The sequence below is a fragment of the Gossypium hirsutum genome, chromosome D12 (genome assembly GCF_007990345.1).
Source record: "Gossypium hirsutum isolate 1008001.06 chromosome D12, Gossypium_hirsutum_v2.1, whole genome shotgun sequence".
Classification (NCBI taxonomy): domain Eukaryota; kingdom Viridiplantae; phylum Streptophyta; class Magnoliopsida; order Malvales; family Malvaceae; genus Gossypium; species Gossypium hirsutum.
In genome coordinates, this window is record NC_053448.1 from 42,741,334 (window position 1) to 42,813,422 (window position 72,089).

Here is a 72,089-nt window from a genome sequence, read left to right on the forward strand (position 1 = left end):
AAGTGATGAAAGGCATGAAATTGAAATTGTGATATCTTGTAGTTGTAGGTTTAGATAGTAGTATGATGATATAATTCAATTTGAGCATTCATGTATCATATCATGTCTTAAAATGTTTGGATTATAAAAATATCACTGAGGTTTACTCAGCATTCGATTTTATTTTCCGCGCGCAGGTTAGGTACTCTCTTTTAATCGCTGACTCAGCATCCAACAACAACAATCTTGATCTCAGGTGTGGTGATGTTTAATTTTGTAATGGCATGTACCTAGGAATGTGTTTGGTTGTTAGTTGTTTTGTGAATGTGATGTAAATTGATTTATAAGTATATGTTTATGTTTGAAGCTAAATGTTAGTATGCGTTTTGACCAAAGGCTTGATATGTGTATGAAACTTAAAGCTTGGTGTCTTAAGTAGCTTTATGTTAGGCTAAATTGAGTGATTTTGGCACATTTTAGATCACAGGGCCAGGCACACAGGCGCGTGGCTAGGCCTTGTGAGACACGCAACTAGCACACGGGCGTGCGAAGCCATTTCGAAGGGTACACAGCCTGGCACACGGGCATGTGGCATGGCCGTGTGACCTAAGTCAATGAGTCACATGGGCACAGACACGGGCTAGGACATGACTGTGTGTCCTTACTTCGAATACCCACACGGCCTCAGACACGGGCGATGTGTCTTAGTCGTGTGATTTACACGACCTAACCACACGGCCGTGTGAACCTTGTAGTAAAAAAATTTGCAAATTCTTCTTTAACTTTTCAAATGATTTCTACTAGTCCCAAAGTGTTTTTAAGGGAACTTTAAAGCTCGATTTAGGGATAATTTGCAAAATTATGATTGAATTAAAATATTCTTATGATTACTTATGAATTGGTTGTTAAATACTTTGATTGGTTGGTAATATTTCGTAACCCTACTCCAGCGTCGGATACGGGTTTAAGGTGTTACACTTACTACACTTCATCTATTTGACATTGTTTTAAATACGAGCAATCTACTTATTCCGAGACAATTAGTTGTGAAGAATCAGAAAAGTGGATGTTTGGCATGCAAAAAGAGATGGAATCGCTCCATAAGAATAGAACATGGTGACAGTTAGTTGTAAATGGGTGTTCAAGAAGAAATGACTCCAGGAGTTGAAGAACTCAGATATAAAGCAAGGCTGGTTGTAAGAGGTTACGATCAGATTCCAGGTGTAGACTTCACATATGTGTTTTCTCTAGTTGTGAAGCATAGTTCAATTCGAGCCTTGCTTGGTATTGTGGCCATGTACTTTAGAGCTTGAGCAGTTAGATGTAAAAACAACATTCTTGCATGGAGAACTTGAGGAAGATATTTACGTACAACAACCAAAGGGTTTTATAGTCTCAGAAAAAGAGGACTATGTTTGCTTGCTAAAAAAGTCCCTTTATGGCCTAAAACATTCACCAAGGCAGTGGTACAAGAGGTTTAATTCATTTATGACTACTCATGATTTCAAAAGAAGCAGATTTGGTAGTTGTGTTTATTTTAAGAAAAACAATGATGGTTCTTTTTTATATCTACTCCTTTATGTTAATGACATGTTGATAGCAGCCGAAGATAAATGAGAGATAATAAAGGTTAACGCCTAACTTAGTAAAGAATTTGAGATGAAAGATTTGGGAGCAGCAAAGAAGATACTTGGGATGAAGATTCTCAGAGATAGAAAAGCATGTAAATTGTACCTAAGTCAGAAAGGGTATATTGAGAAAGTTCTTTGCAGGTTCAATATGTAGAGTTCCAAGCCTATTAGTACTCCATTAGCAACCCACTTCAGACTTTCATCGACTTTGTCTCCATAATCAGATGATGATATTGACTACATGTCACGTGTTCCATATTCTAGTGCAGTAGGATCTCTCATGTATGCTATGGTTTGTTCACGTCTAGATTTATCATATGCAGTTAATGTAGTTAGTAGATACATGCAAATCCCGGTAAAGAACACTAGAAAGCAATTCAATGGATTTTCAGATACTTACGAGGTACTACTGATATTTGCCTACAGTTTGGAAGAACTAGAGATAGAGTCGTTGGGTATGTTAATTCTGATTTTGCTGGAGACTTTGATAAAAGAAGATCTCTCACAGGGTATGTCTTTACTATTGGGGGTTGTGCAATCAGTTGGAAAACCACTTTGCAAACTACAGTCGCTTTGTCTACTACTGAAGCTGAGTACATGGCGATTACTGAGGTTTGTAAAGAAGCTATTTGGTTAAAGGGACTCTTTAGTGAACTCAGTAAAGACCTTCAGATCAGCACAATGTTTTGTGATAGTCAGAGTGTCATCTTCCTGATGAAAGATCAAATGTTTCATGAGAGAACAAAGCACATTGATGTTCGGTATCATTTTTGAGTGATATTATTACTCATGGAGGTATTGTTGTGAACAAAGTTAGTACTCATGAAAATCTTGTAGATATGATGACTAAGTCACTTCCTATAAACCAAGTTTGAGCATTGCATGAACTTGGTTGGTGTTATTTTTGAAGAACACCCCTTAAGGGATTTTGTGGAAGAGGCGGAAAACTTGTTCATTGAGAGTTCGTAGTGAAGAACTTGTTCGTTGAGAATTTGTATCAAGGTGGAGATTAAAATAAAATAAAAAGTAAAATCCATATAGAACTATACTTCTTTTATTTTACATTGATTAGAATAAGGTTTTCGACCTTACTATACATCATCTATTTGACATTGATTAGAATAAGGTTTTTCAACCTATAAATAGATATAATCTAAACTCCTCTAGCATCATTCGAATTCGACATTAGTGAATTTTCTTCTCCTCTACCCGTGGTTTTTTCCGAAAGGATTTCCACGTAAAATCTGTGTGTTTTTATTTTTCTTTCTTTTTGCTTTGCGATTGTTCTATATTATCATTATCGACGTTAGTTTCTACAATTTCATTTATATAATTACACCATATCCAAATTTATGTATCATATTACATATTAAACTAAATGTTGATATATAATTTTTGATATTTAACCATAAGTTATATCATTCAACATCTCTTTTTGAATATATAAAAATAGTACCACTACTTTGAATTCCAATACAACAATTAGTTTTCAATTCCTTAATAATTTAATCTCATCTCATCAATGATAAGTTAGAGTTAGTACATTGAGTGATGGCATGATTTGAAATAAAAGCAAAAGATTCTATATATAATATATTTGAATAAAAATAATATATGTATATACTACTTCTTACCACGTTTCCTTTTTCATTGAACTTGTCAAGAAATATGTAAAATATTTATTATATATGAAATTTAAAGAAAAAAAAGAAAGACTTGAGAAATTAAATTACTTGATCATTATTATATTTATATTCAAACAATTATGACGAAGTAGGATGGGGCTAGCCCCATTCTAATATTTAAAATATATATTATATAATAAACCCGAAAAATATTTAAATCAAATATTCGTAAATTATTCTTCTACGTGAATTTCACACCTAAATTATTGAATACAACAAGTAAATATAAAATAAGTTGAAACAGGATGATTCATGATTATGTATACACTCAATATCCATAAAATTTAAATTTTAACAGAGATGAGTGACGATATAAAACTTGTCAACAATGAAACAATAACAAATTCGACAATATTTATCATTATCTCGTTTTATTACCTTGTATAAGGGTCACAAAGTCAACCAATTTTGTACATATATGTGTATGTAGATATAATAATTTGGTCTTCCATTGAAATCAAGGGTGAGCAAGTAAAGTCAAAAGTTTCTGCTAAATGTGATTATGTTTCGAAAGTCATTACAATAATTCCAATTCAACTAAGTTTAATTTTCTTTTTCTTTATCTCTCACCATCAAGATTGTTACACAAAATAGTTTTGGTAGCTAGGTATGGTTGTAAGGGCGATTAGCCCTTGACTCCCGCAATTTGTTAACATAATTGCATGGAAAGTGCGGTTCCTTTTGTGGTTATTGCTTGCTTCTCAAGTTGATAGATATGCCTAAGGCAATGAGCAATCAATAACTCAACATCGCAATTCATGGTGTAGAAAAAACACTCTCATGTCTCTAATTCAATTTCTCCAATTTTAGTATTGTGGATAATAATAATGAAAGAGTTTTTTTTTCTTAATTTAATTGAATTAAATCACTCAAAAAAAATCTCCGAAAAAGAAAACCATATTTTATATTTGGGATTTCATCAACCTCATTAATTGAATGGAACTAATTAAAATTAAGTTTCCTTGAACATATTGTTTTATAATCTCTAAAATTATTCATAACCTCTCAATAATCTCGCGCTCAAACTCACGTTCTCTTGTACTACCATTATTAGCCAAGTTAAGACTTGGTCGACCCTGAATATATCTTTCTTCGTATTTATATATTCATACCTCTTGTACTATCAATAATACTGTTATTAGCCAAGTTAAGACTCAGTCGACCCTGAATATATCTTTCTTCGTATTTATATACTCATATCCGTGATGATGATATTCTCTTAAATATACGTGTAAAATTAAATTATAAAATTTTCTTATTGTCGTATTAAAAAATAAATTACTGATTGTTAGAGTTGTGTAACCCGAATTCCAACCTGAAAATTCGAGGTGTAACTCACTTGTTAAAAAAAATAAAATAGAGAGGCAAAATTGGGGACCAGTAGGGGTGAAGGACCGAGGCCGTAACTTACCACAGATCCCAATCCACCACTAAACTCGACCTCCGCCCTGCGGTATGGACCTTGCCGTACAAGTTGAATCCATATAGGACTATACTTTTTCTATTAGACATTGATTATAAAAAGGTTGTTTAACCCTTAAAACCTGTGTAGCAGAAAACATCTTGTATTGTTGTTTTTCAATATTAGTGAATTTTTTCTCCTCTACCCATGGTTTTTTTCCTGATAAGAGTTTTCCATTAAAATCTGTGTGTTCCTATTTTTCTTTCTTATTACTTTGCGATTATTTCTACTACCATTATCGATATATAGTATAACACCAATAATTGTTTATATTCACATATTGATAAATAAAATAAAATTTATTCGTGCAAGAGGAAAATATATGTGAAAACATGATTATTTATATGATAATTATTCCACAAGCTTAAGTTTTAGTTTTAATTATTTTATGGGAAAAATATTTAATAGTGGAGTTTTTAGACTCCACAAGTAGAGTTAGGGGTTGACAAATATTCTATAGGAGTATAGTAAAATATTAAAAAAAAACTAAATATTTTTAAAAAAAACATGTGGTAATTTTTAAAACTGCTTGTTGAATAAAAGAAATATACTGCGATTGTACCAAATACTAACATTTATTTTATTATTTTACTATATTGAAAAAAATGGCATCATTCTGAACTCTGTAAAATTTGTTTTTACTCCACTAGCAATATCTAGAATAATAATCCTTATTTATATAGATTTCTAAGTAGGTTAATTGCAACACACATACTCAAATTCTAAATAAGATCTTTCAACATAATAATTAATCAAATATAAATGCCAACTCCAATCTAACATGAAACACATTTAAAATCTATTGATTAAATTATAAACACATATATATGTATACTTCACAAACAATTTAAATCTAACGTGTTTACGATTTGATGACCGTGTTTTGAATAATTTTGAAAATATTTGGTCCAATGTAAATTGTTAGGAGGTATTTGGGCTCAGCCGAGCCAGATGAGCGGGGGAGCCGACGAGGGGATCTTTCCAAGAGCCGTGGACTGATTAAAAAAGAGTATGACGTGAGGACCTTGCCTGGCTCTCAGTGGGATTAGGTATTCTCACCTAGCTGGTCTATCCCTAACAACCGTCAGATTCAGATAAAGCCGTGCCGTCAACTGTGTTGACCTTAGTACAACGTCTCCCTCGTGGACTGCTCGTACCCTATCTTTTCTCACCCGTTCTTTTGAATTTTTAACTTTATTTTCTGATTTAAAAATATTTGATAAAATAATTAAAAGATTTCATTCTTTTTAAAAAAACTCCCTATATAATATTTTAATATTATTTTTATTATTTAAATATAAAATATTTATTTTTTATATCATAAATATTTAAAATAACAAAAATAAAATTCAGAATAACCTCGATTTTCTAATTTATAAAATCTTCATCAATTTTCAATATCTCGATTCTTTTTTCTTCCATTTAACGCGGTTCTGTCTCTCTCAAATTTCGTCCCCCACCGTTTTAACTCCTTTCTCCGTCCTACCTCGCCCAGAACTCGCCACGTAGCCCCTCTTTAACAACTGCCACGTCATATCTCCCGCAAGTAAAAAAAACGGCTGGTCCACGCTTACTCTTTTATACTCCTCCTTTCTCTCTTTATTGAAAAGCTTCAAAAAAAAAAACCTACATATTACCCCCTCCCCCCTCTTATTTCTCTAGTAATCTTTTAAATTTCTCGTTTACTCATGGAAAAGCACCACCCTTTGCCGTTCTTTCACTCCGACGACCTTCTCCGCCGTAGATCCGCCGCATCCGACCGAATCCATGATGATTCTAGCGATGATCATGTCAAGGTCAAGCCCCACATCATGGAAATGGATTTCTTTTCTACTGATCATCATCAAGACAGCAAGATTAATACTAATGCTTCATCTTCTTCATTTGATGTTAACGTAAGGTTTTGAATTACTATCCCATCTCTCTCTATATATGGAAATTTAACAGTAATTTACTAAAAATATATTTGTTTTCAGACTGGATTAAATCTTGTCAGTTCAAGGACGGCTAGTGATAAGAAATCCAACACTGAAGTAAGTGTTTTCATTTTCATTTTTTTTTAAGTTACTGAGTTTAAGCTTTGTTAATGGAGGATTGGGTTTTTTTTTGTAACAGATGAGTGTTCTTAAAATCGAATTAGAAAGGTTACAGGAAGAGAATCGAAGACTGAAGAGCATGTTGGATCATATTACAAGAAACTACAATGAACTACAAGGTCAACTATTCATGGCGGTACAAAAACAGGCTCTACTTGCAATTAATAAACAACAGGTGACCAAAAACCAAAACCCATGAAATTTGTTTTCAAATATTATCTTCATCATCTTCCTAGGTGTTTCTCCTTCACGTGGTATTAAAAGAAAATTTGGTTAACGTGCAATGTGCTCCTTTTGATTTCTCTTATTTATATTAGAGTTCTACTCGTAAAAGTCAATTTTTAACCATACAAACAATTAAAATTCGTTAATTCTTAACGAAGAGGATTAATATACTTTTTGAATTAATACACAGCAATTAATTTACAATCCAACTATTAATATAAATTACTCCATAATACTTTGTTGTTCTTAAATTTTTTCATTAAATTCATAAACAATTCTATCTTCAAATCTTCCATGTGCTACACAGAGTAGAAACTAGTATATAGAATATGTGGCGATAGCTCAACCACTTGCCTATATAGCTTTATTTCCAACTCCCCAAATCTAGTACAAAAAAATGAAGCTCATGATCTTAATTATTAGGGTTTCGGTTATTTTTAAGTAGAGTCAGACTCTTAAATAATGAAGCTTTCCGGTGTTATTTTTTTCAAACTCAAGATCTTACCACTTGACCTTTAGTAGGGTTTAATGGTATGCAGCAAGCGTGACTTAATGTTTTATTTTGATATATTTAGAGGTAGTGATGGATGATTGGCTCAAAAAGGAAAACAAGGCAATATTTTTCTTCTCTCATTAATAGAAAGGGATAAAGTAACTTTTGGTCCTAAATTTGGTAACTTTTTTCAATTTGGTCCTTAAACTTTCTTTTGGTCCATATTAGTCCTTAAACTTGGCAAATTTTATCAATTTTGATCTCTGTTGATGTGACACTCTGATATTGTACGACATTATTTCTAGGAATTTAGTCCTTCCACTTATCAATTTTCTAGGAACTTGAAAATATAACACCAACAAATATAACCAATAATAATAATATTAATCGTTAGACCTAAATGTTGAAATCCGAAAAGTAGAACCTAAAATTAAAAATATAAGGACTAAATCAAATTTGTGAAGAGTAGAAAGATTTATGACATATTTTAAATTTTTTATAAAAATATAATTTTTTTTAGGAAATGACGTTACACTTATCACATAGTCCAAAATTGAAAAAATTTGACAAGCTTAGGTACTAATTCCAAACATCATCATGATTAAGGTTTAATAAGAGTTTGGTACTGAAACAGGTGAACAAGGAAGGAGGAGTGAAAGGCATGTCGAGTCATCCCATAATGTCAATCCAACAATCCATGGACCCACGACGACCATCGACTACATTAGATGTGAACGAGCCATCGGCAACTGACGACAAGAGGACAGAACTGTCAGCCTCTTCCCCAGCCAACGCCACCACCTCCACCATGGATGTCGTGTCAAAGGACGGCAACGACGACCATCATCGGACGGTTCAGATTCAAGGGAAGCACGTCTTTGTCGAAGATGTAATCGATCAAACGTGTCAACAGAGCTGGGGTACTTCGCCAAAGAGTAGTCCAATGGTGGATGAGCCAAAGAAGGAAGAAGAACAAGTCCCTGAAGTAGCTTTAAAAAAGGCCAGGGTGTCGGTTAGGGCAAGATCAGAAGCTCCCATGGTAACTAATTAATATTGTACACATCAATAAGAGAATGTATGTCTGTATGTATGCATGGAAATGGCGGGTCTTAGGTTTTCTGTTTTCCTTTTTGGTGCAGATAATTGATGGGTGTCAATGGAGGAAATATGGTCAAAAGATGGCGAAGGGTAACCCTTGTCCACGCGCTTACTACCGTTGCACTATGGCTGTTGGCTGCCCAGTACGTAAGCAGGTACGTCCAAGTCTCTACTTTAAGGATAAAGCAACATTTAGTCTCTAAATTTGACAATTTTCTCAATTTAGTCCCTAACCTTTTTTCACCTCAGGCTATGTTTGATAAACTGAAAAATTAAGTGTTGAATTTAAATTATAAAATATGTTTGGCACATTACTTAAAATTAAGCGTAAAGTATACAAATGGTCACGCGACTAAGCTTGCGTTCTTATTTTGGTCACCCAACTTTAAAACTTTTCAATTTAAGCACTAATGTTTGAATCCATTCTTTGTTTTGGTCACCCGCCATTAAGTTGATAACGGAAAGCCTTTTTCTAAATGGTATAATAACACATTTAGTCTTCAATACTTGCATATATCAATTTGGTCCTCATACTTCTTAATCAAAGCTTTTCGTTATTAAAATAGAGGCATTTTACATCTATAAATTTCTAAAACCCAAAAAAGAAAAAAAAACTTGTCTCAATTAACGAGCCGTTTTCTAAGCCACTTCCTAATACCTATAAGTTTAGCTTGAAACTTTATTTCCTTTTTTTTTTCATTAGCTTTCTTTTAAATATAATATTTTATAACCCTTTGATTGATAAAATTTTGGCTAAAGAAAATAGAAAAACCTTAAAAAAAAGAACACTTTAGATTTATTCTTATTGTTAACAATATGATATTTTCTTCAAAGTACATAGAAATAGTCCTCGAAATTGGTTCTTGAAATTGAAAATTAAAACCAGAGTTAAACAATATGGCTTTGAAAAATTCAATTGTTCAATCAATAATTATATAAGAAAAAAAACCTATAAACATTTAACTCTTCATAAGAAAAAAATGTGAAAAAATTAATCGAATTTCCTTTTGTTACATTGACAATAAATTTTTTAATTTTATAAACCGATTAAGAGATTATTATTTGTTCTATTTATTTTTAATTATTTGTTTTTAATTTTAAATCCACAATAAGCAATATGTATCACTAATAATTTGATTTAGTGTGAAATCAAATTAATTAAAAACTAAAATTATGCTAGCTAGAGTGAAAATCTATTTTTTTTCAAATATTAAATTATTTATATAATTTTGTTATATATTATATTTTTAAAATTTGTATTTTCTATTATTCTTAATGGTGTTTAGTTAATTTCTAACACTAACTTCTTACAAATATAAACAAAACGGGTTGTGTACCAAACTGGGTTATGTCAACCATAAATAAAACAATTAATAGATATGGAAAGAATAAGTATTAAGGACTAAATGTGTTATATCAGTTAGAAAAATAATTTTTGCTATCGATTTAATAGTGGGGGACCAGGAATGAATTAAAACATTAGTCCCTAAATTAAAAAATTTTAAAGTTAGGTAACCAAAACATAAACGTGAGCATAATTGGGTGGTGTCCATTTGTATAGTTTACCCTAAAATTAAATACTGAGTTTGTTTGATAAAAAGATAATATAATCATAAAATAAAATAAAATAAAATAAAATAAATGTAATTTATTCTCGTATTAATTTACTTATTATTTTTTACACTTTTTGTCAAAAAAAATTCCATATAGTAATTTTTATTGGAGGTTATCAATCGTATTTAAAAGAGATTGTATTTGAACTGCACTATCAATACACCACAATTCTCCGCAATGAATAAAAGCAACACTTATTATTTACCTCTTGATTTAGAGATTTAGGGTTCTTCAAATATGAAGACAATATCATAAACATTTTCCATATTCATCGTATCTCATTTTCATCACCTAATTAAATTTACTTGCTTGCAAGGAGGCCTTTGAAGAGTTTATCAATGGCAGTCGATAAAAGCATTCTCATAAGATTTTTGACAATAATTTGGTCAATAATAAAACAAAATTTTGATTTATTATTTCTTTATTGAGATTTAAATACATTTTCTAACAGGTGCAAAGATGTGCTGAGGATAAAAGCATTCTCATAACAACATATGAAGGAAACCACAACCACCATCTACCACCGGCAGCCACAGCAATGGCCAAAACTACCTGCGCTGCCGCAGCCATGGTGTTATCTGGTTCGACCACAAGTAATGATGGCCAACCAAATTCTGGCTATTTCCACAGCTCCTTGCCTTACGCGACAATGGCCACTCTATCTGCCTCGCCGCCGTTTCCCACCATAACCCTCGACTTAACTCAGGGCCCAAACCCCGTCCCATTCATACGTCCCCCGCCTTCTCCGTCTACGTTTCCGTTACCTTTGCATGGTTACCCCAAGCTATCCGCATTGCCGGCAATGCAGATAGGGCAACAACAGCAACAACATACTGCTTCTATGGTGGAAACTGTCACGGCAGCCATCGCTTCTGACCCGAATTTCACTGCGGTGTTGGCTGCTGCTATTTCGACGTTTATGGGATCACCACCACCACCACTGCCGCCAAGCAACAACGGAAACAATAGTACAACAAGCCAAGCTCTCCCTGGATCACCTCAGCTTCCTCAGTCTTGTACCACTTTTTCAACAAACTAGCCGAGCTCATTAAAATTTTGTCATCTTCAACCTTGTTTTGCTTAAGCTTTTGCTAGGTGCTCAAAATATGGTTCAGATTTGAATATGCCTATAGGGGAAAAAAGCATTTCGAAATCTGATATTGCGGTGACGGATTAATATTCTAATGTAAAGATAACGTATATTGTTTTTGTAGAGAATATTATTATACGTTGTCACATTAAGGATAATAAGCTTATTGAAAGCTTAGGCAGTGGGGGGTGTATTTCTTTGTGTGTTGCAAATTATTTTTTGATTTTCTACTTAATTCAAAAATATTTTTATAGAGTGATAAATATACGTGTAATGAAAGGGATTTATATAACTTTGCGGCAATGATACTGTTGATACAATCCTCAACGAGGGGAGAGTAAAGAAGAGAGGAGAACAGTTATTGAGAAGGTCGATTCACCCAGTTAGGGTGGAGAGCTGGAGTTTATGGATAATAGAAATGGAGAGAGTTTGAAGGCCAAGTGATACATGCACGGATGAGTGAAATTTATTAGATTCCAATCATTAAAACTGCTAATTTTTAGGCTTGGGAAATCAGCAGAATTGCGACAACTTTTTGGATGGGATCCTGGTATTTTTGAGTTGAGATGTCTTCATGGCTTTTGAAGATCTATTTCTTCGAAACGCATTTTGAATCACTTAATTTTAAGTTCAGGAGCTCAAGTTATAATCATTTTAGTAAAGACTGCGCGAGCAGAATTTCTGAATGGGATTATGACGGGAATTACGAGTTTCGGGCTTAACAAATCATATTGGGTTTGGGTTTTAGGCTTAATTTTTATTATATATGAGTCCACTATTGTATTTATCATATATTATTTTATTATTTTATTCTGAATTTTTTTATAATTATTAAGGATTTTAAGTTATTTAGGAGTTTTATGTTAACAAGAAAGTTTAGTTTAAAACTATTTCTTGTTTATATTAAATTAGAGTTCTAGTATACTTAAGAGTTTTATTTAGATTTATTTAGCTATCCTATATATAGGCCTTTGCATTGTACACAATTCAGACAATTCATTATTATTCTATTTCTCTTTGAGTTAATAAATTCTCTCTGGGTTTTTCTTTTCAAAAATTTCTCTTGAGTTTTTTTAGAAGAGTTTTAACAATCTTTTTAGATTATGGGGATCATCTTCAAACTTTTTCTTGCCAAGATTTCTATCTTGGAGGGGAAATTAGACCCGCTTGAAGGGGGTTGTGGATTCTTCATGTTTCCAAGGCTTCTTAAGACTTCTACATGTCACGTTCTATCTTTCCATTTATCTTCTTTATCCGTCTCCTTATTATTCTAATATTTTATTTATTATTTTATTTTAGTTATTTATTTTAATTGTTTTTTTTGACTTGGATTCGATTTCATTTCAAGTTTGTGTCAAAATCTAAGTTTCTTTCCGAACGTCTAGAGCCTTAAGTCAAATCCGCGACTTTGACAAACTTTACGATCCGCTTTCGCGTTCATCCTTCTCATCCTTTATCACCGAGGGTTGGAGAAGTATAGAGAGGGTAGACTTGGTATCCTTGAAGAGTCAATCCTTTCTTCATTATTCTTGGGGGTATTTATAGAAAAGGGTCTCATGTAATATGGTATTACCGTGTTGTGCTTGCTTTTTAGCCATCATTATAGGGCTTGTGGGAGGGATGTCTTCAATGAGACGATGATATCCGTGATAGGATAGATCTTGTCATTCATTCTAACTCTGATGGGATAAAGCAGTTGAGCACACGTGATTTTTTGGTGACCAAACAATTTCATGTTTCCAATAAAGGTTGAACCAACTATTGTCCGAATCGTCCTCTCGGGAGGGTGAGCTTACAGGTGATTACCCAGCTTGTTGAGGGTAGGTTTACTGTCCAGGTGCCTTCAAATCTTGTCACGTGTCTTGTCACGGATGAGGGTATAACAATATCTCCCCTCTTTTTGAGTCGAGAGGAAGGTTATAAAGTGGCCTTCCTCGAGACGTTTCGACCTGATAACTTTTTTCCTTGTTGTTTCAAATGGTGACTTTATTTCATGATGGAACGTTATATCTAAACGTTTGATATTCTGTCATAAATGTACTTTGAGGGTTGCATTTCTAGGGAGTGGTGATAATGATGATCAACAGCTTTTTGAGACAAGTGGTGAGTTGCTATTGGATGCCGTTGGGATTAACTCGTATAGACAACAAGAAAAAAAGTAATAGAGAAAATTTGGCACACAAATTTACGTGGAAAAACTCCTCCAATCAAGAGGATAAAAAAACCATAGGCAAATGAGACTTCTGTAATGAGCAAACAAATGAAGAGTACAATATGGAGAAATTTAAAGCAAACCCTAACCTTGAATATAAAGCGCTCTAGCTAAAACACAAAATTCCCTTAAAGCTCTCCAAAACTCTCTCTTAATTTTCTCTTTAATGTTGTTTTATTTCCCCCTATTTTAGGGTTTTTATGGCCCTTTAAATAGGCTAAAACTAGAGTTCTAAAAAGACTTGAATATCTCTAGAATAATCAGAGTTTAACTGGAAAAATTAACCCTGCTGAGATTCTAATACATAACTTCTTTAAGTTTGGAATTCGTCACGATGTCCCAAGCTCCTTATTGTGACATCATCTCTGCTTTGCTTTTGTTTTGAGCGTCATCACGTCATTGTGACGTCGCGTGATTCCTCATCACAATGTCTCCTTTGTTTTGACTTTAGTTTGATAAAAAAATACGAGACAGACTCCATAGATGCTAGTTGCCCTTCGAAACAATGCGTTTTGGAATATAGGTCTATATATATTCAAGGTTGTCTTGTTCGAGGTTACTTTGCCTCTTATTTGTTTGAACTCTCTACAACTGTTGTTGGTGATCTTTTTGCTTTTGTTAATTTTCTGCATTTTAGCAGTTTGTTTGCTTCAGTTCACTTTGAGGTGATTCTTTTTGTCATCGTTAAAGCTACTTCTTGCAATTTTGTTGGAAAATGGTTAAAAGAGATGAACAATCTGGCAGAAGTCAGGGTATGAGTAGTAGTTGCACTGGCTGTGCTCTATCGAAAGTAGTGGCGAAGAGTCTGAAGCCCAGTATGGCGAAATCTAATAAAGCTTGTGCTACAAAGTTCGAGAGGAAGAGTGACGAGCCCGAAATGAACTTTAGCTATCAATATTCTACCACCTACCGAGACATAAAAAAATTGCTAATGTACTACGGGTTACTTACAAAATATCAAAAGCATGAGTTCAGCATTCTAGAAGGGTCATATCATCTTAGCAAGGTGTTTGGCTCAAAATCTACTAGCAGGAGGCCCGAGTTCTTCCTTCCGTTATTTTTGCTTGAAGCAGATTTTACCCTTCCCCTCCCAAACTTCGCCCGGGATGTTCTATATGACTTTAATGTAGCACCAGGGTAGTTGAAAAGTCTCTCTTGGTGGCTACTTATTGGGTTTTTCATTATGCATCATAAGAATGGCCTATATCCTTTTAAACAAATATTTTGCTATATGTACTTTTTGCGGGAGCTAGATGAAGAGAATTCTCTTGGGTTGTTTGAGTTTTTCCCTCGAACACTGGCCCATCATACAAATAACATATTTTATGGTGATGAGGTTACTATGTATGTTGACTATATCAAATACATTCTCGTGGAGCTAAAGTTCGAGATTATATTTTTTCCTATCGAGTGGACACACCCTTCTACTGAGAGATGGTTTTACTATGATGTTCCTGGAGGTTCTCGTAAGCATAAAATAATGAATTAGAAGGGAATATTCAGGGTTCCTCTTGAAATTATTTTGAGAAGTGTTTTCAAGTACTACCTCAAAGTGAAGGGTGTTTTCAAGTTTACTTCCAAGGATATAGCAGATGGTTTCTAGAGCAACGGGGAAGTGCCCTTGGCATCCCATACTTTCCCTTTATACAATAAATCTGGGATTGCTAAGTGTCTGTGAGGGGTAGTCGTGGACCCCATTTCTATATCATAAAATTATGTAACCTGCCTGTGTAATTGGAAATTGCCATTGGGAATTGATCAAACCATTCCTCGACTTCATGATGATTGTTAATTGGAGGCCAGAAAACCCTTTTCTGACAAAGATATTCTTGGTAATGGCCTTTCTGGTAATTATTTCTTCCTGTTATCATGTTACATAACTAAGCTCTTTATTGGTTGTATTGTGTAGGTAACACCTATAACACCCCAAACCCGACTCGATCACTCAGTCCGAGTACTGGATGTGACAACTACCCATTATTTCTTAATAAGTTCCTAGCCAATTATTTACAACCTTAGCCATATTATGTTCTCTTATCTGTTACTAAATTTTCATAAGTAAGAATAACATCTCATTTTAAACAATGAAATAATTACTATTCCATACATGTACTAGGCTCGTGTCGCCAATCCATCTTAAGAGACTCGAACAACTATTACAGCATAATAAGACTTATGAATTTACTACGATTATACTAAATAAATTCCTGTGGCGTGACCTTAAAGGGTGTCTCTCTACATGCATGAACAACTACCACCAAGCACATGGGCCTGGCTATGTCTGACTTTGTCCCCTATCACAATCCTCGAGTCAACCATTGACCCTGCAACCATACATTTCTAACATAAGTTCAAATAAACTTAGTGAGATTTCATTCAATAATGATATTCAAATTCTCTAACTCAGGAGACAAGAGATGAAATGCAAAATTTTACACTCCTTGTGTATCGTTGGGGCACCACGGATTTCCTAGCATAACCAGTGCCTAGCATTCCTAATACTATAGTTGCGGTGTATCGGATGGCGGATCCTTACCATGTCACTCTTATTATGTCCATCTTGCAAATTGGCACATGCTTGAACCTTCCCTCGGAGTAAAACTATTGGGGAATGTGCCCATATTGTAGTAAACATGTAATTATTTTCTATTTATTTGAACAATGAATAAATAAATTTCACATTTCACTGTTATATCTTTTGTATTTATGTCTTTCATATTTTGCATGCATAATGAAATTGTGACAAGCAAATATTAGCTCATTGGTTGTCTAAGTTCAAACTGATGATAAGTAGCATTATAAGAATGTTTACATTGCGAGAAAGACAACTTACTTCTATACATAATCTAAACGAGTTCGTAGTTTCGTAAAAGAATCAAAGTGAGCATTTTATTCAAATATTGAAAATGATTATTATGTTGTCTACAATTCTAATTAAAGAGATGGCTAATCTTGGCTATCAGAGAGTTAACAGTCCCTATGTTGATAGCATAGTTTTTGGCAGCAAATATTTCTTATTCATGTTAAAGAATAACCTGCAAACTACGAAGTCTTTTGTAAATATATTTTGATTTCGCCATCATGATACTTCGTGGGCCTTCTATGCCTATCATTAACCCTCCTGTTATAACGATTTTCTTTTAAGTTTAATTAGTCTCCTTTTTTAAAATTTAACATTTGTAGGATTTAATTTTTAAACTTTATATGGAAGTTATTGATCAGTTTTATAAAATATGTTTATTCAGATTCTCTTTTGTTTTTCCTTCTCCTATCAGTTTTCCTTGATTTCACGTGGGTAATATCTTGTTACCTTCCCTTGTTTATTTTCTTTAGTGTCGTCCAGACCTTGATTCCTCATAGTGACATTGGCAATTCTTTGTTTTCATCGCTGGTCGTATGTGCTTCGAAACTTCAGTGAAAATTGCGAGATACTTAATCGCTGGCAGTCTAGTTGCTATTTAACTGCTAATTTTTTGGAGAATTGGTATTATTGTTGCTGTGTCGGCATCGCATTACAATCACGTATGTGGCACGGTCTCATAAAAATAGCAAACGGCACGAAGCCAAAAAATTCACTATCAATGCCACGCGGCCGTGTGTCAGGCTGTATAGGCCATACAGGCTGGGTTATTTGAGCCATGTGGACCACATGGATGTAAGCTAGGCCGTGTGGGCCACACAGGCTAGGCCAATTGGGTCGTGTGGCCCATTTTCTGTAAATTTTAGCTAGGGCCCTGTTTTGAAGTGTGTTTCGAGGTCAGTGATTCCGTAGGTTTGTTAAATGATATGTATGATGTATGTTTAAAGAAAACTGTTGTACTAATGTGACTGTGTTATTTCTTGAGGTATGTTTCCTTACAATGTGGTTCTGATATGTGAATTTGTGAGCACCATTGATATGTTCTGATTAGTTTAGTATATACGGGTATTGATAACGTACGTTTTGTTCAAATTCCCATAGCATGTGACATTGTGGTTTTTTTTACTAAATTGATTTGTAAATATCGAAATATGATATATTTGTTCTGTAAAGTATGAAATTACATTCTTACTATTCTGATTCTGTATATACATGCCATGTCACATTGCATAGGGTTGGGTTAATATAGTAAGGAGAAAGTTATGGCAGTTTAATTATCTACACTATTTGGTGGTTTAACCACATATCTATTCTGGAAGTTTGGCTACAATTATAGTGGCCCGACCGCACATATCTGTTCTAGTAACTTGGCTGCAATATGGTGGCTTGACCACATATATCTGATCTAGTAGTTTAACTGCAACTCTGGTGGCAATGTCAAAAATTATCTGTTGGTATGCTTTTGGATGACTGAGTTCTAGAAAAATCTTTTTGGTGTGTAGCGGAGTTGGGTAGGGAGTTTACTGAAAAATCTGCATTATGTTTTTCGAAAATACTGCATTGTCATAGCCATTCACGCACATTTTTTCCATTTGAATTTGATGAACTTCTCTGCAATGTTTTGATCTGATTATTATGTTATTTGTGACTCTATTTGAGTTTAGTTACACACTGAGCTTTATAGCTCACCCCTTTTCATTTCACCATTTCAAGTAACCAACAGAATTAGGGTTAGGTGGCGTTTGGGAACTCGGATTGATTTCTCGCATAAAATGGTTAGTTTTGTTAATAAATGAATTTTCTAGACTTTTGGTTTTTGGACTAATTTCTCGGATTTAATTTTGGCTAAAGGTTTTTGTTACTTAGTTAAAGTTTTTTTGCATGATTTCTATTAATTAAAAATGAATGGTGGGCTTTCAAAATCAAATAAACTTAAATTTTTCTCCGATACAAAAATTTAAATTAGGCTTTACAAAAGCTAATAATGTAAGTTTTAGAATATGCACAACCGCAGAATTATATGTTTTCACATGTCGAAATCACGGTTTACAAATATTATCTCCGAAATTTCTGCTGCAAAGTTTTATTCAAAATTACAAGTTTTACGAAGCAACTTACTTAAGTGTTATGATTTCATAAAGTTCGGTTTTTAAAGTTAATAATTAATAAATTCATATAAACGTTTTAAGAATTGCAAATATTTCTATCAAGAAATTGTGACCAGTTTTTATAAACATTAATTTTCGATTTCATAATGAGACCCGTTTTGGAAAGTAAAATTTCAATGTATTGATGTAACCTTCCAAATTTGGTCATAGTTGAAGCCGGATTTGAGGTGTTACATCTGCAATATGTAACATTATTCACAATGGTGGAATTTATAGCCCAAGAAATGGGTAAATGATATCCTTTCATTGGCATTACATGATAGATGAAAAGTAAACGTGACCACGGGTTGTTTGTCTTTGTGATGAATGACTATTTGATAGTAATTGACTTTACATGAAGGAAGATGTAATGGTTACCATGAGATAAAATAAGATCGTATTGGGAGAACATATTTATACCAAAGAGATTAATGATATCATATGAGGGTAGCACACTTATAATAAGGTCATTGGACGCGCATTGATTGAGTAGCTTTCGTAATGATATGTAATTGGGGAGAGTTCAGTCAAAATTCTATAGCGGAATAACTTCGTGACTAAATGAGTTTATAATTAATAGGCGAAAAGTTGAAACTTGTAATTATAAATCATTTGAGCCCTAATTACATATGTTCAATAAATCCCTCCGCTAGCTCGTTGAAACAATAAATGAATTGCATGTAGAATCAAATGGAATTAAACTAATTGGTTTGATGTATTGTTGGTGCATAAGTCCTATGTACTATTGTTGAATAATAACATGACACATCATCATTAAATAAAACAAAAAATAGTGGAGGGCCTATAAATCAATACTAGTAACTTTATTTAAACATAATTTAAATATAATTAATTATAAATAAATACTAAAACCCTAAAATCTAAACTCAAGATCCTAGACGTTAAACCTAAAATCTTAAATCCAAAGTTATTAATATTTATTTATAATAGTTGCGATTAATGTTTAATTATGTTTAAATAAAATTATTAGTATTTATTTACAAATCCTCCATATTTTTGTATGTTTTATTAAGAGTTTTTTAGTTTTCATGTTTGTTTTACATCCATGTTCGAAGTTCGTGGCTACCATGTCCAATAATATCGTCTCGAAAGTTCGAACTTGAATCTCCCTTTAGTAATGTAATGTCCATTCATTGCACCCAATACTTATTGGTATACTTTTTAATTAAGACCGTAAATAGTTTTGGTAAAGACCGTGCTTTGTAATAAATTCTTTTGTTAATAAAAAACATAATGATAAATTTAGTTCCCAATATTTATTTTTTTTGTTAATTTGGTCATTTTTAGCTAAATTTAACTATTAACCTATAAAAAAAGAGTCAATTTGTTTTTTCCTACGAAAATGTTGACTAAAACACTATCTTTTTAATGATGTTGTCATGACAACTCGAATGACAGTTCACATGTACTTCATACTAATACAATACTATTTGTCTTATATATCACATCAATAAATAATTTAAAAATTATAAAAAATTCAAAAAATTTAAATTTCAAATAATAAAAAAAACTTAAAAAACTTAAAAAGATTAGCATGAAGTATACGTGAATTGCTATGCAGACTACTATATTTAAAATTTTAATATTTTAGTTAGTATTTCCGCTAAAAAAAGTAATTCAACATTTTTTGAAATGTTGATGATCAAATTTAAATTTTTAAAAAAAAAAGATTAAGGCCAAATTTAACTAAAAAAAACCAAATTAACAAAAGATGTAAATATTAAAGACTAAATTTATCATTATCCCTAAAAATAAAATTTATTCACCTTTTAAAAAACTATTTTTTAGAAGAAAAAACTCTATTTTAATAAGTAATATAATTTGGTTAATTAATAACATACATATTGTACCAAATAATAATTAAAATTTACACCAAAAAATAACTAAAATTTATTTATGCTCAATTTTTGTTGTGTATATCTTTTCTAAGCATTTTGAACTATTCCATGTTCTGGTTTCATCACTCCTATAATTTCTCAAGTTTATACTTTAATGTATGGGTTAATTGCATCAAATGTTCTTAAATTATGATTTATTTTCTAAACTAATCCTCATACTTCTAAATAGTCTAACCAAGTCCTCAAAGTATTGATATTTTATCAATGAAGCTCTTTTGTTGGCCTTGTAGTAAAAGCTTGGATATTAAATGTTAGTTTAGGGTTTAGGGTTAAACTTTAAACATATATATACCTAATGCATAGATAACTTGTATTTGACATTTTTAAAAAGGCTAATGTAAATTTTGACCCCTAGACTTGACAATTAAGTTCGCTATGGTACATGACCTTGGCTCCACTTTGATACTTGAACATGGATTTTGTAACAATATGATGATATAACACTTTAAAATTGTGTCATGTCATCACTTGAAAATCTAAAAAAGAAAACTATACTTTCATACGAAATGCAAAGTTAAAGAGCAAAATGATAAGGCTGTCAAATTTAGATAGTAAAGTAGTTAAAAAATATATATGTATCAAAATGAACCTAGTTACCAAATTCAAAAACTAAAATTTATATTAACACTTTTTTTAATAAAAAAAATCCTAAATTTTAATATCACGTCTATTTTTTTCAACACTTCATAGTTAAGATGCCAACAATTACCATACACATATGCTTAAAATTTAATCCATTTATTTTAACTATGATCCACATCAAACCCAAGCTCTAGAGACAAAGCCAACAGTGACAGGCACGGGCCTTAACCCCCTTGACCCTATGTTTTAGCATTGGGCTCTCAAAATTTTAAAAATTATCAAAAAATTTTAATTAATATAATAATAATATTTCAATTATATTTTAAAATTTGCGAAACCACTTGAGATCTGATTGATATCTAGACGCAACCGCCCCCTACTGCCAACGAATTTCTGACAAGAACCGTGTCGGCTTTAAAAAATTCTCTATTCTCTGACTTCCATCTAAAACAAAGCCTATACAAAAACCATGGTTACTCGGGGGAAGCATGTTCTTCCATGCCCACGTTTCCTTCATCAGCTTTTAACAAAACAAAGAATTGTTCCGTACTCGACAATTTAAGCCTTATGGCAGCAGCAAACAGTTGTCACCTGTGAGTGTGAAGAAGATAAGAATATTCCATCTCCATTCAACAAGTTCCAGCCATTACAAAGGAGAGTGAAGCACCACATCATTGCTTATCATGTCCAAGTTCAATGAATCTCTTTTGGGTTATTAACGAATTTGACCTGAAAACATACCCAGGTTCATTTCAAGTTCAACTTTAAAAAAAAAAAAACATTCGCTTGTTTGTACCTTTGATGTGACTCCGAGATATCATCGGATTCTAGCTGATTGGGAAAAGTGCAAAATCTAAAATCTATATATAACCCATGATTTTCAACCAGATTAACCCAACAGCCAACGCGGCTGTGGGTTTAATAGCCGGAAACTACTTTCATGTTCGGTTCCGTCCTTGAGTTCCTTCAAATTCTTCAACTATCATTAGGTTTGTTGAAGAGTTTGGAGGAACTCACGGATGCTGCCAAACTTTTCTGCTCCTTTTTCACCATAATTAATCCTCCAACTATGGTTTAGGTTTTAAGTTAGTATTAAACTTTAGGAAATTTAAGTTTTTCATCAAGGGTGATGTGAAGATGTTCAGGTTCGAATTCTATACTTGATGTCATTGATAATGATTTAAGTAACCAGTTTGTTATACATCGATAATTAGTTAACTAAATTGTAAAATGTGTTAAAAGCATCATTATTGTAGGAGGTAAAACTAGAAATTTTATGTTAGGAGTTGACATAAAATTACGTTTATTTAGGCGCAAAGATAACAAATTTATATAAAAAAGAGTTTAAAAATTATTAATTCTTAGGAGGAATCAAAATGTGTGGTTTTATTTTAATTAAGGTGATCATCAAGGTTTTTGTCATGATCTACTCGTGAGTAAATATATTCAAAGCACTAGATTAAGTTTGGAATGATGCGAGCACGAGAAAACCGGGTTCGAAGAAGAGACTGGATTCTTGTAGAATTGTGTATAATATCCAAAAGCTCTAGAACTCTCCACAGTTATATAATATTTAATAGGATAGTTGGGAAAGTTCTAAAAGATAGATCTAGGCCATCCATTAAAATGAATTATAACCTTTGGATCAAAAGGGCTTGCTAAGCAGAGGCTTTCCTTCCTCATTTATACACCTAAGCTAACTTTTCTTGAGCAATACACTTCCACATTATCTCTAACTCTCTCATTCTTCAAAGTGCTCTTTATGTGCTTGTTTAGGTTAAGTGTGCGAAAACTTTTCTAAGCAAGAATTGAATGATGACTTTGGCTTGTTGTCATAGGAACCAAGCCTGACGCCGCACATGACTAGAACTTCAGTCTTGACCCATGACACTTGCTTGCGCCTTTAGATTCACATGCATCAATCAAGTTCTTCTATTAGCCTAGTTATTAACTTGTACATTAAATTATAGGTTAGGTCTGATATGGAGCATGTTCAAAATATGTGGACATCAAATTTTAAACATATTTATATTAACTACATGAATAACTTGTATACCTAATATGTTTAAAAACACATATTATTATTAAACTTTACGTTTTTTTTTCTTTAACACTAAATCAACTTTGTATATGTAATAGGTGTGCATGTACTTAAATTTTGATCTACATGTTTTAAATAGGGCAAAGCTAGAAGGTAATAGGAGCCTTTCCCCCTTAGTTAAACGATAAATGATGAGTGGAAATTTGTAATGCAAATGCACATGTCGTTTAAGTAATAAAGTGATAAGAATATATTGTTCCCACAAGGATCAAATTCTAAGCTACTAAGTACCAACTATTCAATTTTTATCTAATCCATATCAATAAAATAAATTCTAATTACTATTAAAATTAAACTAACCTAATTAAGGATATTTTATTAAACTAAAACAATGAAAATTTCTAAATTTCTCAATCAATGTTAAAGACTTGGAACTTTAACTTTATCTAACTCAGTTAGTCAATTATCTCTTGTTCAATTGTTCAATCTATGTAATTATTAATCCAAGATTCAATGAAATTGTTGGACCCTTCCGATATCTAGCTAAGTTAATCCCCCTTCCCCACTAGCTATATTCCTATGCTAAGCAAGTTGAGTGAAGTCACTAAGAATAAATCTATTAGGTTGATTAGGGCATCATGTATATTCTTATCTTAGCCACAAATTAATTTATTCATCAGCACTACTAAAAGTTAATTCTAATCTATTTTGTCTAGACCTAAACCTTAATTTTCTCTTCCAAGACAAATCAAGATTATCAAATTAATGCAACTTGGTGATCATGTAAGTAGATTAAGTAAGCAAAAAATTGAATAAATAATTAGTAAAGATCAAACAATCAAAAAGAAAATAAATTAATTAAATAAGAAATAGGATCCATCTTTATTCCAAGAAAATAGAGTTTGATTCATACTGAGTTGAGAAAACCACACAAAAAGAGATTCAAAATAAACTTGCATAAAAAAAGTAAAAAGAAATAATCTAGAGAAAAAATAGTTGAAGAATTTATGTTGAGCGCTTCGGATCTCTTTTTGCTTTTTGTCTTTGCAAGTTTGAAGTTTCCCTTATGAAAGAGTTGTTCTTTCCTACTCTTTTCCTCCTTTTTTTCCTCTTAAATCTCATCACTCTTATTTTTAGGGTTTTAATCGTGCCGCTCCACCAAATGCAAAAATTGCCGTGGAGCAAAGCACTTGCTGCCAAATTCTAAATTAGAGAGCATGCTCCACCACACCGAATCAAATCCAGTGGAGCGAAAGACTTCTCTTCACCACTTTTTACTGTATGCTCCTAGTCTTCCATTCTTCATCTAAGACCTACAATGGGAAAAAGAAAAATAACCAATAAATCTAAACTAACTCTAAAAATGATAAAAAGAATGAAAAAATTAAATAAGATATAATTAATCCAATAAAAAATATAAAATGCAATAAAAACTAATCTAAATGCTATAATTACCTCCTAAAATACTATGGAAACTAAATTAAAAGAACTCTAATATGCAAGTTATCAAGAAACTACACTATTCACAAGCAACCCTATTCATGTTTGTTTGGTACTTTCCATGCTTGTTTTACAATCCATGTTTGGGGTTTGTGGATACAACCTTATTCACATACAACCTTACCTTGTCATTAACCAAGAGGAAGCTCATTGGAATGATTTACCTTATCAATAAATAATCCTATAACTTTGCGCATAGGAGTTAGCTTACTGATAACATTAAGAATGAGAGAGGTCTAATTCTAATCAACAAAACATACACAAGCGGGGTTTACTTAGATGAGGTTGCATGTCCACACAATATGAATGACATACATAGCTTATATCCAACTATGTTGTTTCTTACAAGCATTAGAATCAATTAAACAATTATAGATTTAATTATTCTAATTAACAACATAAATATTCTGAGCAACTGAATTTAAACCTAATTTTCAATAATTCTGAATATTTATAATTACATAAAAGACATGCAAATGCTAAAGAAAAGAACAAAAAAAAATAAATCTAATAAACTTCAAAATTTCTTTTAATTATAAAAAGGGGTTTAGCAATCCATAAAAAAAAACACAAAAACAATAAAAGTTACAATAAGCTAAAAATTCTACAAAAGTAAAAGTTGTTTCTAACCCTCTAAAAGATCCTGTTTATGGATTCTATTTTACCTAAACAAGGGTTACAATAGTAGCTAGGACTTTAAGACTTGAAAAAGGTTGAAAATAGCCTCAAATTTGGAGTCAAAACGGCAAGGAAAGCCTTCACGCGAAAGCTTTGGCGCTACGGCCTAGAGGAATCGAATTAGGGTGCCAAGTCCATTCGCGTCAAAGGACTAAATTTTAACCGAAAAGAAACTATGATGATGGCGGTGAAGAATTTACAGCCGTTAGATGATGGGCTAGATTTTACATCTACAATCGCCATTCAAATTTCAAATCGCCTTATCAAAATATCGAATGTTTGAGGGGATTCAAGAGCCAATATATATTCACAAGCAAAATAAAAAGAAACTTCATAGTTTCAACTTTAAAACCATATACCATGGATTTTGGGATTGTTTCATAAGTAGCTTGAATTTTTTTTAAGTCACTTTAATACCCCCAAAAAATTTGTTGTTGTTTCAGTTTTGTACTCAAAAAATTGAAAAAAAATAAGGTTTTAAGAGCATGATGAAGATCATGAGACGCCATGGTTGGCAGCGACCTCTCCATCCTTTACAGGTAAATAAAAGTTAAATACCCATCTTTTGTTTTGGAACTTTTATGCGGTTTTTGGGTTGAAATCGAAATTGTTGGGTTTTTTTTTTCAGATGGTGGGAATGGCAGTCTTTAGTTTCCTAGTTGTGGCATTTTATACATTTTTAGGGCTTTTGCTTGGGAACAGAATACCTGAAATCACTATCTCAACGATCTTTTCCTTTGTGGTAATGTTCTTCACAAACCAAAAATTTGAACCCCTTTTTTGTGTTTTTTTATAGCTAACTTTCAATGGGGTTTGATTTTTTTTTTCATTTCCAGGCACTCTCAGTTGTGTTCCTGTTTGTTAGGTGTACTGCTATTGATCCTACTAATAAAACCAGCTTTAAGAAGAAGAAAAAAGGGAAATCTAAAGGGATTTTGAAGCTAAATTATGGGTTCATATTGACCCAGATTGTTGTAACGTTTTTTAAGAGGTTAGAGAAGAAGATTCTAAGGACTTTTATAAGGAGGAAGTATTTGGATCCATGGAAAACCAATTTCCAAATGGAACCATTATTACCACTTCCCCTTGTCATGAAAGATGATGCAGTTTCACCTGATGTTAAAGAGGATGATAATATCTCTTATTTTTCTCTATGCGATTTTGAGGTTTGCACTCTTTTTCTAGCTTTCCAAACAAAAACAAAATCACTACTTGCATTTATCATTTGCACCAATGAGGCCTTGGCTCTATGGCAAGATTGAGGCACTAGAAACTTTGAGATTTGAGTCTCACCTTGTGTAAATGCATGGGTTCTTTTAGTTATAATTAGTTATTTAGTTTAGTGCTTATAATGATTGATTGTATCGGACAAAACCTTTTACATTCTTCTATGCTTTATCTTAGGTGAAAAGCATAGCAAGCTTTGTAGGACTTGCAACCGGTGTGTTGAAGGTTTTGATCATCATTGCAGGGTAAGAACCAATTTCGGTCTGTCATTTTTTGTTTCCTTTTTAAGTTCTCAGTGTAATTTGAGAAGCAATTTATGTTTATTGATATAGATTTGCTTGTTTTTATGTTATATATCGGTGATTGAACAATTGTGTAGGAAAAACAAACTATACAACATTCATTCTTCTAATGATTTTTGTCTTGTTAATGGTAAGTGGATTTTCTATGTCATTCAAATGCTCCAAAAAGGCTTCAAATTCTAAGTTAGTTCTATTGTACTAAAAATTAATTGTTACTGTTACAATAGCTGATTTTAGAAGGAGGCATTGCAATTGCTATATTTATTAGGTGCTTTGTGGACAAGAAGGGAATAGAGCAAGAGCTGGAGAAAAGGTTTTACATAAAGTTCCTTAGAGAAGCTCTTGCCACTATAACAGTAAATATTATTATCTCTTTTCCATATTGGAAAATCTCTCTTATTGGAGTTCATTTTGAATGCAAAAAATCTGGTTTGGGTTTGTCTCAACTCTTGGAAATGTTACAGGTTTTGTTGGCTTTGTTTACTATTTATGGATCAGCTGCAATGGGACAAGTTTTCTTCTTTCATGTAGTTGTGATAAGAAAGGTAAGTAAAACAAGGAAGGGATAGGGGTTATTCAGGGATCAAACTCGAGATTGCTGTTAATTAAAGACTTGATATCAAGTCCTTTTTGTTAGTTCACTTGTGTTCAATCAATGCTTCCTTCTTTGATTAGTTTCTAACATATAATGTAGTAGACCAAAATAAGATTCCCTATCATATTCTTCCTTCAACATCTCCATTGTAAGTTTTGCACATGAAATGAGGTCATTTCCACGTGGTCAGTTTGCAGTAAAAGATAGAGTTGTGGTGGGAGATAATCGTTATATGATCACTCCATTGAAACATCTTTGCATCATATGGCTATTTCAACACTTGCAATATGAAGTTGTGAAATTGAGGAAATTTTGTGTCTGTTTCATGGTGTACCACATTGGTAATTATAACAAGTATGAGCATGTCACAGTACATCACCATGCCCTATGATCTCAAATTCCCGTTCTTTTAGCTTGTCTAGGAAATTTGACCATTTTGTTCCTTGTTAATTCATGCTTTTAACTGTGGCATATTTTGCTATATCATTGCTCTTAATTGAATGTGTTGATTCTTGTTACAAGGAATGAGAACATATGATTATATATTGGCAATAAAAGAAGAGAACTAATTTATAGTGGACCCTTTTGACGACTTTGATGTCTCATCGGACGATAGCTCTGATTTTGATTCACCCGAAAAAGAAACATTCTTGTCAAGGTTTATGCAAATGATTAAGAACTCAAGTATATACAAGATATCCAAAACTTGATTTTATCCAAAGAATTTCAATAGTGTCATCTTACAGGGCATAGTACCAAAAAAGGCCTATTTTCGAAATTATTTACGAAAATGGGTTGTTCCAAAAAATAATCATTGGAATGGATCGAAAACACTAAACGTGTTGATGTGGACACGTTTTAAGGAGATCGTAGGAAAGCACGTTGATGAGGACACGTTTTTCCTCGTTTCAGCAAAAGCGCGCTGACGTGGATGCACTTTAGTAAAAAGCATATATGGGGATGCACTTTTCCTTGTGTTTGATTAGGTTTTTTTGGTTATTTGCAAATTAAGGCTTAAGTTTAGAGTTTTCGGTTTGTTTATGGTTTTTATAACACCTCAAAATTTGAGGTTAGAAGTTATGAGGTTTGTAGTTAGGGTTAATGAGTAGGTTAAGCAATTGAGTTCGTTTTCGCATTTTAATGTCAGAATGAGTTTGCTTGTTCAGTGGTAGTGTGTGTGTTAGTTTACCTTTGGGTCTCGTGTTCGAATCCTTATTAGTGTTTAAGAGGAATTAATTTTATTCTAGTTTTGTTTTTAATTTTTAAATACTTATTTATTTTGATTTTATTTTTAATTTGAAATGGGAGGTTATCCTAAAATCTCTCACGTTCTCCCTCTTCCATCTTCTTTCATTTTTCTTAGTTTTTAGTTTTTTGCTTGTTTTCTCTTTGCCTATTCTGTTTTTGCATTATTTTTTCTTTTTTTGTTACCGTCCGATGGTCAAGGGTTGATTGCCTTTATGTGTTTCGTTTAATCGGATGTGAATCAGTTAGGTTTTGTTTATTGGGGTTAATGAAATGTTTATTTCCATTTCTTTTATGTTAATTAATTGAAGTTCTTATAGTTTAGTTGTTTGTGAAATTAAGGGTTCAGAACACTTTTGTGAAGGCGAATCGGTCAATTCTCGGTGCTTGCGATCTCAATTTAACGCGTGTTTTTGAACTATTAGTGATTAGGGGTTGCGCTGCTATCACGAAATCACGACTTATAGCATGTTTCTGTGTGGTTTCGTGACTACACGGGTGGCTCCACGGGAGTGTGTTGTACATGGACGGTCCACACGGTCGTGTGATATTGTAAAATTAGGGTTTTTGACATTTTTCAGTGCCAACATCAACCGCTTTGCTAGCCCGATACTTTTAACGTACTCATGAGGTTGATGTGGGAGTTTTCCACATGGTTGTTTCCGCTTTGTTCTATAATTTTGTTACATTTTACACTTTTGCACAGTGAGTCACATGGGATACTCACTCAGCCATGTAACTCGGTCACACGGGCGTGTGCCTCTTTCACACTGGTGTGTGCTTCGTTCATATGGGTGTGTGCCTCTTTTACACGTCCATGTCAACCTTCACATGGCCTAGACCCACCTACACGGCCAAGGCACACGACCGTGTGGCCTTGTTTTGTAAATTATTGTGTTGTGTCATAAACTAACTCGTTTTATGTTTCTATGTAATCCGACCCTCGGTTAAGCCTTAGTAATTGTGTTTGGGACTGTTTTAGGTTAGACTCGTGTGTGTATTCATAATTATAGAATTAATTTAACGGCTTGTTTAGCGTTAATGTAATGTGATCTACAGAATTGAGACATTACTTAATAATGGAATACAAGCTAATTTGATAGAGTCTGGGCAACTGAATATGTGTAGTCTTGTTCTGTATGATCGTCTGCGTGTAGTGTGCATTTTGCATATGCATTAAAATTTGAGATTTGGTAATGAAGAGAAAGAAGACTGATTTGGTAGTTTTACTGCAATTCTTCTAGACAGCGATTTATTGCACTATACTATACGTATACCAGCTCAGCTGTATACTATTGCTCGAGTGGCTTAGTTCCACATTTGTGGTGTGTATGGTGGTTGGGTCTAACATGGCCTTATTGTGGTGTGCAGGGTGATTGGAGTGGTGTTTGGCTAGATGGTGGGATTTTTAATCTGTTCTATTCATTTCACATTCGGGTATAAGTTTGTTTGTATGGTTGTTGGGTTAATTGCGAAATAATTTGAATAGTCTGATAATGTCTTATGTGATTGGTGAGTTTGTTATGCAACTCCCCTACAAGTATACTTAAGGCAAAAATCTAGGGCACGTGGAAAAAATATGGAAGAAGTCAGATTTAGTCAGTTAGCCAAAATCATAGAACCACCTTGGTTACACTAATCTGAAAATGAGGAACCACTTGGTTGTTACAAATTATGTTATTTTATTTAAGATTGTTAGTTGAGGTTATTACTTGGGATTGTTAGTATAAATAACCTAGGAAACTCTTTAGTGGGATAGGAGTCTTTTTTATTGAAAAGTATTATTTGGAAGAGTGGTCCATCTCGAATCGAATTGATCCTACAAATAAATTTTCAGTTCTTTATTTTCTATTTTTATCACTCTAGTATTTCTTTTTATCTCCTTGCCCCTATCATATTTGGTTCCATTGTCGAGAAATAAAGATGGTAGTCACCACCCAAAGTACTTCTAATCCTTCTAATGAAACATAAAAAAATTGTCCAATATCATCCAATCAAACTTTTGACCCTATAGCCACCTAACTAGCTGTCATGGCATCTAAACTGAAAGTCGTGGAAACCTTTAGAACAAAGGTAACAGCCTTGAAAATTCAATCCCAAACTTATCAACCTTCTGCTTCCAATACAATAAACCCTCGAGACAAAGGAAGACAAAAAACGGACTAGAGTAGCCGTGAGAATGACGCGACAACTAGCCTTTAGATAATGATGACGATGCTCAACCCTAGTGAAAAATATATCCAGTACACCGTCTTCATACAAAAATTAAATTCCCCAATTTTGATGGTGACAACCCACGTGGGTGGATTCTCAAAGCAGAAAATATTTTCACTATTATTATCAAAGTTTAGAAGAGCTTAAAGTAGATATAATAACAATGTACCTTGAAGGTGATGCTCTTGATTTATTTTCGTGGCTCAACTCTGAACAAGGTATCCTTTATTAAGACGAGTTGGTCCAGGCATTACACGAAAATTACGGGCCAGCAGAATTTCAGAATCTTGATAAGTATCTTTGAAATATCAAGCAGACTAGTACTGTTCAAGAATATCACTAGGAGATCGTAAAAAGGTTAGCTCAAGTAAGAAATTGGTTTGATCATTGTCTGTCAGGGTTTTTCTCAATGGATTGAGAGAAGATTTAAAGGTTGATATGTGCATCCATAAACCACAGACAGACTACAAAGTAATGAGTTTGGCGCTTGAATATGAGTTCGAACTAGGCTTAACATGTGGTTCAAGAGGAACTTCTTGGTCCAATTCAAGTAAGCCTAACCCCGCTCTACAACAATCTAATCCTCCCATCTCTCAGGACACGGTAACATACCCCAGTCGAAATTGGGATATTGAAATACAAGTAAGATTAGCCAATGGGCTTTTTTTTAGATGCAACAAAAAATACGGTCCTGGCTATCGTTGCAAAAGAAGATTTTTCTCACTGTTGGAGGCTACCAAAGAACATGATGAGCAAAAGACTTGCCTGACTGAGGAAGTTTATAATCTTTAGCAAAATGACTTGGTAACACTTAGTTTTCATGCCATATTGGGGAAGACAAATACCACCACCATGAAGCTTAGAGGGGACATCGAAACCAAAGAAGTTTTAATTCTTATTGACAGTGGCTCTACACACAATTTCATAACTAATACCATTATCAAGGAATTGAACCTGAAAACACAAATTTTGCCATTTTTTAAGGTTTAGATTGGCAATGGGGACATCATATGTTGTAATTATGTTTGTCGCAATGTAAAGATCTAACTTCTTTGGTTGAAGATTATATAAGATTTCTACTATTTTAATATTAGAGGAGTCAATGTGGTTTTAGACATCCAGTGGTTGGCATCCCTCAACAAGGTACAGGAAAATTGGAATGAAATATTCCTTATCTTCTCGATTGACGAACAAAAGTATAAACTACAATAAGGGCCATCGAAAACTACAGCTACTGCCACATTTTAGCATTTTTCTATTAAAGTTAATCGTGCCAAGGTATCATTTAGCCCCATGCAATCGCTACTTTCTGAATACCAAGCTATTTTCCAAGAACTAAGTACTTTACAACCTTTTCAGTCTTACATTCACTCTATTCCTCTTATACCCAATGCCCAATCTCCAAACATTCGACCATACTGTTATCCCTATAACCAAAAAACTAAAATAGAAAAACAAGTAGCTAAACTTTTGACCACTGGATTTATTTGACCCAAAATTAACCCCTTTGCTAGTTCGATACTTTTAGTAAAAAAAAAAGACCATACCTAGAGGATATGTGTCGATTATCGTACCCTTAACAAAATCACCATACCCGGTAAATATTTAATTCCTAATATTGATAAATTATTAGATGAATTATAAAGGGCTATGATCTTTTCCAAGATCGACTTCTGTTTCAGCTACCATCAGATCAGAGTCAAACCAGATGACATAGCCAAGACAACATTCAGAAAGCACTCAGGGCATTACGAATTTGTAGTCATTCCATTTGGTCTTACTAATGCTCTATCAACATTTCAAGCTGTTATGAATGACCTGTTCAGACCTTATTTGCGGAAATTTATTCTAGTATTTTTCGATGATAACCTTATTTATAGCAAGGATATGAACCAACATTTACAACACATCCGTACAACTCTTAATCTACTCCGCAACAACATATATCCTGCCAAAGCTTCCAAGTGCCACTTCGGCCAACCACAGATAAATTTTCTTAGACATATGGTAAATTCTCAAGGAGTATAGGTTGATCAGTCCAAAATCCAAGCAGTCCAGTCCTGGCATGTTCCTACCAACTTAAAAGAGTTACGTGGATTTTTAGGCCTGACGGGATACTATTGCAAATTCGTTAAGAACTATGGATTGATAGCACGTCCTCTTACTCAACTCGCTAAGAAAGATGACTTCCAATGGTCCCCAATTGCGGAAGAAGCATTCAACAACCTCGAGCGCATATTGACAACAATCCCAGTATTACGCCTTTTGGTTTTTTCACAACCATTCACCGTAGAATGTGATGTATCATTCGAAGGAATGGGTGCCATCTTATTGCAGACTGAGCATTCAATAGCCTATTTTATCCTCATGTTTCTAGCGAGACTGCAGTGGCAAAATTGGAGCAACAACTAATCCAATGAGATGACACGTTGAAGCTTTTGAAGGGTAACTTGCTCAAAGCTCAATCTCGTATGAAATCTCAAGCTGATTCTAAGCGTCAAGACCTCACTTTCAAGGTTGGGGATTTTCTTTTCCTACATATTCAACCTTATCGACAAAAATCACTTGCCATGAAACGATATGAAAAGCTGTCTCCATGTTTTTTTGGCCTTTACAAAATCTTACGATGCATTGGTAAGGTGGTGTATGAACTTAACTTGTTGCCTTAAGTTCATCTTATATTCCACGTATCATTACTTCAACCAGCGATAGGTCAACTGCCCTGTTCACCACCTGCTCCTTTGCCCATTTCGATAGAGTGGGAAATAAGTCTTTCTCCAACCAAAGTATTATCTCACCGGTGGGTTCAGGAAGCTGGGGTTTGTACATCGGAGTTGTTGATTGAATGGAAAGGAAGGCCTTTGGAAGAAGCTTCATAGGAAAATATGATTTCCTTATCGAACAATTTCCATCCTTTCGCCTTAAGGACAACTTGTCTTACGAAGGGGGAAGCGTTGATGCAACTCTCCTACAAGTATACTCAAGGAGGAAATCTAGGGCATGTGGAAAAAATATGGAAGAAGTCAGAGTTAGTCAGTTAACTGAAATCATGGAACCATCTTTGTTGCACTTATCTGATAATTAGGAACCACTTTGGTTGTTATAGATTATGTTCCTTTATTTAAGCTTGTTAGTTTAGGTTATTACCTAGGATTGTTAATATAAATAACCTAGAAAACTCTTTAGTAGGATAAGAGTCCTTTTTATTGAAAAGTATTATTTGAGATAGTGGTCTATCTCGAATCGAATTGATCTTATAAGTAAATTTTTAGTTCTTTATTTTCTATTTTATCACTCTAGTTTTTCTCTTTTATCTCTTTGGCCCTATCAGTTTGAAATAATATCTCTATGTTATAGTTGTTAATGGACTACTTGTAAGATTGATTACTAATATAAGTTGTTCGCCCACCCCATTTTAGTTTTCTTTCCTTTCAGGTAATTCTTATGTTTGGTGTTGGATTCAGTGTTTCGGTGATCTCAGAACTTCCTTGTGGGTTTTCTCAATTCAGTTTGGACTTATTAAAGTTTTCAATAATTTTGTTAAATTATTTTCATTTGGACTATTAGTACATTTTTATGGACTGTGGTATAATTTGATTTGGATTCACAAAGTTGTTAAGTTGATTTGAAGTTTTGATTATGGTTTTCGAATTCGATTTTGGTATAACATTTTCGTAGGTGGTTTTGATTTACTGAAATCAGTGGTTTAAACTTTAATACAATGTAAGCTTTAAGCAAATAATACTAGTTTATGTTTTGCATTTGAACGGTAAATATTATATTATCCGCTGCAAATAATTTTTCATAACGCCAGTCTGTACAATTTCTAAATCCAATTTGATTACAAATTCGACATATAAATTGTTAAACGATTTAGCTTAATTTAATCAAATCGTATTGGATTAAGTTTTAAACAATTCTTTTGTAAATTGTTCTAGGATCACTTCGGTGGTCAATGTAACCTTCGAGATTGGGTTGAAACTTTTGGGATGAGTTTGAGTGTTACAATTTAAAAAAAAAATAGGGATTAGGGTCTAGGGTTTAGGGTTTAATTTTTTTAATTGCTAAGTACTATTTTGGAAGAAATAAATTTGACAAGATGGGATATGAAAAAATAAATTTGACAATGTGTTCTGAAAAAAATTATTTTGACGAGATGGATTTTACTTTTTTTTGTACGGTCAGTAATAATACAGAAAAAGCTTCCAACTAGACTTTTTTTTGTACTGTTGATTCTGAAAAAATAATTTTGAGAAGATGATTTTAAAAATATATCCTAGGATTTCGAAAAATCTAATAGTTGGAGTTGAAAAACGCTTCAAGCAGGATGCACTGTCAGCAAAAGTACTGAAAAAGCTTCTAGCTGGGTGCTCTTTTCAAGAGTGCTTGTGGCAGTGCATCCCACTATTTTGTAGGCTATAAATGACCCAAATTTCATTCTCTTGTTGTATAAGAAGTTGAGAAGGTATAAGTTAATTTATCGTGTTAATTACAAATCATTATATTTTTACATAATATTTTTTGTTTTGAATTTCTTTCGAAAAATAATTTGGTTGAAAATGAGTGGGCTTATTAGTGTTGTTATTTACTATGACGATGAGGTCTGTGACACCAAGAATGGTGTTTCTTTTTCGAAGAACACAACGCAACTGATTTTTAACCAGAACATAAAATTGACAGAATTTTGTAAAAATATTAGGCGTAAAATATTCAAAACAACGCAAATGAGAGTTTCATCTATTAAGTATGAATTTTATGCTTTAGTAGATCCCGTGACATATGACTCATTTGATATCAAAGCTGCTCGTGGCTTGGAGGCGATGTTCCAGACGCACCTCGCTAGTGGATCACCTTATCTTGAGTTATATGTGGAATTTTCAGCACCAAATGAAGCACTTGCGGCTTCAACATCTACTACTATTTGAGAGGAATACACGACCCCTACTCGACACTCCGTTAGTGGGAGGCAGAATACAGAACCATCTATTTTTGGTGGCAGGACGGAATACACGACCTCTGCACGACATCTGTGGGTCAATGTTAAATGCTGAAAATGCTTACTAGAGAATGACATCAACTTCTAGTGGTTCGCAATCCACATATGATTGGGGACGCTCTGAAATGTACACAAGAAGGGATAATGTACCCTTTACTATGTCCATCGGTGATGTGACCTCCTACATTATAGATGTTGGTGAGTCAGATGATGACTCCAATGTGGATCCACCCCGGGAGCCTATTCGAACCAAACCTAAAAACGGTGAAGAGAGTTCAGATGAAGGAGAAGAATATCCAAGATTTACAGAGTACTCGCTTTCAGCCCACATGCATAATATTGATCTGTCGACAGATGATGCGTTAGAGTTTCCAGATCTACCACACAGGAGGCGTGGCCATACAAGTTCGTCGTTGGATTCGGGTGAATTGGAAGTTGGTAAGGAGTTTTCTAGTAAGGATGGTTTTCTTGGTGCATTGAAGCAATATATCGTCATGAATGAGGTTAACTACCACGTGGTCAAATCCAATTCCAATAAGTTTGAGGCCAACTGTACAGTGCAAGACGGTACATGTTCATGAAAAATCATGGCTTCGGTTAAGAAGATGGCAGGGTTGTGGGAGATAAAGAAGTTCACCGGTTCGCATACGTGTGTTGCCTCTGGTATAGTATCAATGGGTGTTTAGAGTTTTTGAGTATTACAATTATTATTTAATGTTGCATAGTTTAACATACTCATGGGTTGACAAGTGTTTCACAAGATCATCCCAAGCTGAATTCAGAGATGATAGCGAGCTTAATACTACTGATGATGAAAGTAGATCCTAGGACTACTGTGTCGATCTTAATTGCCAATATTCATAGAAAATTTAAGTACACGCCTTTTTATCGCAAGGTTTCGATAGCTAAGTAGAAAGCGTTAGAGAAGATGCACCGTGGGTGGGACACTTCATACAATGAAGTGTGGTACTGATGTCAAGTGTTGGAGAGCTACGTCCTAGGTTGTGTAATAAGCTTTGAAACAGTTCCTGCATACTACAATGGTAGCTTGCTCCGTGGATGCCAAGCATTCAAACATCTGTTTTCGAGTTTTAAGTAATGCCGGGACACTTTTAAGTACTGTAAGTGATTAGTACAAATTGACGGTACCTTTATTTATGGTAGATATACCCATCAGCTATTGCTAGTTGTGGCATAGAATGGTGATGAGAGAATTATTCCAATTGCATTTGCAATAAACCGAGGGAGTCAAGTGACGACTGAGATTTTTTTCTTTCTAGGTTAAGGAGGCATGTCTGTCCCCAACTTGATATCTGCGTTATATCAGATCGGGGCACTGGAATACTAGCCACAATTGACTGATGGTGGAGCCTGTGGGATCACACACACCATTAGTATTGTTTAAGGCACGTTATGTCCAACTGCTACGGGCAATATCAGTCTACCGCTGAGCAACGACAAGTGACCAACATGTGTATTTAATAGCCACCAATATTATTTGGTTTGTAATATTTAATTTGTTCTGAATGGAAGAATGATATGTAATTATAGCTATCCACTTATATTTATAGGGTATGGGATCAATAATGACCGTTTTCATTAGACATTGGCGATTTTGCAGTCAAGTAACAATCAAGGCGCAAACTACCTCTGTAACATACCTTTCAATTAGTGGACACAATCATACGACGGTGACCTACGATATGATCAGATGACCTCAAACCTAATTGGATGCATCAATTCTTTTTTAAAAGGAACGTGTCATTTACCGATAACCTCGGTTGTGTGAGACTTACTTCTATTTGGCAACACTGTTTCCAAAGTGAGCAGTGAGTTATAAATGCCAAATGCAAGGAAGTCATGTATGGTGCCGGAAGGTAGTGCAAGAAATTAATGAGGCCAAGACGCGGGTCAACTCCATGCACACAATGTGTCATGATCGTAACAACATATGGTTTTGTGCGACGGAGTACGATAGATCGAACCAAGGTATTCTCGACGGACAATATCATGTACACTTAAATAATAGAACTTTCGACTGTGGGAGGTTTGACGCACTTCGTTATCCATGCACTCATGTAAATGTAGCTTGTCAAAATCTCTGTTTGGATCCTATGGGCTATGTCGATGAAGTGTACAATTTAGAATACATGTACAACGTGTGAATACACGTATTCCCACCAGTCCCAAATAAATGTAAGTGGTAGTTTGTATTGCATGCTCCGTTTAAGTTGTTACCGAATAGAGAATTACGTTGCAAACCAAAAAGTCGACCGTGCTCAACTAGAATACATGATAATATGGATATCCAGGAAATAACGAACCAACAGAAGTTATGCGGGTGGTGTAAGAACCCGGGTTTTACAATGCCAACATGTCCACATTGAAATAACACCTAATCTATTAAATGAAACAATATAAAAATAATTTGTACAAAAATATTCAAAAGAACTATTTTATTAAATGAAACAATATAAAAATAATTTGTGCAAAAATATTTAAAAATAAATCAATGCATGTGTCGGTCGGAATCAATGCCACATGGGGTGGTCGATGGTTACGTGCTGGATTCCTTTTTGGTTTAGCTTTCAATCAGGGTTGTGGTTGTTCAAGATCAACTTCTGGTTGTGAATGTTGGGAAAATGACCCACCTTGATAGAACAAAGATTGCGGATGTGTTTTTTTATCACCCACGACGAATGAATGTAACAAGCTTGAATCTCATAAAGCAATGGGGATTGGAAATGAATTGAACTCCCCGATGATCCCTCATGCGGTCCTTATTGGGACGATGGCCTATATGTCATTGGTTGACTCAGAGTCATCGAAAAATGAGATGCACTGGGCCATGCATTCTAACCTTGAATAGAAGTGGAAAAGGAAACATAAAAGGGTTAAGATACACATAAGGGTTAGGATACGCATTTGACATAATCTGTAGGGGCTGTGGTGTAGGCATCATTGCTTGCTCCGTTGGGTTCGGTGATTGCGTAGGCGCTGTTGATGGGCTCGCCTCGCCAGCCCTTGTCCTTGTATTTAAAAGGCCCTATCATTATTTTTTGACACAGATTTACTAACGCCTCTCCTCTTTCAAGAGTAAATATGGCTTGCCATGGATCCTAAACCATGACATGTAATTCAGATCGCATGCTAACTCTGAAACGATAATCGGTTCGTCAGTAGGTATATTATCATACTGATTTTCCCATATTTTCATATATTCTGCATGAAAGACCGACCAATACGTATTCAGTCGTTGTAAGTTAATTTTGTGCTCTTTATCGAGCACCTCAAGTGCCATGGAAATCGATTGTCGTAATCTGAATTGTCGCAACATTCTATATGTCTAGTGCATCTTGACGGTAGCATAGTTTGACAAATGGCACCTAAACATGCCAAATGTTTAGATTTTGTAGGAATTCATCTGGAATTACTGTCTGAATTATCGAATCCTCGTATGGTGTCCATTAAAACTATATGAACGTGATAAAAGTATTAGTTATATACATAATACTAAATACTAAATACAAAATCAACTATGTTATGTATATATAATTATTAAATGAAATAAATACTTACATGCGCTTCCTACCATTGGTCTAATAGAAGCTGTATATCTTCAATAGCGATAGGTATTCCCCCGTAACTTGGCGAATTGTAAAATATAAAATTTACCTTGTTAAGAGTGGGACTTTCTACAAGTGGTCCACTCGATGATGTAAAAATGGAAAGCAAAACTGAGCCCATGATTTTAGTAGTGAGAGGCAACCTCCAATTTTGATTTTATTTGGTTGTGTCGCTTGACACATTTTTCGATACAATATTGAAAACATGATAAACCCTCAACTGAGTTCGCCAACTTTTCTAAAATCGATGAGTTTCAGTAGCCACCTCAGATGTACGAGGTTTCGTGACTTGTCTAGCATTAGATAACCTCTAAGGATCTAAAAGATGTACACTCAAGCGTAGCGTACTCTTTGTACTTCAGTCGAATCATCCCCCAACATCGGGAATGTCTCTTACAACTAGCCCATATCAATCCAATCTCTATAAATAATATTCAAAATTGCACCCAAAAGATCGTAACATATGGCTCCCCATTCAGCAGATTGAACGGACCCGATGAGTACGGACCCCTCTACCAGTAACTCTAACTATAACTGCACGTCTTCTAAAGTGATGGTTCACTCCCCACATAGAAGATGGAATGTGTGCATTTTGGGTCTCCACCTCTCCACAAACGCGCTGAGGAGTTTTGAGTCCAACTTACACCCCTGGCCTATATTGGCCACTTGTCAAAAACCCGCTTCTATCAATTAATTTTCAATCAACAGTGAAGAAGGATAAGGTATACTATAAATAAAATATTGTAACACTCGATCTACCGACTGTTATAAATAAATTATAAAAAATATTAATTAAATTAAAAAATGAAATAAAAATATTAAATAATATTAAAAAAGTGAAATTAACCCTTACCCTTTTCATTTGGGCGAAGGAGATATGTTTATTACCGAGACGAATTAATTGTCGGGTCATTGCTAACATGATCAAATTTCTTAGAAATAATAAAAAAATACAAATTTAAACAAAAATAAAAAATTTAGAGAGCTTTAAGAGCTTTTTTGAGAAATTTAGAGAGAAATTTAGAAGAATTATAATTTAGAAGAAATTTGGTCTCAAAAAAATGGGTGGGGGTTTATAATTATTTTTTTCCTGACCGTTGAACCCAATGGTCAAATTTTTAAATGGCCATTGGAGGTGACCGTTGGGGGAAAACACGTAGAAAATTGCATCCCTGTCAGCGCTTTTTACTAAAACGCGTCTATGTCATCACGCTTTTGTTGACACGAGAAAAAACACGTCATCATCAGTGCATTTTTCTATGATTTCCCCTAAAAATGCATCCACGTTAGCGCGTTTTAGTATTTTCGGTCCATTCTAGTGGTTATTTTTTAGAGCAACCCATTTCCGTAAATAATTTTGAAAATGGACCATTTTCGGTACTATGCCCCATCTTACAAGTGTGAGTTCAATTTTAGGGTCCCCCGAGATTGTCTATAAGAATTGATGAAGATCTTAAAGCTTCCTCCTCAACTAGCAAGAAACAAGGGTTCCATGTAAGCATTGATCCATGTAAACTGATAAATCTTAGTAGGGACAAAGCTCTTCGAGTTGCAGATAAGGCTAGTCAAAGGCTTATGATACAAAAGCAGCAGTGAAGCTTGATGCATTGAAGCCACTACCACTAGCAATAAAACATAGCCCATTAATGAACCCTGAAAGAAATATGGCCAATTCAAGAACAGCTACAACACATCTAGTTTTTAAAGGCAGAATTCTAGGTTTACCAGAAAGACTTTCAAGCTTAAGACGTTGATTTTCAGGCTCTCCGACTCTGTTTTCTACTATGACATCACCGTCACCAAAACAAAAGTATAGAAGCAATTTCGGTTTGAAGTTAACCGAGGTTTCCAGTGAGCTTGAAACATACATTTCAAGGCAAGTTTTATGTTTTGTCATAAAGAAAAATGAAAGTGAAGCATCTCCTAGATGAAAAAAAAAGATTCATTTTGTTGTTTGTGTGCATTCTTGATGAAACATCTTATTTAATTTTTTTCGGTTTTAAACTCATTTCCAATAATGTGATACTCGTTTTATTTTTTTAATTTAATTTTTACATTTTAATTTTTCTTGTTTTCTTTTGGAAGGTCCTTTTGGTTTATGATTGGAAGAAACATGTCGGGACCATTGCTTTTCAACAGTGAAATTGAAAGTCCTGCTCGCAAAAATCGTAAAGAGGTTAGAGAAGTAAGGTAGAGTCAACAGAATATAGTATACAAATAAGAGGACAACACTATTACTGAGGCGATGGGTGATAATCAAAATATTCAGCTACCTCGTCCAGCTCCTATTCCTCGTACTATGTACGATTATTGCAAGCTCACTCTAACTGGGGTTGAATCGTTTATTGTGAAACCTACTATTGCTGCTGTTGACACCATTTTTTTGACAGAACAGAGTCGATTTGGGTTTTGAAAAATGAAAACGAAAACGGAAGTCGCCACCGATCCTTTTTGATGAGGTGTGATCGGATCACCTCGAAAAGTGATAAGGTGTGATCGGATCACCTCGAAAAGTGGTTGTTTTTAATAAACGATTTGATTTTATTAAAACAACGAGTTTGGTCCACGAAATTAAAAAAAAAGGGTTCGGGAGTCGGTTACGTACGAGGAAGGATTAGCACCATCGTAACGCCCAAAATTAGTACCTAGTCGATTAATTAACGTCTTAATGTCGAAAATTGAAAACTTTAAATAATTAAAAAATACGATCCTTGTATTAAAATGTTGAAATTTTTGGGAAAAGAAGCATATTTCACGTTAATCGAGAAAAAGGTATCATATCCAGTAAGTTAGGACTAGAGGTGCTCATGGGCCGGGCGGCCCAGCCCGGCCCGATGGCCCGCCCGAAATATGGGAGGGTTTGGGTAAAAATATAGGCCCAAAATATGGGATTGGGCAAAAAAACGAGGCCTATTTAGAAAACGGGTCGGGCCTCGAGCACCACTTTTTCGGCCCGGGCCCGGCCCGATATAATAAATATATTTATTTTTTTAACTTTAAAATATTTTTTACATACTTTTTTTATTTTTTTTTAATTTTAAAATATTTTTAAAATACTTTTTTTAATTTTTTTAATTTTTTTAATTTTAAAATATTTTTTTAAAATTTTTTTTAATTTTAAAATATTTTAAAATATTTTTAAAATACTTTTTTTAATTTTTTTAAAATTTTAAAATAAAAATGGGCCGGGCCCGGGCTTATGATTTTTTTCTCGGGCTGGGCCTGGGCAAAATCTTAGGCCCATATTTCGGGCTGGGCCGGGCCGAAATTTTTTATGGGCCCGGCCGGACCCGGCCCATGAGCACCTCTAGTTAGGACATGATCTTTTTTAATTCCCGAGATCGTTTAAAACTTGATTTGGAAATATTCACGTATTTAGATTCATTATGAAAATCGAAACCCAGTAAGTTAGGGCACGACTTTCTCAAATCTAAATGCAAAATACTGCCTTTATTAATTTTTAGAAAAAATTCCTCATATCGGGAAAACGTGTCATATCCAACACGTTAGGACACAACATATTGAAATCCCGATAATGAGCCTTTTATCATTCTTAAAGAAGTAATCTCGATTATTTAGATTCAACGAAGAAAATCAGAACCGAATATGTTAGGGCTCGATTCTCTCGAAGATCCCAAATACCGAGTATTATTTATATTTTTAAAATTTCTTTCTTGAAATCTAAATAAAAATGGGTGTAATGGAATAACAATGATAATGATGTAAGTAAAAATAATACAAGCAAAAACCAAAGATAATAAATAAGAAGTCACATATATATAAATAAAATCAATCACATATGTACAATAACGAGTAATAAACAAATAAAAATTCTAAAGCATAATAAATAATAATAACGAACATACAAATAAATAAATAAATGAGGAAAATAAATAAAAGATATGTATATGGATTATAAAATATAAAAGCATAAATATTTACATATATAGGTATATAGATTATAAAATATAAAAAATATATAAAATATAAGTATATACGTTATAAAAAAAGTGTGTATGTACGAGCAGATATGCATTATAAAATATATGTGTATATATACATATTTTAGAAATTATAAATATAAAAGATACATGTATGTATGTATATGTATATAGGAAAATAATAAAAGGTATATAGATATATATAGACATATATTATAAAATAAAAATGCGTTTGTATGTATGCATAAATAAATTATAAAAATATATGTACAAGCATAATGCATATATATAGATATATATATAGAATAAAAAATAAACCTAAAAAAAACTATTCAATATGTTAACGAATAAATAAAAGGGCAAATAAAACTAATAATGATAATAATTAATAATAATAATAATGATAATAATAAATGCTAATACAAAATTAATAATGATAGCATTAAAAATATTTAAACAATTAATTTAGTAGAAAAATGATTACAATAACAGATTAGGGATTAAAATAAAAATAAACAAAGTTTAGTGTCGAAATTAAAAAAGAAAAGCACTAAAAGGACCAATTCAAAACACACGTGAAAGGAAAAAGACCAGAAGGGAATATATCCCTCCCTTCAAAACGCATTACTTTGATTAGGGCTAAAATGAAACAAAAATAAAGTTATGCATCTAAATTAAAGAAACAAAAGGGACCAGATTGCATTAAGGCGCAAAAGCGGAAGGATATTGCGCGAAAATATCCCATTAATATGGAAACACGCGGATCCTGGGTTGCGGGTCGGGTCGACGCACGGGTACAGGCCTTGTACGACGTTGTTTTGAGGCTACTGCTATAGGCTTCAAACGACGTCGTTTCTTAGCAAACAAAAAGACCCTAATCAGCAGGGTTTTCCCATTTTTCAAACAAAACTAAAAGGCCAAACTAGCCTTCTCTCCGCCGCAACAGAGTAGCCCCTCTTCAACTTCGATTCCGACGAAGTGAGCGAGGTCCGGCGACATGTTTTGAGAAGGTAAGACTTCCCTCTCCTTCCTCTTTTATTTTATTTTGCAAATGTATGTAAAAAAACGAAAAAGAACCGAAGAAAAAATAAAAAAAGTAAATCGGAAACCACCTTATTTTCTATTCAATTTCTCTGCGCTTTTTGTAAAAAATCCCCTCCCTTTTATTATTTTTGATTTATAAAATGCGTATATAAAATAAAATAAAAAACAAATAACGAAAAAAAGACGAAAGATTCGGACCTAAAAACCTTTCCAGAATTTGATCTCTATTCTTTTATTTCTTTGTTTCAAACTCTGTTTTTTGATACCAAAAATCCCCCCCTTTTCCTTACATTTCACAACATACTTTGCTTTATAGCCGAAAGAAAAGATGAAAAATGAAGGAAAAATCCCCTCTTTTGCTACTGTTTTCCTAGTCTGCTTCCATTTCTCTTTTTTTGCTGCTTGTTTGCAGGTACATGGCAAGGTCAACTTGCCGTTTCGGTGAAAGGAGGGCTAGCGGTGGCAGACATCGGGCGTGGTGCGCGCTGAAGGCGCACATGCCATTCCAAAAATTTTTAAGGTTTTGGGCCACCGGGCTTTGTTTCCGTAATTGGGCTTGCTGTAATTGTTATTTTGTTTTGTTTGGTTTTGGGCTTCTGTTTTGGGTTTAATTTAGTTTGTTGGGCTGGGGCAAATTTGGGCTTTGTACAGCTGCAAATAATTTTGAACTGAAGTCGAACACTATTCAGATAGTACAATAATATGTTCAATTCAATAGTTTGCAAGACGAAGATCCAAATACTCATCTGGCCAATTTCTTGGAGATTTGCGACACTTTCAAGATTAATGGCACCATTGATTACGCCATTCGTTTATGGTTGCTCCATTTCTCGTTGAGGAAAAGGCAAAATAGTGGTTAATTTCTTTTGTAGTACTTCGCACCGATTAAGACAGCCAAGTTGAGGAATGACATCTTCTCTTTTGTGCAGATCAATTTAGAGACTTTATGTGATGCATAGGAGAGATACAAGGATCTATTGAGACGGTGCCCTCACCATGAGTTACCTTTACGGTTACAAGTTCAAACCTTCTACAATGGTTTCAATCCCTCAACAAGGTAGTTAATTGATACAACAGCTGGTGGAACACTGAACAATAAAACACCCAAAGCAGCTTATGAGTTTATAGAGGAGATAACACTAAATAATTAACAGTGTCAAGTCATGAAGACGAAACCAATAAAAGCAATCGATGTTTTTAATATTGATTCAGTTACTATATTAGCAAGCCAAGTAGAAGCAGTGAATAAAAAATTTTACGGTTTATATTTTTCTACGCAGGTAAATCCAATAATGCAATGCGATAAAAATGGAGGTGGAAATCAATAATCTAGAATGTTTACCCTTCGGTCCGAGTACAGAGAATGAGCAAGTTAATTATATGGATAATAATTATAGACCTTAAAATAACCCTTATAGTAATAAATATAATGCATGTTGGATGAACCATCCCAATTTTTCTTGGGGTGGTCAAGGAAATCAACGAACACAACCCCCTTGGGCTTCCGGCAACCTTATGAGAAAAAGAAGAAGCTAAACCTTGAGGAGATGTTGAAAAATTTATCTCAATGCCAGAAACTCGTTTCTAAAACACTAAGACAGCACTAAAAGATAATCAACCATCGATTCAGGGGCTTAAAAACCAAATCGGACAGCTTGCTAAACTAATTTTGGAACAACCACAAGTAGCTTACCTAGCAATATTGAAACTAACCTAAGGGAGCAGTTTCATTCAATTACTGTTTGAGACGAAGAAGGGTTAATTGCACTTGAACAGAAACTGAGGCAAGAAGATGTGGTGAATAATGATGAGGTTGAAAAAGGTAAGAAAGAGGAATAACCGATTGTCAAAGAATACAAACCTCGAGAGTCATATCCAAACGCGATGAAAAAAGATCACACAAACGAACAATATGATAAATTTCTTAAGCTCTTAAAAAATTACACATTAACTTACTGTTTGTTGAAGCTCTTTCACAGATGCCAAATTACACAATCCATATATTTAACTAATTATCAAGCATATCATTTTATAAGATATATACATGTGCATAACATTCTAAAACAAAGCCAATTCTAAATTCAAATACCAAATCATGGCTAACCCAATTCATTAATAGTTTATAAAAATAGTAATTTATATGTTATGCATATGGGTAATTTAAGACAAAACATAGGTAACCTACCCTGTTTTGGACAATTTTGATTTGTACAAAAAATTAAACAGCATGTGAGCATTAATTCGGACAGCATTAATATGCTCAAAAACGTATAGCAATTATCCAACATTCAGACAACATTTAATCAACAATTGGACAGCATTAAATCAATATTTGGACAACATTTAATCAACAATTGGACATCATTAAATCAACATTTGGACAACATTTAATCAACAATTGGACAGCATTCAATCAATATTTGGACAACATTTAATCAACAATTGGCACTAAACCAAAACAGGTTTTTAGTGGTATTTTTTCAGGCCTATAGCGGCGCTTTTTAGCGCCACTAAAAGTGGAAGCACCGCAAAAAATTCCGCTATTGACAACGCCGCTAAAGGTCATGTTCTTTAGCGGTGCTACGAAAAAAACACCGCTAAAAGTCAGGGTCTTTAGCTGCGTTTTCCTACAAACGCCGCTAAAGGTCATGTTCTCTAGCGGCGCTTTTTCAACAAACGCCGCTAAAGAACATGTTCTTTAGCGGCGCTTTTTCCACAAACGCCGCTAAAGAACATGTTCCTTAGCGGCGCTTTTTCCACAAACGCCGCTAAAGATCATGTTCTTTAGCGGCGTTTCTTCCACAAACGCCACTAAAGGTCATGTTCTTTTAGCGGCATTTTTACACAAACGCCGTTATTTCTTTGGTTGCTTTTAGCGGCGTTTTTTCTAAAAACACCACTAATTTTGAGAATTTTGTAAAATAAAATTTTATATTTTTTTAGCCCTTCTGTAACAACAAATCAAAAGCAACCAAATCTAAACCAGCCAAAAGTAATAAATTTATATAATATTTTAAATTAAAAGAATAATATAATATTAATATCAATAAATAAAATATAATTCATATTATTTTCACAAAAATGTTAAAAGTTAAAATGATAAAAATATTTATACAATACACTATGACGGTGGAGGTTAGGACTAGTGAAACATTTTCATCATATTCTGAAGCTGCTGTTGGAGTTCGTCGTACTTTCTACTCTACTCTGCTTTCTTCGCCGCAGCGTCTACTTCTCTCGATGCCACATCTGCTTTAAGTTGTAGCTGGAGTTCTTCATATTTCTTTTGAACCTCTGCTTCTCTTGCTGCAGCCTCTGCTTCCCTCGCTGCCGCCTATGCTTTAAGTTGTAGCTGGAGTTCTTCATATTTCCTTTGAACCTCAACTGTGGTCGCTTGCATCTGAGCCATCTGGTCTTTTAACCTCTGAACTTCAGCTTAAGCTTGACTCCCCGAAGCCATGTATTGCTGCGAGCTGGCTCCAAAATATTGGGTTGGGCTAACAAAAGATCCTTGAAATCGAACCCGACCATACCTTTCAGGACCCAAAGCTTCAGTAATAATTCGGTTATCAATGTCTTCAAGATGAACAGAACTATCACTAGAAGCAATCGCTTCGTACTCCGCCTTTTTATCCTTTAGTTTTTCCTAATACATAAATCACATAGTTAGGAACGTAATATATATTAAAAAAACAAATGCAACATAAAAATAGTCGCATTACAAGCAATGAATTAAACTATTAAAAAATCATATTAAGTAAACGTACCATAATTTCTGCAGCTTCAGGAGTCATAAGAGATCCATCTTTCTTCCTATGTGTAATCTCAAAAAGTTGAAGGCGTCCAACTTTTTGACCGGACGACAGTTCCTACAATATAGTAGTAAAAATATTATTTAATGGAAAGTAATACATATTTGACAGTATTAAAAAATTAAAAATACCTCGGCCTCAACTACACAAGCAAAACTTTTCGACCCGGCTATGTGAGTGAATTTCTGTTTCTTCCTGCTGCTTTTTCCAACTCGTTCACGATCCTACGTTATGAAATTATTAGTACGTCAATAGTAAATACAATAAACCAAAATAATTACAAGAGTTTAGAAGTACGTCATACCTCGCCTTTCTTCGAATGCGAAAATCTAACCGCATCTTCCCATTGGTACCTCAGCATACCTGGCGGGACATTTTGCAATTTCTCATCGATGGTTGTTTTTGTCTTATAATAATATTTCTTTAAAGTACTTTTATGATCTCTCCATCTTTTTCCCAATACCTTCTTTACATAGGTATCCGAGACCTCTAAAGCAAACCTCGCCTACAAAAAACACAAGTTAAGAAAGTAAATATAAATGAAACTAATTCCCATGTGTTACATATGACATTAACGTTTTGTTACCTTAATATTATCAAGGGCTTGGTTTTTGTTACTATCGGGCATTTGATGCCATGACTCGTAGTTGATAGGCAACATATTCGCATTTTGTGCTAAAATGCCCAAGTATCCTGCTAAAAGTCGAGCTTCTGTTCCAACAGGCTGACCAAAACTGTTTCTGCATACTTTTACACGCTCGACTGGATCTAACTCGTATAAATCTCTAAGTAGCGTACGTCCTCGACCTCTGCGCGTCCTACCATTTTCAGCTGAAAATGGTATATTATAATATAAGGATTTAAAAAATAAATCAATTAGAAGTCAAAACGCATGTAAATTAAATATAAAATTACTTTAAACTTTAGTAGGATCCTCAGGTGCAATCGGAACATTTGAAGATCCAATAGTTGTCTGTTGTTCACTATTTGTTTCTGTCGAGTTTGGAGCATTTTGAACAATGCTTACATTTTGCATTTTTCTTCTAGGCATTTTTTCTGCAATACATATAAAATAGTTGAAAACTTAGTAACTAATTACAAAAATAACAGCACATATAAAATAGTTGAAATATATAATAAGATTAAGATTTAAATTATGATATTACATATAAGTAAACAATCGTATATTCTTACTACATCATTATTTGTAAATATCTTCATCCATGTCCTGGCGAACCTATTGAAATTGCGTACTAGTACTAGGGATATTTTCATTTAAGTTTTGTTCCGGAAAGGGCAAAGTTTCTGATCTGTTGTCGATGTTATATCTACTTCCACTGCCCATGTCAAACAAGTCTCTAGGGATGTTACGGAGTACAACATACCAACCCTCATCGGTTGGATCTTTTGAGTAAAAAACTTGTTTGACTTGAGATGAGAATACATACGGCTCATCTATCAGTTGTTGTCCTGTGTGAATCAATCGAGCGAAGTTTACCATTGTAAAACCAAATTGATCTTGCTTAATTCCACGAGTAGTATTAACATCAGCCCAATCACCTCAAAATAAGACAACTTTCCATTTGCCGTAGTAATCTAACTCAATTATGTCAGTAAGAAGTCCGAAATATTACACATTTCCCTCGACAAAATTATTGTCCCTAGAACTAACATAACTTGTAATTGAGGAATTAACAACTATTCCACAATTTTGCGTTCTCCTCAATCTCTCGCGATATTTTGTATGAAATCTGAATCTGTTGATGAGGAATGCACTATATCTTTTAACCACTCGATTTGGACATTGGGAAAGCCATTTAACTTCGTCATTGACGTTCTTCCCACTCCAAACCTATTGAATGGAAAGTAAACTGAATAATTAAAAATGTTATGAGAAAACATTATTATTTGTCAATGAAGCTCCAATTGCATACCGCTTGACTTAACCATTCATGAAAAGTTTCTGTGAACAACTTATTGATATCTCGATGTTGTGTTCTTCGGGAGCTCGAACGAGATCTCAATATTTGTTTGTACTCACTATGTTAAAAAAATGTTCACTTTGTTAGAAGATAAACAATTTTGGATTGATGAATAATTATCAAATTTTTACAACTTACTTCCGTAATGGTTCCATTGATTCGTGGTGAAACAGAACATATCAATGTGCTTGTACCCACGATAAATCATCTAATTATGTAATACCAACTTTTTCGATTGATTCTCCAAAACTTTGGAACAGATAAGTATCAACAAAGTTATGATCCGTGAGTCCAGCATTTCCACTTGGTTTGTTCAACCTTATTTCAACATCTTCCAAATATCTTGAACAGAAGGTTATACATTCCTCTGCCAAGTAGCCTTCAGCAATCGATCCTTCTGGATAATGCTTGTTGCGGCAATTAGACTTTAATTTGGATAGGAACCTAAATACGATATACAAATTATCAAAAGTTGTAACTAAAACAACTATAGGTGAATGAAGAAAAAATTTAAAAATAAATTAACACCTTTCTATGGGATACATCCATTGAAAGAAAACGAGTCCGCCGAGAATTGCTTCATGCGGGAGATGGATTATCAAGTGAACCATAATAGTGAAGAAGGAAGGTGGGAAGATTTTCTCCAAGTTGCATAAAGTCAAAGCTGCTCGATCCTGTACCTTCTGAAGTTCTTGAACATCCAAAACTTTGCCACAAATGGCTTTCATTATATTGGATAGTTCAAATATACAAGACGTTACCTTCTTCGACATACAACATCGTAGAGCAACTGGCAGTAAATCTTGCATCAAGATGTGATAGTCATGTGATTTTAACGAATATAGTCTTCGATCTTTAACACTAACACATCGAGATATTTTTGATGTATATGCATCTGGAACCTTTATATCCTTCAACACCATGCAGAACACTTCTTTCTCCGTCTTCGACATTGAAAAAATAGAAGGCGACAACTGATATTTCCCATCGGAAGTGGATTGGGATGAAGATCAGGTCGAATTCCCATGTGGACTAAATCAAGTCGACTCTGAAGATTGTCTTTTGATTTTTCATCGACATTCAAAATTGTAACGATAATGTTCTCGCAAACATTTTTCTCAATGTGCATAACATCAAGATTGTGTCGTAAAAGGTGATGCTCCCAATAAGGCAACTCCAAAAAAATACTTCTTTTTTCCATAATTTCGCCTCATTAGAATCATCCTCTTCATTAGAGTCATCATCAGCTTCAACATTTGATCTTCTATTTATTTGCGTGTTTGGCGGTTGGTTCATCTTCCCGTAACTAAAATTTATATCTTCCACCATGAACAAGATTTCAGATCCACTGCTCTGCAAGGAGCTTCTCTGAACTCTTCAGTGTCGTCAAATACAGAACTCTAAAATCTAAATCTATGACTTTCTGGTAACCACCGACGATGCCCCTTGTAAGAGAACTTCTTCCCATTGTATAACCATTGTGAACATGTTTGTGCAGCCCAACAAGGACACACACAATGACCCTTGGTACTCCAACCGGATAAATTGGCATAAGCGGGGAAGTTATTAATGGTCCACATCAAAGCTGCACGTAAATTAAAGTTCTCCTTTCTGAGCACATCATATGTCTCAACACCAGCCTATAATTGTTTTAACTCTTCCATAAGTGGCTGTAAATAAATGTCGATATCATTCCCGGCCCCTTTTCTCTCCAAGGATAATCATAGATAAGATAAGGGAAGATTGCTTCATGCAAATCCACGGAGGCATATTGTAAGGAACAAGCACTACTGGCCAAGTACTGTACACAGTGCTCATGATCTTGTAAGGATTAAATCCATCAGATGCTAACTCAAGCCTCACACTCCTAGGATCGCTTGCAAAGCTTGGAAATTTATTGTCAAATGATTTCCAAGCTAAAGAATCTACCGGATGCCTTAGTAATCCATCATTGGTTCATCCATCATGATGCCACGTCATAGACTCCGCTGTCTTCGACGACATAAAAAACCTTTGAAGCCTTGGTATCAGCGAAAAATACCACAAAATCTTGATTGGCTTCTTTCTTGACTGTGCATCATTTTCATCGGCATTCTCATCTTCTGTGTTTTTATTTATCCAACGGGATTGGCCGCATACATGACAGCACTGTTGGTGTACCCAAGGCCTAAATCTTTTATCATTTTCTTCATATCTTTGCATGATTGAGGGATTTTTGCAAACGAAACATATCTCTCAAAAACTCTAACAGCATTGTCAAAGAGTTCCCGGTCCACCCTCCCAAACATTTTAACTGAAAAAGACAAATACAAAAAAACATTTTTGAGAATTTTGATCCCTCATACAGTTCTTCGTTCATGTCATTAAGTAGCGCGTAGAACTTCGCCGCTTCTCCATTCGGCTCTTCATGAGGAACACTTCTTCTCGGTTTGGTAAAAGCATTTCCACCGAGATTACAATCATCAGATGCCACAAAGTCGGCTGGGAACGACTGCAAATCATGATTGTGCATATTAAATGCATCCCGCAATATCCCTTCTATGTCATCCCCTCTAATAGACTGATAGTAAGCATTACCATCATAAGATACATCCATCCTTGAAGAGGAAGTACTAGGCGGGCATTCTCCATGAAAAAGCCATTGTTTATAACCCTGAACAAACCCATCAACAATTAGATGCTCGTATACAACTTCACGATAATGCAGTTTATGTTGACACACTTCTTACACGAGAAAAGAATCATGTTCTCTTGGCTTGCATATTGAAATGCAAAATTTAGAAAAGTCTGTACTCCATTTCGATAACCGTCGCTTACCCTTGACAAATTCATCCAAGACCGGTCCATTTCTTAATTCTTGAAGTCTGACATTGACAATAAATTGCACGGGTTTAGGATTTAGGAATAAGTTATGTATTAAGGTATGTAAGTTATTATGTAAGTTAAGATATAATATATATCACGGTAACTTATAAGTGTATTTAAGTTATGTGAGTTATGCCACATCATATATTTATGTAAGTTATGTAAGTTATGTATTAAGTAAATTATGTAAGTTATGTATTAAGTAAATTATGTAAGTTATGTATTATGTAAGTTATGTAAGTTATGTATTAAGTAAATTATGTAAGTTATGTATTATGTAAGTTATGTAAGTTGTGTATTATGTAAGTTATGTATTAAGTAGGTTATGTAAGTTATGTATTATGTAAGTTATGTAAATTGTGTATTATGTAAGTTATGTATTAAGTAGGTTATGTAAGTTATATATTATGTAAGTTATGTAAGTTTTTGTTTTTTGTGTATTATGTAACTTATTTAATTTATGTAGGTTATGTATTATTATGTAAGTTATTATGTAGGTTATTATGTAAGTCATTATGTTGGTTATGTAAGTTGTGATATGATTAATATTTATGTATTAGGTTATGTAAGTTATGTAATGTATCAATTTTTAAAAATATATATAAATTTTAAAATATATATATTAAAACTATATATAAATATTAATAAGTTATGTAAGTTATGTATTATAAATTTAAATTATGTAAGTTATGTAAATTAAGTAAGTTATGGAATTTGAACTTTAAAAAAATTAAATATTTAAAAAAATTCATGATTAAAATTAAATAAAATATTTAAAATATAACTTTAAATACAATTTAGTTAATTAGGTAAATTAAAATAAAAGAGAATAAAACAAAATATATTTTTCGTGCTTAAAATAGCATAAAATAAAAAATATATAATGAAAAAGGAAAACATATAAATATTTGTATAGTTTGGACCAATTTATTTATCCATGTTAATATTATTTACACATTTAAAATGGGATTTTGGAAATGAATTACTTGAGAAATGGAAGAAGATTTAAACAGGGTATCATAATTGATATTAATGAAAGTTAAATGTGAGAAGAAAGTAGATTGGAAAAGGATACTTTCAATTTTATAAAATTATGTAATTTAATTATTTATTATATTTGGGTCCTTAGAATCCTATGCAGTAACTTATGATGTAATTAACGGCAATGGTGATGGCAGGACACATGAAAACATTATATTTAGATTCCTTTAGTAAAAGTATCATCAATTAGTCCCTATACATTAATATACTGTCTTTGATTTGTGAAGGACCAAAATAATTTAATACCAAAACATGGCAAACTGGATGCCAGATTATAGCAGAAAATATAAGGCAGAAAACTAGATGGCAATTTTAAGTAAGTAAAATGATCCAATATTTGAAAGGAAAACCAGCAAAAATATCTATACAAAATCGGAGCCCCAAAAGATTAAATTTTTAAAAATCATCATGATAAAACTATTATTGATTAGAATTTTGAACTAAAAGGTACCTTAATAATTTCAACAACCTGGTCTACTCCACTCTCACTAGCAAACAGAGGCTGGAGTCAGAAAAATAGTATTTGTTAAGTAATTTAAAGGGAAAATGCATATAAATAAGCAAATAAATTTTGCAATGAAACATGTACCTGCCCAAGCAATAGCTCAGCCAAAACACGGCCAGCAGACCAGATGTCAATGTCTGTGGTGTATTCAGTTGCACATAATATTAATTCAGGTGCTCGATAGTACCTAGAATAGATGTAAGATTATAAGATTAGGACCAAATATTATTAATTCAGTTGAACCAAATATAAAAACTTTATCAATATCACTACCAAATATTAATTCGAAGATTAAATGGCAACTTCAGTTGAACCAATAGTTGCAGGAGGAGCAGGAAGCAGTAATTTAGTCAAATCTAAGGGTAGAAAACTACTAAGATAAAACTTTGGTTTTAGCATATGAACCAAAATAGTATTTTTTTTCGTTAGTTCAGTGCATCAACAACTGCAACTTTAATAATAATTCCCATTAACTAAAACTATAGACATTCGAATGGCTCTAGTTTTATGATATACTTAGACCTACACATGTTAAATTTCATTTGTTGTTTTGGACTACCAAAGGTATCAAGAGAAAATGGTTAATTCCAATGATGCATCCTCTTAAATGAGAAATAACAATAACAAATAAACAATGCCTTCAACTATATAATAGCATATAAGGCACCAAAATGATACAATTACGATTTAATCTAATGCTAATTTAATTATTACAAAAATTTAAAATCAACAGTTCTTATTGTAAAGGCAGTTATCTCTACTTTCATATATATGTAAAATTTTAAGAAATAAATAGTTTAAGAATTATAAAATTTTTAGAAAAATAAAAATAGACGAGGGTTAAGTTCAGGGATTTTGAACCTGGTGGATTTTGAGAACAAGGTCAGGATGCAATTTCCTCTTCCAAACCTCGTACTTCCCTTCTAAACCGTCAAACTCAATTTCATACTTTTTTTCTGTGCTAATTAAGAAAAAGCAATTACGGAACAAAAATCGGTAAATTAAAATTCTATACTAGCGGGAAAAAAAAGGAAGAACACTTACACCCCAAAAATCTGACAGTAATCAATGCATAAAGAAAGGGGTCGAATGCTCTTGCAGGAATCAGAATAAAGTAACGGCGTTGTTCCAGTCTTGTATGCAACGAAGTTCCAACACATTTTTGTTAAAGAATCGAGCTTTGCGGCGGATTCGGAGCTTAAATTTTGAAAGGAAAAAGTTTGAATTTGGGAGAAAATGGAAGGCGTAGCATGGACGAACCCGATAAGAAATAAAGGGATTTGGGAAATTGAGGGTTTGGATCACAAAAGGGATTGGAAGTTTCGGAATTGGGGAAAATAATTTGTGGAAGAATAACCTAGGGAAATTTAGGGGAAACGCAGATAGGAAATTGGGGGAATAAAGTCGGGGGAATCTGACATGGGGAAAACTAAAGGAAATTTGGGGTTAATAAAACGACATCGTTTAGGTTAGTTTTATTAAATTTTATGGCGTTTCTTAATAAGTGCCACTAAAAGCATAGGAAAAAACAGCACCGTTTCGGAAACTATTAAAACCTATTTGTGGCGATTTCAGCTGAAGCGCCACTAAAGTATAGTCCTTTTACGGCGTTTTACAAAAAACGCCACTAAAATTTTGCATCAAACGTAACGTTTTGCAGTATCAGGCACAAATTTTGCGGCGCATTTTAAAAAACGCCACTAATTTCTATCCTTTTGTGGCGTTTGGTAGAAAACGCCACTAAGAACACAGATCAAAACGCAACGTTTTGTCATTTCTGAAACACATTTGCGGTGTTTTTTTATAAACGCCACTAGGAACACAAAATAAAACGTCATCGTTTTGCATACTATGACATATTTGTGGTATTTTTTTACTAAAACGCCACTAATGCATAGACACTAAAATAAATTTAATTTTTGTCATTTTTTATTAACCTTATATTGTTAGAGCCATAAACAGTAAGACACTAACTATAAAAAACTAAACCCTAAACCCAGAACCTAAACTGTAAACCCCAAATCCAAATAACAAACATTAATCACTGAACCTAAAATACTAAACATTAAACCCTAAACTCTAATATCATATACCCTTACACCCTAAACTTTAAACCATAAATATATATATTATAAGTTACAATTAAAAGTAATTAAAAAGAATCTTATTGCTTGTTTAAACCCTAAAATAACTTTATTTTTTTATATTTTTATCAAAATCCCTAACCCTTAAACCCTAATACCCTAACCCTTAAAACCATAATTAAACACTAAGACTCTGACTATAAAAACTAAACTCCAAACAACAAACTTTAAAACACTAAATCCCAAACCCAATATAACAAACCCTAAACCATAAACTTAAAATTATACTAAACATTAAACCTTAAACTATAAAACCCCTTAAACTATAGCCCTTAAACCTCTTAAACCCTAAACCCCAAAAATTTTTAATCAATATTAAGTACTGCTTCCACAATTTTTTATAAACATATATAAGCTTTTACATTAATATATATCTATGTGTATATACATGTACATAAATATCCATATGAAATTTTTAGGGGTTTAGGGTTTTAAGGATTATGTTTTTAAGGTTTAAGGGTTTTGAGAAAGCCATATGGCCGGCATCGATTTTAACAACTTAATGGTAACTTAAATGAAACTTCTAATTATAATTAATATAAATAAATCAATTAAATAATAAATAGACAAATAATTTTTTTGTAGCGCTTTCCCACAAACGCCGCTAAATCCCAGAGCATTAGCGGCGCTGTATTAAAAACGCCACTAAAGCCCCCGAAAGGTCAGAAAACGGCGTTGTTGGGCTTATGTTTTTTTGCGGCGCTTTATCAAAAACGCCGCTAAAGCCCTGAGCATTAGCGGCGCTTTATTAAAAAAGCCGCTAAATCCCCGAAAAGATCAAAAAACGGCGTCGTTGGACTTAGGTTTTTTTGCAGCGCTTTCTCAAAAACGCCGCTAAATCCTTGAGCATTAGCGGCGCTTCCTGAAAACGCTACTAAATCCCCGAATGCTCAGAAAATGGTGTCGTTGGGCTTAGGTTTTTTTGAGGCGCTTTCTCAAAAATGCCGCTAACGCCCTCAGCATTAGCGGCGCTTCCTCAAAAACGCCGCTAAATACCCGAATGCTAAAAAACGGCGTCGTTGGGCTTAAGTTTTTTACGGCGCTTCCTCAAAAACGCCGCTAAATCCCCGAATTCTCAGAAAACGGCATCGTTGGGCTTAGGTTTTTTTTGCGGCGCTTTCTCAAAAACGCCGCTAAATCCCCGAATACTCAGAGAACGGCGTTGTTGGGCTTAGGTTTTTTTTGCAGCGCTTTCTCAAAAACGCCGCTAAAGCCCTGAGCATTAGCGGCGCTTCCTCAAAAACGCCGCTAAATCCCCAAATGCTCAAAAACCGACGTCGTTGGGCTTAGGTTTTTTGCGGCGCTTTCTAGAAAACACCGCTAATGCCTATTTTCAGCGGCGTTTTCCATTAAGCGCCGCTAATGATCGATCTTTAGCGGCATTTTTTATCCAAACGTCGCTAGAAACGCCGCTGAAAGCCTGTTTTGGTGTAGTGTGAACAGCATTTAATCAACAATTTAACAACATTCAATCAATATTTATACAGCATTTAATCAATAATTTTTACTTCAATTAAGCTGAATTATATAATCAATCATCACACAAATATGCTACAAATCATACCTCCAAAATGAGCTATTTCATGGTCGATTATACATTATCGTAGCATCATTAACAAAACACAACCAAAATAAATCATTCATCCTTACAACAAGCTTACCAACATGAACTAATCATACCATATATATATATTTGCATCATACCAAATTCATATATTAAGTATCCCGCACAAATATTCCATGTTCCAAAATTTCTTTAACATTAGCATATTAGCATTAAACCAAGTCATTTTCACATGGCTAAATATCTACAATTTTCAAGACCAACCAAAACAAATGCAAGCCTATACATGCCATATGTTTAATATTTCGAGCTTCCAAAATATCGAGATAGAGGTTGATAGTGTGACGGACTTCTTTGAAGATCCCCGAGCTCGTAACTAGCTTCCAAAAATCTATAAAAGAAATGAATGAACAGACACACAATAAGCTTAAATAGCTTAGTAAGTTGTAAGTATATAATTTTCAAAGAACTCATAAAAATTACACCAGTAGGCCGAAATCAACTAATCATGTGCATATACATATATAATCATATTTATACGATTAACTCATCTTTCATATTATACATATTACTTACCTTTAGTTCTAATTTCGTATAACTTAAATGTACCTAAATTATTTAATTCAAACTCACATTCAGGTTTACCATATGATTTCTCGTTATACCTTGCAAATTCAAAGAAAAGATACTCCATCGGCTTTAAAAGCTCGTACAATGCCAACGTCCCAGACGTGGTCTTTCATGTAATCAAACAACGATGCCACTGTCCCAGATAGAGTCTTACATGTAATCATATACGATGCCAATGTCCCAGACATGGTCTTACACGTAAATCTCAAATCGAGCCCAACGTTCCAGACACATGGTCATACACGATGTCACATTTCAGTATTTCTGTAGTTCGTATGACTTTCGAATGTCGTAAATCAACCAATTAAAACTCATAATTAATCATCATTTGTCGAATACAATTTAGCATAATAGGGTACACATACACATTTAGATTCGGCTATACATAAAATGAATACAGTATATTTAACTTCAATAATTTACTTACGAACTTACCTCGGACGAAGACAAGCGGATGGAATCGACTACTCGACCACTTTCGACTTTCCCGTTCTAATTCTGTTTTCTTTTGTTCTTAATCTAAATAAATTCAAATTTAGCTATTTAATAACACATTTCATTAGAATTTATTCCAAAAACAAATAAATGGAAAATTTGCATTTTAGCCCCTAACATTTCACATTTTTTTCAATTTAGTCCATATTTCAAAACAACTCAAAATATTCAAAATTTCAACCTACTCTAGTGAGGCCGAATCTACCCAAGTTCCCTAGCCACCCATTTCTATCATTTATTTCACATGTTGACCCCTCAATTTACAAAATTCATAATTAAATCCTTAGTACACATATTTACTAAAAATCACTTAATTACACATAATAATCTAACATAAAAAAATTTATTTTTCATCATCAAACAACAATTTCATCACATTATCAACAATGGCACTTCTCAAAATCATCATCAATTCCAAAAATTAAAACATTGGCTAGGTAATATACAAATCAACGATCTCAAAAACGTAAAAATTATCAAAAACCGAACAAGAAATATACCTAATTTTGAGCTCCAAAGTGCCGAATACCTAAAAGCTCAAAAGCTTACTTTCTTTCTCAAAATTCGGCCAAAAATAAAGAACATGCATGGCCATTTTCATGTTTTCTTTTATTTAATACATATTAATACAACAATTACCAATTTAGCCTTAGTCATATAACATTAAAATCCCACTAGCTAATGTCCTTACTTGTCCATGGATTAATTCAATGGTCCAATTGCATCATCAGGATCTCATACTTAAAAAGTCATGTCAATTCGGCACTTTAAAAAATGGCACATAACTTTTACATTTTTTACAATTAAATCCTTTTTCACAAATCGACACACAAACGATAAAATTAATTCATGAAATTTTCACACATATAAATTAACATACTGTAGACACCAAAAATAATATAAAAGAAATTTTTTGACTCAAATTTATGGTCTCGAAACCACTATTCTGATTAAACTAAAATCGGGCTGTTATATTATCCCTCCCTCTTTCCCCTTTCTCCCATCCACCTCCACACACAGGCCCCACTCACGATTCTCCCCTTCCCCTTTCCCTTCCTTCCTTCTTCCCCTTATCTCCCTTAACGACTGTCTCCTTCCCCTTTTTACCATTTTTCCCTTCTCCCTTCCTCATTGTTGCACCACCACACACCTACTTTCTTTCCCTTTTTCCTCCAACGCATAAACTCATGCCTTCCATCCCACTGCTATTTTACCTTCGAACCACCTTTCCCTTTGTCCCTCTTTCCCATTTAACAAAACAACCTCACGCCACCGACCCGTTCTTGTCGAAGCCTCACCTCCAGTCGACCACCATATGCAACCCCTTCATTGTCCACCATCGATTCCTCGCCGGTTACCTCTCCTTGTATTTATTTTATTTATTATTTATTTAGTTTATTTTATTTTATTTTATTTTATTTTATTTTATTTTTATTTTAGTTCTAGACATTATTACCTTTATTATTTTTATTATGGTTTTACTATTACCTTTAGTGTTATTCTTACTATCTTTTTTATTTTTATTTTTATTACCATTTTTTATTATCAATTATTTTAGTTTTGTTCTTTGTTTATAATTGTTCTTATTATTCGTAGGTTCTATTTTTATTATCTTTTCATCATCTATTTTCATTATCTTTCATCAAAAAACATGAAAACCTAGTCATGGAAGCTTGAGTTTTAGCAAGCTTATTTTGCTCATTTGGGTACGTATTCTCGTCTCGTTTTTAATTATTTTTATGTTTCTGATATCGTAATAGCTTAATCTAGCTATCTCGGGGATTAATTTACAAAATCGTTAAAGTGTTAGAGTTTTGCCATGGATGAGTATAGTTGAATTTCGAATTTTTATGATAGAACATGAAAGGTTGTTATTAGATAAACAACTTTTGAAAAGAGAATTTTGATAAAATTATCATTTAAGGACTAAATTGAAAAGATAATAATTTTTTGGAAAAATTTTGAATTTTGTGAAATACATGGGCTGCTATTGATATGTATGAAAATCGACCAGGCTTGAATAAGGATTAAATTGTATGAATTTTATTTTTCAAGCCTAGGGACAATTGTAATTAATTAAACGTATAGGGGCAAAATAGTAATTTTGTCAAAGATGTGTGTTGGATTAACTTGAATATGAATTATATTAAATTAAGTTAAATTCATTCGTATAGATCTGGATAGGCCTAATACAGAGTAGTAGCCTTCGTATCTACGAAAACTTATCAAGGTAAGTTCATGTAACCAAATTGTATATTTATATGTTTCAAAATTGAATGTTGTTGTGTGTGATTTGTACAAATTGCCATGTGTAATTATGATCACATATCCGATAATTATCGAGTCCCGTTTGAACCTTAAAAATTCGAAGGATACAAATGACATGTCATTAGGGTTCCCAATATGGTTGTGATCCTGCATGTGTTGCAAACACACCACAGCTCTCTTGAGCTTCCCGATACTTGACTCTTATGAGTTTTTCGATATTTGGCTCACAAGAGCTTCCCGATATACAGCTCGTATGAGCTTCCCGTTACTTAGCTCACATGAGCTTCCCGTTATATGGCTCAGAAGAGTTTCCCGTTTACATGCTTGTATAAGCATACAAGTACATGATTGACAGATTACAGATTTGTACACTTCATGTGTACTACCCGTATATCCAACGATATTTTAAATGGTTCAACGAGCAAAGTTTTGATATGAAACAATATGAGTTCGAAATGAACATGTAACACCCCAAACCCAGCCTAGACGTTATGGTCAAATCTGACGTGTCACATTGAAGTGTTTTTCGAAAATTTAACTCATTGGTAAAAGTTTGTTTCTAAGCTTATAATAAACCCCTTTATTAATTAATTAACAAATCAACTAGACAAAATGTTTGTCTTGTTATCTGATATTGTTTTAATAAGTTGGTCTAAAGTCGCGGAAGCTATTTAAATTTTATTGTTTAAAACTCGTGTCTTTGAAATCAGTAATTGTTTTAAAAAGTCGTCTTCTCCTATCTAGCAATTTAAAATATTTAAGTAAAAGCCCAATTAAAAATTTAAACCAAATCAAATGCCTTATTACAAAAACAAAACCCAACTTATAATTTAAATTAAAATAATAGCAAACGTGAACAGCAGCAGTCGTGTGGCCACCACCAAGTCTCTCGCAGCACCGAAACGCCTAAGGCTGAGGATTACCTGCACAGTTAAAAGGAGAGGGTGAGTTTACGACGCTCTGTGTGTAATCCCCTAACAGTCAATCAGTAATCATGCAATATCCATCTGGGCCGGAGCCCTATACAGTAATAGTACAGTGTGGGCCTTAGCTTAGAACAGTAACAGTGTGGGCTTTAGCCCAATATAGTAATAGTGTGGGCCTTAGCCCAATACAGTAACAGTTTAGGCCTTAGCCCAAAACAATAATAGTACAGTGCAATAATGCAACCCATCCCTATCTAGCCAACACACCACTCCGTACCACCAACACACCATGTGGGGATAAAATCAACCCATCTAGCCAACACACCAATATTGCAGCAAAACTACCAGTAATAGAATCACAGCGAAGCTGCCAGTAACACAATATGTGGCAAAGCCACTAGTACAATATACTTCCCTCACATCAGTATCCCAACCACATGCAGTATGTCATGTCATAAATCATACGTGAATGCAGAACGTCATACTCAATAACGGTCATATATATATATCATAGAACGAATCAACCACAAATTTCATAAGGCTATAACAGTCATTTTACCCTATAAGGGTGTTTTGATCATTTTACCCTTTCGCGGTATTTTAGTCATTTTACCCTTCGGAGGTATTTCGGTCATTTTACTCTTCGAGGGTATTTCGGTCATTTTACCCTTCAGGGGTATTCCGATCATTTTACCCTCGTGGATATTTCAGTCATTTTACCCTCCGGGGGTATTTCGATCATTTTACCATTCGAGGGTATTTAAATTATTTTACCCTTCAAGGGTATTTCGGTCATTTTACCCTTCAAGGGTATTTTAGTTATTTGCCCATGAATCGCAAGTTGGGCTTACCACTCGAGCGATCGCACGCCCTGTAGTCTCAAATGTCGTATTTACGACTTTTCGACTTTTCGCTAATCTACGGTTGCAGTGGGGCGATTGCACCTAGGTCCACAAACACCCAAAATCTACATTCAAACACGTTTCTATTAGTCGCTAAACAATAAAGTTACTCTCCTTCTTTTGCATCATTAACCAAAATTAAACTAATACTTGCCTTTCCTGTTAAAAGTGGCTTAGCCCACCTATATCATTGACGAAGGTTGACTAGAATCTTCTTGGTGGATATCTGCAATTCAAACGGATTTATTAGACAAGATTTCTTAATCATGTGGTTTAAATCCACTTCATGATAACTTACAGAAATACAACAAGCATTCGGCCTACCCCTAGAATGCTAGCCCACATACCTGCCTTAGATCGAAAGAAGAGAGAAATGTTTCGACGACTTGATATTACTTGATACTCCCTCAATCCTCGAGGAGTTCGAACCGACAGAGAAGAGTGATATACAGTTGAAGATAATAAAGGAGGATAGCTCTCGATCAAAAAGAAAATAATAGGAAGTAGAAATCAAAGACAGAAAGAGAAGGTTACTCGGTCAAGGAAGAACAGGAGAAGAGAAAGAGATTCGGCCCAAAGAGAAGAGATGAGGAGCAAAGAGAAGGGAAATTTAGCAACAAGAAGAAAGTGTATTCGACAGAGGGCAACCACAATTATTCGGCCAACACACAAAAAGAAAAAGAGATGAGCAGAAAAAGATATCAAACACACCCGAGAGAAACACCAAGTCTTAGCAAAAATCGGCACCCAAAAGCGAAAAGACAAGAATGCGAAACTGACCGAAACCAAAACTGACAGAAAGCTAACAACTACAAAAACCGATTACCTCAATGCCTGCTGACCAAATTCGGCACAAGCAAACCCCCAGCCGAAACATCTAGCTAGAATTTTCCCAAAACGTCACAACTCTCCTCACAAACAACTCCTTGATTTTCTCCTAAAATCTCTCCCTTTATCCCTCCTTGACTCACTCCACCAATTTCTCCTCCAACTCCCCCAACAACTCCATTCAAACTTCATTCAAACTCCCCTTAGCTGTGTTTCAGTCCAACTCCACTACCTACACAGCTCAAGCAGCAAAATAAGTATTCTACTACACAACTCAGGACTTGAACCTCAGACCTCATAGTTACACAACACGCCACCTTGCCACTAGACGACAAGCACTTTTTGTGACATAAAACCAGCACTAATATTTATAAGGCCTATATGCTTATGCCCAGATTCATTTATGAGCAAAACTAAAAATTCTACCAATGCCAAGACTTGAACCCAGGCTTCTCAAACACTCCCATACACACCCAAATCACTTAGCCATTAAAGCAAACAAGCAATTTGTGCCAAAACATGCAAAAATTAAAGACTTAGATTTTTGGGGCGTTACAGAACAATTACGGGTATATACTTGAATTACATGGAAATGATATTACATGATATATTGAAATATCATGTATGTGAATCTTACCTAGTGATTATATACATCCATGTTTAATGGTTATGGAAAGTATTACATGGCTAACATGTTGAGGATATGTGTTTAGGCTTTTGGCCAAATTGATTTTGTTATATTAGCATGCTTACCATAAATGTGATTAAATGATAAGTTAATTTCCTTGTTATACGAACTTACTGTAACGCTTAGGTTTGTGCAAGTGTACACAGTCGTTATCAAGTAATAAGTAAGTATCGAGTTATCGTCTCCACAGGGATTGTATTTGTGCTAAGTCACTTAATTTGTAAAATTATATTAACAATTTGGTAAATAAAAACACAATATAGTTGAGAAGTGGTGATTAAAAAATATTAAACTAAATGCAATGATCCCTATTGCAAATTATCCTAAGTATGTAAACTATATGAATGAAATAGATTTTAGTAAAATTAAATAGAATTTGCAACAATTATAACATAAATAAACTAGAACAATTACTTTAATTAAACTCAATTTATTATCAACATGCTTAATAACATTCACAAAAACATTCCATGGCAACTCGATCTTTCATGAGTTTGGAAACCACATTAGGTTCTTTCAAAATCCTTTACTTAGTAAATACACATTTTACTGATCCTTATTTACTAAGGGTTTCTTAGTATTCGTGTGAAGTAACAGGGACGTGTCAGGTTTGAAACAATTTAATCACACAAATCTAAAAACTATGCAGATAACATAGCTTGGTCAGAGTTGTTATGCAACCTACAATTTAATAGGGTCAGGATCTAAATTGAGCATGCACATTTCAATTATGTGTCCATTAGTCGTCGTCTGGTGAAGATCGCTCAACTAATTTAGGTGCATTTCAATCACGTATGAACGAAATATAGACTTGATTTTAATTGAAAACATGATCGATTGAGGCACAATCATTATAAGCATGAATCAAATAAATATTATTTAATCAAAGCAATCATCCTAACTTAAATAAAATTAAGCTATCATTGTTGTAAACAAGAACAAAAAACACATAGCAAACATCTTTATATTAAATTAAAGAAAAGGAAGATTAAACCCAATTCAGAGTGGCTGTCACCCAAGATTCTGACTGACGAGGCTCATTCGTTTCTTTGCTTCACTCCTTTACTAATGATTCTCCTAGGTGGCCGACCAAAGGTTCTTTAAGAGGCTAATTTTGCTAAAAATCCTTATGCAAGGATGATGATAGGCGTGAGGGGGAAAGAAAGCTAAGAGAGTTGAGATAGGAGAGAATGATGAATGAGTGAGGGATGATGAATGAAGCAATGAGAGGGTCTTATTTATAGGTGAGAAGAGGGGGATAGTTTACTAAAAATAGGAGTTTTCATCTTTTGAAGCATCTTCCATGGGTGGCCGGCCATAAATTGAGCAAGTTGAGCTGATTTTTCCTTGATTTTTGGTCAATTTGAGTGCCACAACTCAGGACTAAGACTCGGTCAAGTGCAAATCTTCAGGTAAATCTCTAATTTCTTCAACTCTTCAAGGACCTTGTGCAATTAAACCAAAGAGTGGTTTATGGACAGCCATGTGTAGCCAAATTTTGGGGTTGACTTGGTCTCTAATTTGGACGGTTTTGTAATCCAACAAAGCTATCAGACCTGTCAAGAATAAATCAACAAGTTAGAGGACCAAAGAATAAAAATTTATCCAATTTAATTAATTAATTAAAAACATAAATTATTAATGAAATATTTTAAAATGAATTATTAAATATAATTTTATATTTTATTATTTATTTTAATCATGCATGGTCTTAAAAAATATAATATATTCAAATTAATATAAAATAAGCCATTTATTGCATGAAAACTATATAATAAAGCATAAAATCATATTTTACTAATTTCTATGTCCTAATTTAATATTTTCACATATTTCATTAATTTATTAAACAAGTGATAAATTACATAGGAAAAATCCTATATATTTTTTAGTTTACACTTACTAAGCTTAAATGCTTACTCTGTGTTATTTTCCATGTTTTATAGTAATTCAGAAGCTCATTTTGGTTGGAAGCTGGTCGGAGCAACTTCACACTATCCATCAGCCTTTTTGGTATAATTAGTAAATTAATTTTGGTTATACTGGCATGTATAGGTTAATTTGGCCAATGATGGCATATAAATGTTTTGTTGGAACTAGCCATTTGAATGGCTTGTGATGGATAAATTTTGATGTGTATGTAAGTGGCCTTATCATGTTTGATGTGTGTTTGAAATGGTTGAATTATGGAAATCTTATAGGTATATTGATGGTTGGGTTGAATAGGTATATTTGGTAAATTATGCATATATGTATTTGGTCATGTAGGTGAAATTGATTATTTGATTAATAAGTGTCATGTTGTCATTTAAAAAGCCTAAGGGCATATTGTTGGTATGCGATGGTATTACATGTTTAAGTATTGATTTTGGCTTGATTTGAATGCCTTATTATGGCTTGTTGATGTCCAAAATGTTGATTTAAGTTGATGACAAATTGGGTGAGAAATATGGCTAGGAAAATAGACTATTTTTGTCCACACGAGCAGAGACATAGGTGTGTGTCTCAGCCGTGTGTGACACACGGCCAGGTGACACGACTGTGTGTCCCCTGTATCTTTAATTTGCACAAAACAGAATGCTCACACAGCCTAGCACACAGGCGTGTAGCTTGGCTATGTAACCCAAGTCAGAGAGCTCACAAGTTTGGACACGGGCTGAGACACGACCGTATGCCCCTATTTCGAATGCTTACATGGCCTGAGACACGAACGTGTCTCTTAACTGTGTGAGCCATACGGCCTAGCCACACGGGCGTGTGTCCCTTGCACCTTTGAAAAATTTTAATGTTTTTTGAAAAATTCTTTGAGTACCCGATTTAGTCTTGACTTATTCTTAATGTGTATTTTGAGCCTCGACGACTTGCATAAGGACAATATAATTGATTTTTATTAGTTTCTGACATGAATGTTATATGATATAAAATGTCCGAACATTTGGTCTGTAAACTCCGGTAATGCTCAGTAACCCTGTTCTGGTGACGGATATGGGTTAGGGGTGTTACACTTATGTTGACATTTATCTATTATCTATTCTTTTTAGGTACACTATGACGAACACTAGAGAAAAGTCTAAGGTCGTCGTCCCCGCTTCGAAAAAGTGGAAGCCTCCGAGTGTGACCTCATCGTCGGGCGCTTCTGTCGATGCATGTCATCCTTGTCTTCGATTTTCACAAGGCCCCTAAGAGGACCTCTATCAGCATCTCTGACAGCGACCGTTTGGATTAGGCCGTTGTATTGATTGGGTGGCTTTAAATCAAATCTAGTTAGCTGATAGAGTGCGTGCACTGATAGCCACAGCTCCTTGGGACCAGTTCTTCTCTATCGTCGAGCCCACTTACTCAGAGCTTACCCTCGAGTTTTGTTCGACATTGCTCTTATAGCACGTGATGTCGACCCACGATAAGCCAAACACTGTTACTTTTCGACTCGATGATACAACGCATCATATGAGCGTTCCGGAGTTGGGAGCTACCTTAGGACTCTATGCTAAGGAGTTCATTAGTGCCGAGGGGTTTCTCACTTTATACTGGCACATCCACTACTCATCATCTTTATGTTGGACAGAGCTGACTACTAGTACTACGCCCTATGACCTGAGTCAGTCGAAGGCGACTTCCCTTCCTCTGGCCTTGCACTATATTCATGACATATTGGCCCACAAATTAACCAATCGGAGGGAGAGCACTGGAGTCATTGATACATTCGACTCTTATTTTTTGTGGAGCATGGTGATGGGGCACACTTTTGATCTTGCCTACCTCATCGCCCTAGCTTCCTGCCATCAGACAGAATGAAGTAGGAAGGGTTCTATCTGCTTAGGCCTTTACGTAACTCGACTTGTACAACACTTTGGCCTCCTCATCCTTTACACTAGTTGGACAGATGTCCCCGTAGGGGTTATTGAGTATGAGTCACATGAGGATGATCGAGCAACTGCGTTGAGTTGATCTTCATCAACATCGATTATCTTCTGACCCTCAAGATGAGCATGAGGACTTCACTGATGATGTCCCTTTCCACCACGAGGATCCACCTCCGAGTCACCCTACCACTACTTCTACTGCCACCTTAGTGGACCTCTCCGAGTGATTCACTCATTTTGAGCAGCACTTTTTTGGGCAGTTCGATAGTATTGATGTGACTTTGCAGCAGATCTGTTAGGACCTCCACATATCTTCTTCAATGTTGGCACCTTACGATCTCGATGCCTTTGACGATGAAGATCATTAATTTTATCTCTTTTATTTTTAGTTTTATTTTTTTTCATTTTTTTGTTTCTGTTTTTAATTATTTTATTTTATTTTCTTAGACTTCTTTCGTTTATTTTCTTTTGAACTATATTTTTATTTTTATGGTTGCTTCTAATTAAGTTTGTAACATCTTAGTCTTCATTATTTGTGTTTATTTTCTTATTAGTTTGCTCGGAACGATGCACTTCATTTAGATTTGCCTACAATTCTGGTTTTCATTATTCTGACGATTTCATCCATATTCAAGGCAGTTTCAATTTTCTCCCTCTCTTATGATATTCTGCTTATTATGTGTTTATATATGTTTGTACAATGAGGACAATGTACATCTTAAGTGTGGGTAGGTTATTTATATAATTATTAGAAAATTCTTGAATTATTTGTGGTACTTAAGTAATTTTCTCATACTTCCATTAAAGTGAATTTTTATCGATTTGGGATGTTTATTGATGTTGTTTTAGATTAATTTCTAGATATATATGCATTGGTTGATTTAAACTTTAAGACAGTGGAGAGTTAAGCATGATAAGTATTTTTCAGAAATAAAAATTTGTAGGTTGTTTCCCTAAATTAAGGTATTATCTTGAAGTTTTAAATTTGCAAGTTTGACATCAAAACCATGATTTTTTGTGAGATTTTGAGCCTTTAGAGCATACATTTTTCATGTTCATTCTATTATTGGTTATGAGTGTGTGAACTTGATTTTTCGTTCTAGAACTTGCTTCGACTATGCATGTCGAGACCACACCTGTGATTTGATACACTGAGATGATAGAGGCACTTAGGTTTTAACCCACTTATCCTTTAAAAAACATACCTTTTGAATTAACCTTTAGTGAACCTCGTTGAGCCTAACACATCTTTTCTTGATTAACCTGTGAATGTTAACCCATAACCCATTTTTTTGTTGCGACTCTTTCTCGTTTTATTGACTCCCTTTTTGTAGAAATTTGATTTGGTTAGTTTCCTATGTATGCTCTTTTGTTTGATTTACTGAATTAATTCTTATTGTTTTAGTAAAAAAAAAGAGAAAAAATATGTTGATTGAGCTTGAACAATTAATTTCATATTTTATTAAGAAGCTCATTTTTATTCTTGAATAAGTATTTATTGATACACTTTCTTTTAATTCAAAATTTGTTTACTTTTTTCTAGTTGGTAATTTATCAACTCGATCTCGATTATAACCAACTTTTTTGGCCTTATTCGACATCCTTAACCTAAGCCCTGTTACAATCTCTTAAAGACCTCTTAATTGGTGTGTCATATCATTTTATAATGGTAGAAACTTGATTTTCAAGCAAGCTAATGGTAATTATATTTCTTATTCGACTGTTGAGTGCATATTTCTTGAACCTTAAAAACTTTATGTGCTTTGAGTGAATCTTTAGTGAGGATGTCAATTCTTGTTGATTTTGAATGAAAGGTAAATTACTTAAATAAGGGGAGACACATATGTTTTCGTGCTTTGAAAAATTTTTGACTTAGATTGTTTGAATCTTTAGTGCCTTTTAGTTGATTGACAATGCATGATTGTTTACGAATTATTTTGAGACATTATTGATGAGAATTACAAGTTGAGAAAAATTAAATTTAATATGAGTTGAGGATTTTGCTTGAGGACAAGCAAACGCTTAAGTGTGGGGATATTTGATAAGTGATAAAAGTAATATATTTTAATCTCGTTCTTAATCCATTTTTGGATGTTTATTTAAGCAAATTAGTGAATTTTATGCTCCTAATCCTTTAAATTCATGTTTCTATACTTAGGAGAGAATTTAGGAGCAAAAAACAAGCTAAAATCAGACAAATAAAGTAGATTTCAGGAGCCACATGAGCTGGGCCTTTCCACACGGGCTAAACACACGCCCGTATGGGCCACATGAGCTGGACACATGGCCATGTGCCAAGCCGTGTCAATTTCACAACTTACATCCCAAATGCGTAGAAAAATGCAATTTTGGGGCTTTCTGGGCATTCTAAAGTCTATAAATACCAAATAGAATAAGAGAGAAGGGAGCCAACAAAGAATATCAAAGAAAACAACTCGAAGAACACCATTGGAGCCAACTCTGAAGCGGATTTCCATCAAGATTGAATACATCCTTTTAATTTCTCTTGAAGTTTTTATGAGTTTTTTTTTTATTTCTTATGGTTATTCTGACTTTGAGATGTTTTAATTCATAATTATGAACTAAATCCCTAGATAGCTAGGGAAGATGAACCCTATGATGAATTATATTATTTGATTTCTATTTTATGCGATAAATACTTTATTCTTGTTCTCAGTTATGTGTGCTTATATCTTGTTTTAATATTTCTGGGATATTAATTCATGTTTAATATGCTTAATCAGAGGAGCAAAAGTCCATGTCTAAGAGTAGATTTAGCATAATTGAGTGGAGTTTCATGCAATCCTAGCAATAGGACGATATAAGTCTACTAGATTATAGTCAAATCTAATAAGGGAATCCATAGATCGAGTTAATGCGACAATAAGGGTTTTAATTAGAAAGAAATTTCAGTTAATTAACCAAGAGTCAGTTGCTCTTACTCTCGAAAGAGATATTTGCATAATTTAGGGATATCTACGGATCAAGACACCAAGTAAATAATTCATTTAATTCAGATTCATAGTAATAGATGAAGTCTAGGTGGACTCTTTCCTGGGTATTGTTTCTTTCAT

At 33.9% G+C, this 72,089-nt stretch overlaps 1 protein-coding gene, 1 non-coding gene and 1 pseudogene across 2 annotated transcripts; 2 read left to right on the forward strand and 1 right to left on the reverse strand.

Moving 5' to 3' along the window:
* Positions 1 to 6,440: 6,440 nt before the first annotated feature.
* On the forward strand, positions 6,441 to 11,328 carry LOC107945981 (probable WRKY transcription factor 47). Its single transcript, NM_001327500.1, is given in 6 exon segments — positions 6,441 to 6,652; positions 6,734 to 6,790; positions 6,873 to 7,028; positions 8,206 to 8,610; positions 8,711 to 8,824; positions 10,735 to 11,328. Coding segments are annotated over 6 exon segments (1,527 nt in total). The 5' UTR covers positions 6,441 to 6,445; the 3' UTR covers positions 11,323 to 11,328.
* Positions 11,329 to 25,306: 13,978 nt separating this feature from the next.
* LOC107945982 (protein S-acyltransferase 18-like) lies at positions 25,307 to 41,448 on the forward strand (annotated as a pseudogene).
* Positions 41,449 to 45,398: 3,950 nt separating this feature from the next.
* LOC121224888 (small nucleolar RNA R71) lies at positions 45,399 to 45,505 on the reverse strand. The gene has a single exon (XR_005922630.1). It is a non-coding gene; the product is annotated as a small nucleolar RNA R71 (small nucleolar RNA).
* Positions 45,506 to 72,089: the final 26,584 nt, after the last annotated feature.